The sequence below is a fragment of the Populus trichocarpa genome, chromosome 1 (genome assembly GCF_000002775.5).
Source record: "Populus trichocarpa isolate Nisqually-1 chromosome 1, P.trichocarpa_v4.1, whole genome shotgun sequence".
Taxonomy (NCBI): Eukaryota; Viridiplantae; Streptophyta; class Magnoliopsida; order Malpighiales; family Salicaceae; genus Populus; species Populus trichocarpa.
In genome coordinates this window covers 11,667,089-11,739,177 of record NC_037285.2, presented here as the reverse complement: position 1 = coordinate 11,739,177, position 72,089 = coordinate 11,667,089, and the positions used below count along the sequence as shown (strand labels likewise).

Below are 72,089 nucleotides of genomic sequence, written 5' to 3'. Positions count from 1 at the left end.
GCCTTCATATGTATAGACATGATGACTAGTAGTACTATAAGATGTATATTTGTTATGTCCCGCACGTGAAGGCTACGCACCTTCTTCCCCACACTTTTTTGTTTTGACAAATTCTTGGCAATACTTTATTTTGTTTAGAAACTCAATACTAAGATTTTTAATATTTTATATGAAAAAATTAAGAAAACATCCATGTAAATATAGGCTATACATATTGTAAATAATGAAGTTTAAAAGAATATTTTAAAAAAAAATTTATCTCACATTAAAAAGATATTATGTTAAGCTTTTAAGTTGAAGTATTTAAATCAAAAAAGTTTTTTATCCCACATTGAAAAAACATAACTTTTTTTTTTGGAAACATAAAGTATATATACTAATGGGTTTCAAACCCACATTGAAAAAAGTTAGTTTTTTTTTCTTGAGAACATAGAGTATATATACTAATGGGTTTCAAACCCAAATTGAAAAAAGATAGTTTTTTTTTCTTGAGAACATAGAGTATATATACTAATGGGTTTCAAATCCTACATTGAAAAAAGATAACTTTTTTCTTTGGAACATATAGTATATATACTAATGGGTTTCAAATCCCATATTAAAAAGATATTATGTTATCCTTTTAAGTTGAAGTATTTAAACAAAAAATGTTTTTATCCCACATTGAAAAAACACAGTTTTTTTCTTGGAAACATAGAGTATATATACTGATGGGTTTCAAATCTCACATTTTAAAAAAAAATTAGGTCTCGCCCGGGTCACGGGTTGACCGGGTTTGGCCGGGTCATTACACCGGCCGGTCTTTTGACAAACCCGGACTGGTCCAGCCCCCGTGTCAACCCACTAGGTTGGTCTGGATTTAATAACTATGATATAGACCCTTGAGTCTGCATTGAGGTTACGTTGATCCAAGTATTGGATTTGACATTTTTTATTCCTCTTTTAAAATCCTTTGGAAGTTAAACGGCAAAGAAAATCTTGTTTCTTCTCTTCCCTCTTTCTTTTGTAGGTCCTTTTGATGGACAACGAGACAACTGTGAGAAACACAAAATCACAAACACGCATCTCCACTCTTTGCTTATAAAGTACCCTACACGAGCCTCCAACTTTTTTAATCTACAATTATTATTTTTGGTATAAAATTACTCTTTGATTCAGGTGTGTTTTGATTTTAGATTGGAGGAAGGTATCATTTTTTATATTGTTATTTTGTAACATGCTTTCATTATTGTGCTGTATTTTTAAATATGTAAAGTAGTATGAGTTGTATTAAATATGATAAGTCTCTTACCATTACTAATTTGAAATTAATCATTAACAAGATAAGGTTCCATATTTGTTTTACTTGCAATGTTTGGAGTAATATATTGATTTGCACTTGTGTCAGGAAACCAAGTGACAGTTTGCTGTCGAAGCGTCATTGAAAAAGAAGTTGGCCGAGGCTTGATTTCCATTGGTTACTAGCTATGAACATTGCTACATTAAGTGACCAAAAATGTTACATAACTGACATCAGACCTGTAGTGTATGAGACCACTGATTGGGTGAAGATGTTCGGTTAGACTATTATTGCCAATTGCCCCCATAGCCACAGTTCTGCTGCCAAAAACCACCATTGTTGCCACGGTAATTCTGACCACTAGACTAGTTGAAAGAGGTCCGAGTATTCCTCAAGTCACCACGTCTTCTTCTGCCTCGATTATGAGAGGAATCATTGTTATTAAAAACATAAAAACCACGTTGAGCAACAAAAGTAAATGGAGGCTGCGTAGGGGTAGGCGACAATTATGCAATAGTAGGAATGGATTGAAGAGAGTTCATGTGTAAGAACTCATGGGTAAACAAGTGACTATGCAACTTAGAATAGGGAAAAGGCTTAGTCTTGGTCAATAGACTTGTAATCAAATCACAGAATTCACTGTGAAGGCCTAAAAAAACATATAAATTGAATTACAGAGTTGGATGGTGAAGCAAGGGGTGTTCTAATGTGCTCCAAACATTAACAGAAGTCAGACAATCAACCACAAGATGGAGAACATCCATGGAAAGAGATGAGAGGAGAGCACTGAGGATGAGTTGATCTTGTTGTTTCCATGTTAGAAAAGCTTAATTAATGCTAAAACCGAAGGTGGCAGAAGCATCACTCGATAGAACCTGGGAGAAGGACATGGAAACGAGCCATAAACAAACAAGAAAATACATTGACCAATCAGATATGGTTTCATCTGCATATGTCAATATAGATAGTTCGTGTTGGTAAGCTTGAGATTAATTAGTTGTTGTGTGTTAGAAAAGGGAATAATGGTTGCCAAGGAACTAACACATGTTGTTGTAGCAGATGCAGACATCTTTAATATTATAAAATCACATATTTAACAACAAAAATTGTAATACATTAAGGTCAATTTTTGTATAATAGTAGTTTTTGGTCATTTTTGGATCTCATCAATGAGATCCGAGTTTTATCAAATTCAATTAAGCATAACATAACAACATATTGATTTTGTTACGTATGACATGTTTTGTTTTACTGTGCAGCTTTTTCTATATATATATTAAAGAAATTAACCATAGCCAATCAAGCTATTTTGCTTTTTTTTAATTGAACCATTTAAGATAGAAAGAAGAAGGAGAAGAAGTTGATAGTTGGATAGATGAATTGTTGATTTTTTTTATTTAGCAATAAATTATGTACATTTGTTTTATAATAGAGGAAATCAAGTAAAATATTGTTACTAATAATTCTCTATTTTAATATGCATTAAAAACTCATGTGTATGAAAATATAAACTGGTTTAGATATGTTATATATGATGGTTTATATATGTTTGGTGAATAAAAGAATTATGTATAGATAGAGGTCCATATCAAAACCGTGCGATTTCAAAAAAATAAATCACCTGGATGGACTGATGGGCATTTCTTTATTTGATATTCTGTCGAGATTAAAATAATATAATATTACTCTAATATTTAATATTCCTCGAGAAATTCTTCAGAATCTATTAACTAGCAAGTATATAGGACCAGTAATAATTGGTCGCTGAAATTAAAACTATTAATTTTATGTAGTGTACTCTCTAAGCATTTCATGCAATTAACTATTGCAGGCTCGTGAACTATGCTAGTTTTAATTTGAGTAATCATAGTTTAATAGGATGGAAAGGCTCTTTCCTCTGAGACAGTAACAGATTTAAACGATGCTCTTCTCATGAAATGACCGCTAGCTACCGTGGGCTAGTTGATAGATTTAACTTTTTAATGGCTTTGTTTTTTCTGTGATTTTTTTCTTGAAACTCAAAAATATTATTAAATATATTTACTCTTTTAATATGATGCATAAATACTATTATAAATTTGTATTTAAATTTAATATATATATTTTTTTAAAATTATTATGTATTTGATAGAAAAATACTAATACAAATACGAATAATAAATTGTTAATGAAAATTCAATTCAATTCTTTATATATATTGATTTTTAACATAATTTCATCACATTTAAGATATTTTTAAATTTCAATCATATATAAAATATAAACATATTATTTTGATATATATTTTTAAAATTACTTTAATAATCATAAAATATTTATTTTTTAACAAAACAATAATTCCAGTTAAAAACTTTGTACGTACTAGTTAAGATCAATAAGAAATATATTAATAAAATAATTTATCTTAATTGAATTTAATGTATATATTCAGATTCAATAACGATATCAATAAGGAAAAATTTCCTAATACTTGGCTAAAGAATTTGCAATATGTTAAAGTTTAAGTGACTTGCTTACTTTTAACTTCATCGAAGTACGTTGGAAGAAACTTATTTTCAACATCGAAAATACTTTATCTATGTAACATTAATTAATTTTTTGGGAAAACAAATATTACTATAAATTAAGTACATTTGGTCTACATGTTCCAATAAAAAAGGGGAAGCATTTTAAGACTATAGAAGCTAGCAATGATTATTTAAGAGTATAAATAATTGTTTCTATATCATTATTAAATTGCGTCACCTCATATAATAAGCTCACATGGCATGTATAGAACTAATAAGTCAATTTTATTAAGTTTTTGTTTAATTTTGTCTGGTATTTTAAAATATATGGGTCTAACTTATATGTCAGATCTTAGGTGTTTAAAATTGATATTCAATCAAATTCAATGTACTTGGGTTTGACAATACACCAAACCTAAAATAACATGGGTCTGACACACATGTCAAACCCAGGAAAGAAATCATGTTTAAAGAGTGGAATTTTATATTCTTGATATATTATATATGTGGATAGTTTGGTCATTTTGCCATATTTGGAATTTTTTTGTTAATTTAAAATGTAATGGTAATTTTTTAAACTATAAAGTGTGATTACACCATGAACCAAATTATAGGATGATAAATGTGATTCTCTTTTAACTATTATTTGTTTAAAATATTTTTATTTAAGATTGCTAAGTAAAAAAAATAGAACAATTCACAATTCCTAATATACATGGTTGTGTAAGAAGAATTGATCATGATATGATATTTAGTTAATGGTCATTTTTAAGTCAAATTAAAATTGGGATCTACTTCTATTTGAATTTCAGACTTTGTTGGAAAATGCTCTTCTATATAACTTCTATAACATAGAATATTTACATGTCTAAAACCAATGATCGATGACTTAAAAATTAATATAAAAAAACCCTTAGTTAATAAAATTCTTAAACCTTGAAGTCAAATATCATATTGGAAGATTATAAGCATTTTTAGTAGCTCATGCAATGAAATCTTGGAAAGTAAAAATTAGACCCGTAAAGAACCAAAGCTCAGACCTGGGTTCAAGTTCAGGTTTTAGCTAATTATAAAAATAATTTTTTAATACATAAATTTATTTATTAACAGCCTATAATTATATATCTATCCAGATTCAATGAATCTTTCAGGATTAATATTGTCTAATAAGTTTTTTTATGGAAAATTTTTATTTTTCAAATTTAACATTGTCTTTAATTTTTTTCTTAAATATTATCTGGTCAATTTCATTGAATCTATCTATATTCAATGAATATGTCAAATATTATTTTTGGGTAGTTTTTATTTTTTAAAAATCTAAATAGGAAAATATTCAAATTTTAAGAATTAATTATAATTAATTTGAGTTAATTTTCCCCCTAGTTTATAAATAAGGGTGAAGTGCTTTTTTTATGATAAAAATCTTTATGTTCTATTTACCTTATGCCTTATTTGCTCTATTGATCTCTAGCGATTATATTATTGTAAAAAAAAAAGATTGAGAAAGTTTATAGTTCATAGAGCTAGATTGAAAGCACATTATTTCAAGGTATTGTTATGTGAATCCTACAAGGCTACTTACACTAAGATCATCTACCACCAATTGACAAGCAATTTAGTCTTAAGGAAATATTATACAATCCTTGATAATAATTTTCTTTCCTACCTTGTTTTGTTTAGAAATTCTAAAAGTAAATACATTATATATATTGTTCTATATTTTGTACTTTTTTTTTAATCTAATATATTTATATGTTACTCTCTTGATTATATGTTTATAATTCAACAAAAAATACTGGTTATGCTAATCAATCCTAAGAATCTTACAGCAAAATATTTTTCCTATTTATTTAGTTTAATTATATATTTACATGCGTAGACCTTTGTTAATTGAATAATTTAATATAACATTTGCTTTTATGTTTTATTTTATAAAATAATCATTTTTTTTTTGGTTATTGCGATAGAAAATTATGAACTCTACTCAAAAGAATGATGTTTTGGTAAGCTTTGCTTTAATAAGGAGGATCTCACCATCACCTTCTTATAAATACTTAACAAAGTACCATATAAGAAGTTGAAAAAAGATACCATATAAGTTATGAAAAGGCCAAACAAATTCACACCCAACATTGCGGTAACCCATTCTCTTTCCTGGAAGTGAAAGGATTTTTGTGTTTAGAGGGGAAAAAAGTTTGGAATTTATAAAAGGAGTCGCCACCTAATATTATAGTCACTACAAATCCTAACTAGTCTTTAAAGTTCTAAAGTATGGGATTAGTTATGCTATAAAGAAGATATTATCATCCTAAAACATCCTACCTAAAGTAAGTTGTATTGTTGTTTGTCTTATATTCCTTATGGTATGTTATGTCTAATCTATCACTGGTTTACCTCAATGGATGATAGTGGGTTTATTACAATAATTTAAACCCTAGGTAGATGTTTGAGCTCAAGCATATCCATTCTAAAGTGCAAGTCATCTTTGCCACTCCCAATTACTACCATTTATTTTGATAATAATTGGTGAATTGACATATCTACAATCCATTACTCTTAATCAAAATTTGTGACTATTAATAAATTATCAAGCAATGTCAATGAATAATTGAATGAGTCTATATTGGGTTTATTCAACCCATACCAAATCCTAAGAGGAGTTGTTGTTGAACACTTTGTTTATGTAATGGTGGTACATGGATAATAACTTATTAAATTTCATTTATCTTATAGTATCAAGGTTCACTTGTAATTTATTAAATGATATTTTAATGCTCGTTTTGTAAATATACAAGTAATGATCATTATGAGTAAATCTACTTAAGGTAGGATATAATTGCATGAATTTTGAGATTTACAAAGGAAATTAATACCCCTTATTGACACTTAGATGTCATCGATGAATATTAGACCTAAAGGTTTAAGATTTTGAAAGGACGATATATTTTGAAACTTGAAAACAAAAGGAACTTAAGTGTTACACCTCATTAACATTCAAAGTAATAGCTTGTTATAAGTTAATTTACCTCAAACACTATGAGTAAATAATAAAATATTTATTTTCAACGTGTTTTTAAAAAAGAAAAGGTTTTGAAATAGGTTATGGAATGTCAACCTATGAATGCCTTTTTAATATGGGATGAAACCCTTAATGGATTTTGTAACCAATATACAAAACTCATCGGATATGAATATGCATGCATGAATGTGAAAACATTTTCTTATGTTATTTGAGTCGAATAGAAATATGAATATGCTTCTCATACATAAAGGAAATGATATTATAACATTTTATATGATAATGACATGACCAAAAATACATAAAATAGAAGATACAACTTAAGGGATTCGACCGAAATATAAACACGAATACCTACCCATTGGTAAAAATCATTCCATCAAAAACCTCATTAATACACAAGAAAATCAACCATAAACCAAAATAATCATTCAAAAGATGTTTGAAGCTCAAAATAAACTTTCTTGGGTGGTTGAGGTGGATGGAAAAGGCTAAAATAGTGGTAGCATGTGCAAATCACGTGCTAGAGAGGGTTGTTATGGTTAGTGCATCATTTCATGCACCACCAGAATTTGATCGGCACTTGGATAACTCTGCTAAATATTCCATCTTGTGTTCTTTTAATTAGTGTTGGCGGTGATGTTCACTGCCACTAAAAGAGAGAGATTAAATGTGTTAAAGGCCTGGTGGTTTTTCTCTCTTTATTAGTTTATTTTCTAATTTTCAAATATGCTCACATAAGGGTCATTAAGCTACGAGGCTTATATGGTTGTTTAGTACTCATCAAAGGGATAAAATTGGCAATATTGATGTCTTTTTAAAGGTGAGAAATTTTGATGACCATTTTTCTCTCACCCTGATCTACCATAATGTAGGAGTTGTTGGCTTTAATTGATAGAAATGTTTTATAAAGAGCTCCAAAACAAAGAGAAAGGTAATAGTCAAATGATCTCTTTTATTTTCTTCTTTTCAACTTATTCTCTCTCCACCTTAGGGGGCTTGGGTTTCTCTTCTTTTTTGTCTTGCCTCCTTCGTCTCACATATTATTATTTTTATTTGTATGGCCCCTAAACAACTCAATTTCACTATGGTCTTTTTTTTTTCACTTTAGCCCTTGTCCATTTCTCTCCCTACTTTGATTTTTTCATTTCTTTTTGTATTTTGACTTTTTTTTTTAAATAATGATAATATTAATTCAATAAGAGAAATAATCAAGAATTACAAAATGGATGTGTTAATGGCAGAAATGCTTTGAAAGCCTATTTTGGGTTTTTTTTTCTTTTTTCAATTTTTTAAAAGACGTTGAAAATTATGAAATGGGGGCAAATGCATTAGAAATATTTTTTTAATTTTTAATTTTTTCAAAAAGACACCAATAAGATAAAAAAAATAGTTGGAAATTACAAATACAAGTGTGTGAATGGCTGAAATACATCAAAAATATATTTCTTTGATTTGTTTTGTTTTATTTTGGAAAATATTTTGAAAAGGGGGTCAATATTTAGATTAAGAAACTTTTACAAATACTTCAAAGTTTGGAGGCATCTTTCAAAAGTGGAAATACCTGAAATAGTAGATTGTGTATTTATTGGATATGCATACAATAGTAATGCATATTAGTTTCTTATACATAAAGTATTAATGATATCATTCAAAAAAAAAATAATGGAGTCAAGAAATACAATATTTTTTACAAGATATTTTTCTTTATAAAGAGTCATAAGAAATTCACTCACTTAAAATGATAATGTCTTGCCCTAATGTTTCATATTAAAATGAAGTAGTTAATAGCAAAATTGAATCCATCATTCAAACCTATAGAAAGTAGTGGATCTTCCACATGGAATCAAATTGTTAGGTTATGAATGGATCTTCAATAGAAAGATACTAGCTTATAAAACCATTGAGAAATACAAAGGAAGACATTTTGTTAAAACTTTCAAATAACAATAAGGTGTGGACTATTTTGATACATATTCAAATGTGTCAAGAATAACAGTGGACATTAATAGCAACCGCGACTATTAAGAAGCTAGAAATACATCTTATGGATGTAAAAATAACTTTTTAAAACAGTAACCTTGATGGAGAGATCTACTTGGAACAACCCGATGAGTTTGTAAGCTTGTTTAGTCATTATATGGTTTGAAACAAACTCTTAAATAATGACATAAAAAGTTCAACGGGATATGTTGCCAAATGGGTTTAAATTAAAGAGGTAGACAAATGTATTTATATACGAAGCAAAAATAAAGGTTATATCATTGTTTGTCTTTATGTATTTGAATAAACATTTATAAGACATTTGATGGTTTGGTATTGTCCAAGTCTCATTATATTTAGAAAATTCTCAATAAAGTTTTTAAAAATGCCAATAACATTGTCAAAATACTAAAAGATAGAAGTGTACATCTATCCAAAGACAAAGGTGAAGGAATACTCCAATTAGAATATTCTTAAATTATAGAAAGCTTAATTTATATTATAAAGTGCATAAGACCAAACATCGTATACTTAGTTAGCAAACTAAATAAATTTACCGATAATCTAAGTTTGGATAATTGAAAAGTGATAAATAAGCTACTCGAATACTTAAGATATACCTAGAACTATAGGCTACTATATTAGGTACCCAATAGTACTTTAGGGATATAATGATGTGAATTGAATATATAACACTAAAGACTTAAAATCCGATATATATTTTAACATTTGGTGAAGCAAAAATATCTTAGAAGTCCTAAAAAAAAAATATATTACAAGATTTATGATGGAATTAAAATTCATTGTTTTAAAAAAAGTTAAAGAGGAAGCCAAATTACTCTTAAACTTATTAGAAAATATTTCATATTGTCCAAAGCTAATGGCAGTATTTTGTGTCTATTATGACAATCAATTAATAATTGAAAGGGTATAAAATGGCAAATGTAGTAGTAAATATAAACACATACATCAAAGATACAATATCATCAAACACTTGCTCTCGAATTGAATTATTTTCATTTACTATTTTAGATCAAATAAAAATATTATTGATCCACTTATTAGATTTTTAATGAGAAAGATTATGTATAGTTCATCTAGAAGAATGGACTTAAAACCTTTAAAAATAAAAGAGGGACAAGATGATAACTTTACATAGTTGATTAGAGATCTTAAGATATAAATTAAAAGAAGAAAAAAAAAAGTTTTGTGGCACTCTCAATAACATTAGAAAATAATGACTTCCTGTTTATTTTTATAATGGAGAAGTGCTAGCTACAACATGACTAAGTAAGTTGTGCTTTTAATTATTTGTATATCTCGGTTTACCTAGTGAAGCATACAAAATACTTTTAATAAGACATCATTTAAATGAGTGAAAAATATGATCATTTATTTGAGAATTTTGAAAGGTTAAAGCACTCATGAAATGGAGTTATTTAGGGTAAAAAAAAACACAAATATAAGAACTAAAGAAAATTTCAAAAAAAGAACTATATGGATACTATTTTCTTGGTTTAAATAAAAAGCTGAATAGTTTAAAATATCATATTCTCTAATTAGCCAAGTAAATCTGATACTATTTCATTAGAAAAGATTCAAAGCTAAAAACTACATATCCTAATATAGTGATTTATCAATTCACTTTCTTTATACGGATCATTGCATCTTCATATATGGTCGAATAATTTTCATTCATATTTGAAATTATTGAAAAAATTGGTTATAACATGGTTAATGGATTTTTTTAAAACCAAATTAAAAATGAGGTTCACTCACATTTGAAGTTAGGACTTTATTAAAAATATTCTCTAACATAAGTTTTATACATCAAATATATATTAACATTTCAAAATTTAATTATGGACGAATAAAAAATTAATTTAAAAAAACTTTTGATTGGCAAAATTCTCAAGACTAAAAGCCATATCCCACATTGTAAGGTTATAAACATTTTTAGTAGCTTATACATTGTTGTCTTAAAAAGTAAAAACTAGACGGGTACCAAAATCTTTGTAGGGTTTCGGCTTAGGTAATGTGGGATTTGTATAAAAACACACACGCTTTAGGCTCGGCTTGGAATTGGGTTAATTGTATAATAATTCTTGGGTTAGAAAATTATTTTTTACTTGTCTATGATTACTTACCTATCCAAATTTATTAAACCTGTCAAGATTATTGTTGTTTTTAATTTATTTATTTTCAAATGTTGTTGGATTAGTTTTATTTAATATGCCACGAATTTTTGGATAGTTTTTTTATTTTCAAATTTAAATAGAAAAATATGAAAGTATAACAAATTGATTCTAATTAATTTAAATTATTTATGCATATATCATGACCTCTTTTATAAATAGCAGTGGGGACTTCATCATTTTGACATGGAAATCTTTTTATTCTCTTTGTCTGTTGCCTTCTTTTATTCTTTTGCTCTCGAGCTTTATGTCCTGAGAGAATAATTTGATAAAGATTCTTAATTAGTTCGTAAGGCTTGATTAAAAGTGTATTATTTTAAAGTAGTATTGTTGGAATCTATAGGAATAGATGATACGATCCTTGATAACCAATTTTCTTTCTTGTTTTGACCTGAAATTCTGTAAGTATTTGTTTTTTATACATTGTTCTATATTTTATTTATTTATTTCTTGTTTGGTATATTTATATGTTATATGTTTATAATTATGAAAAAATGTCGACTATACTAAACAATTCTAACAGGTTAATTTATCATATCCAATGTAAACTAGCTCTTAAGAATACGAGCTTAAGAAGGAAAAAAGCCTAAACCTTTTAAAAAATTGAAAGAAATATTAAAACCAGCTTAATTACTTCACCAAAACATTATACATATTCCTGATTAAAAAAAAATAGACATGCCCATTAAATAAAAATCTTAATTATTAATCAAATAGTTTATTCTTTGTGAATCTCTTGAGATTGGATAATTGAGCACCCATTGGCATCCTTAATTTATTAGATTAAGTTTAATTGAGGTGTGAAGTTATATAAATCAAGATATCAAGGTCTTCATGCTAATTGATTGGACTTTCTCTATTAAGTATTTTGGGTATGGCAAATATATACGAAATAAGCTACTAATATTAGTTATTATGCTGTGGTTTTTCTTTTGAAAACATATTACTATGCCGTTTCATTAAAAATAAATAAATTCTACTATAGTATCTCTCATAAATGAACCATAATCTATTTGGAAATCATACTTCTCGAAACTAGAATTAAATTTATCCCTTGCACGCGCGTGCATACACACTCAAAGCTTCCAGGGCTGATAAAACACTCAATAAACAAATATTAAAAAAAAAAAAAAGCAAAATACATCCTAAACTCACTTATTACACCTTCATAGGCTTAAGCAGCTGATAAATGAGTTTGTTATTTAAATTATTATTCCAGATTCAAATAATAGAGGTTACCGGAAAAAAAACGTGTATGCATTCTAATTAATGGCTAATGAAAAACAGCTTAATCTGTTGTGCAAAGGGTAATATAAAAAAAAATATAAAAATTCTCAATTTATACCGACTCAAACATGATATATGTTTTCTGAAAAAAAAAAAAAATTTTGATATATGTGGTCGCTCTTGGGGGCATTGAGCCAGTCAAAGAAGTTGGCCGCTGAAAGGAGAAGTAAGAGGGCCGTCCAGGTCAGGCAAGAGTGGGACCCACGCGCCGCAGCAAGGTCTCCCACTTGCCCACTCCCTCTTATTTTTGTGCATATTTTCCTTTTAAAAACAAAGTTATTTGTCTGCTTCTCAACTTACCCACGCCCGGTCAACTTTGTGCGTTAACCATAGTTAATTAGCTTAGCTAGCTTCACCATCAAAGTCCAAACCCCCATGACCAACATGGCAACATCTGTCAGCTAACCCCACCCACACACTCTCCTCCATCTAGGGTTCGTTTGCTCAAATGTTTATATATCATATACAACATAAATTATATTTCATTCAAACATTCTTCGTATGTCGCGTGAAACACACGATCCAATCATAGTGCTTTCTCTCGGAGCATACGCATACCATCTAACTTTTTGTGTATTTTTCTTTTCCCATCCACTTTTATATTATTCTTAACCACAAGAGTTCATTCTCTAGTAATTAAAACTTAGGATTTCAGAAATCATAAGATTGCAGATTCAACATTTCTCGATACTCTTTAGTGGCTACCACAAGGTTAACTGCGTATTTATTCAGCATGTAATTAAAATATGCCATAGACAACGAGGATAAGGATTAAGTCATACACATAAAAAAAAACAGTTGAAGTTCAAATTGATTCCTTAATTAAATATATATAAAAAACAACTCTATGTTGTACAAATAAGATCTCAAAATTTTAAAGGGATCCATAGACTAGCGATTTCTACTAGAGAGCTTGAAGTTTAAACTTTGTAAGGAATGAAGTATATTAAATTTGATAACTGAGATTAGATTTCATTTAAAAAAACTTAGGTTTTGTGATGAATGACCCATTATTATTTTTTATAATATTTTATTTTCTTGTATTTCTTTTATATGAGATAGTTTCTATAAAATAGATTTAAGAGAAAGTTAGAATAGAGAGAGTTTCGATAATTAGTGGCTTAATCAAGGGCATCAAAACAATATTCTATATATGCATGGGGAGTAGGATTTTACAAGCAATTGGAAGAGCAAGGATGAGATTAAAATTTGCCAATCTTAAATTAAAAACCTTAAACGACACCTCGTTCAGATTTAATAAAAAAAAAAGTGAGTGATACGTCGTTTGGTCGACTGACCTTTGATTTTATAGTTTTGGTTGATCGAATTGGCAACTTCAAACGAATGAATGTGGAGTTACAAACTTTTAAATTTAGCAAGGTTAAATCCTAATGAAAAGTATGCAGTCCCTCTACCAACTTCAGGCGGTCTCAAACAACGATGAAGTCAGAATTGCTCCGACGAGGTATTGAAAATGAGCAACTCAGTCAGCCTCGATAGTCATCATGCAAAACCTGATTTGTTTTCATGTCTTCACACATAAAGGCTCCTCGATGAATTTTTATTAAGGATTTACAACATTTTTCTCAAGATCAAGAGGTCTGAAATGGATTTAAGGCCTTCCAAAACTTTAGCAAAATCCTATAAATACCCCCCCTCAAGATCAAAAGAAGGGGCTGAAAGAAACAGGAGGAAAAGGGAAAAAATATTGACAAGAAAACTAAGAGTGAAGGTTTAAGAGGCTAACACAATCTTTTCTCAAGTTTGTAGGAGACAAAACTTTCCAAATGAAAGAAAAGAGAGAGTAAAATGGCCATATGTTCAGATTAAGCTATTAGAGTAGTTAATAAGTCCTTAAACTCTGATAATTGATACTTGAATAGTTATCAATTCATTCTTGTATGTTTTCTCAGGATACAAATAAGCAAAAATTGATTATCCAAGGAATTGTTGCAGTTCCAATAGGCCCGAGTAAAGATATATAATTTGGGTTAGTGACATCAAAGCCAAGGCTGATTCTAGGGTTATCCAAATAGAGTAAGAACTTTGATTATCAATCACATGAGATAATATAACAATAGATAAAGAGGTAATTTAAATGCTCATTATTAGTTGATCTTGTTGAATCTAATGTAGGTAATTCAAGTTTGGTATGGCAGTGGATTCGTTCTTTATGATAAGAAGAGTCAGCAGACATGATTTTAATCCATTAACAAATCTTTACAAGCCTTGCACAATGAGAAAAGACTTTTTTTGAGTCTAATAAAACAAGTAATTTTCATTCATTGGTTTTAGATAGATATAATGATAGGCATTCATGAAGTGGAAGCAATAGGAATGCTATTGTAGTTTTCTAGTCCCTTAAGATGGAAAGAGTAAGTTATTGTTCTTGATTGCTAAAAGTGCAAGAAAGATTGTCTAAGAAAATCATAGATGTTATTAAGCAATCTTTGATACAATATAAAATCAAGGAAAAGGAAAAGAAGAATGAGAATTTGATAGAAAATATTATGTTGTTGTTATGAGTTTTTATTATTGAATTCTACATTACAGCATACGCAGGCGTGCTAACTCTAGTACAAACTATAGATATTTGATACAATTTAGAATTGAAAAGTATATAACATGAAAATTATTTCTATATAATCTGTTGTATGGTTATGTAATCTTGACCTTTTCATTAGTTTTGGACTCTAATAATCTAGACCAAAAAAATAAAGGATAATGATCAAATAATGCTATATTTAAAGTAGACAACCCTTAAAGGAAAAAAATGAGCAGACAATTCTTGACTTGATAAAATAGCATGGACTCGCCTCATTCCTTTAACCTCCTCTCACTTATCTTGCATTTACTATATTTGTATTAAAATAGCATGCATTTTTTTTTTTAATATGATGCTAAAAAATTCAATTGAAGTTAAAAGAAAGAATCACCTTGATATTTGAAGGAAAAAAACGTATACACATTCTATTTTTAAAAGAGAAAAATGTGTGTAAATAGTCTTTTTCATAATAGCTTAGAGATTTTTTTTTCATATATTTATTGGTATATAAAATATATAGTTGAGAGACATGCATGTCAACCAGAAAAATTACTTTATGGATCTCATCCCACCCTTAGGAACGCTATTGCGTTTAATCCCCACCCTTTTAGAGGAGAGTGAAACTTGGATCCACCTTCCTGTATACGTTTCTGAAAAAAAAAAATAAACATAAAAAACTCGTCAACAAACCATTATTCTATGCATATATTTAAACTTTAGGTTGTGAGAGAAATGACTGCGTTTTTAGTCTTTGTCCCCTCTTTCCTCCACCCTTCTTCCCTTTCCTTTCTCTGCGTTCTCTGTCTCTCTCTCCTCCCCTCTTCCCTTGCTGTTTATTGTTTCCAAAAAATACATTTAACTTCTCTCTATATATTCATATCTTTATCTTCGAGTCCCGGTGCTCCCCTTTCCCTTTCCTTTTCTATTTTCTTTATAATTTCCGCTCTCCTATATCCTGTTTCAATATTAAACAAAACCCAAAACAGTTTTTAATCATCTAAAATATTTATTTTTCTAAAAAAATCATTTCCTGTTTTTTGTTTGCTTTTGATGTTGGCATGGCCGGTTTAGATTTAGGCACTACTTCTCGTTACGTACACCAGCTCCACCACAGACCTGACCTTCACCTCCAGCACCAGCCTGATCCTGAAGACCACGATTCCAATAGGGCTGGAGGCGGTCTTGGAGGCGGCAGTGGTGGTCACTTTTCTACTGATCACCACCACGACGATGGTTCGCACCAAGGTCTTGACCTTGTTGCTGCCGCGGCTAACTCCGGGCAAGGAGACTTAGTTGGCCGTAGGCCTCGAGGCCGTCCAGCTGGTTCTAAAAACAAACCGAAGCCTCCTGTTATCATTACTCGCGAGAGTGCCAACACACTGCGTGCCCACATTCTTGAAGTAGGAAATGGGTGCGATGTATTCGAGTGCGTGGCTAACTACGCGCGTAGACGGCAGCGCGGGATTTGCATACTGAGCGGAGCAGGGACAGTAACAAATGTTAGCATCAGGCAACCAGCTGCAGCAGGAGCTATTGTGACTCTCCATGGCAGATTTGAGATCTTATCTCTGTCTGGATCTTTCTTGCCACCTCCAGCTCCACCTGGCGCAACGAGCCTCACAATCTTCCTTGCTGGGGGACAAGGCCAGGTGGTGGGAGGAAGCGTGGTAGGAGAGCTTACCGCAGCAGGGCCGGTTATAGTGATTGCAGCATCCTTCACAAACGTGGCATATGAGAGGCTGCCTTTGGATGAGGATGACCAATTGCAGATGCAGAGTGGGGGTGGGGGTGGGGGTGGAGGTGGTGCCGGTGGTGGTGGTGTTGGGAATAGTCCTTTTAATGAATCGGGAACGCCTTCTGGGGGGCTGCCGTTCTTTAATTTGCCGCTTAATATGACCGCTAACGTGCAGTTGCCAGTGGATGGATGGGGAGGGAACTCAGGCGGTAGGGTTCCCTTTTGAGAGAAATAATCAAATAGGTTGCTGGTGATTTCGTGATCTGTGATATTATGGAAGCCGAGTGAGGCAGTGTTGGATTGGAGCGGCTTGCTTTGGTTGGCATTAATGGGCTCGTTGAATCATAAAAGGTCAGAAAAATTCATGGATTATCAGTACTCAAGATCACGATCTTGTTACTTCTTCTTCTTCTTCTCCTTCTTGATCTTATGGTGATGTGTTTCTAGGGTATAACTTCTTTCTTTCTCAGTCATTTCTTCTCCTTTTCTTTTTCTTTTTCTTTTTTAGTTTCTGATGGTTCCTGAAAATAGCCTCCTTTTACATTATGAAACTATCTTCTTCTTTATGAGAAATGGTTTGAGGATGTATTGACTATCTTAATTGAAAACTCCAACTTACTTAACTTTGGTGATGCTGATATACATCAACTAGGGTTTCTTTCGATTTTTCTCTTTTTATTTCAACTTCCTCTTGGATCTCATCTAGGTTCGTTTTGTTGGTTATATGGTAACATTTACAACATGGTGTGTTTTTTTTTTTTTTAACCACTTTGAGGTAAATCTTGGATATTTGGTAACATGGGATTGTGTCTTTTGCATTGTTTTTAGGAGGGAATAAATATGTTAGTATTAAAAATAGAACCAGGGTTTTTAATTAAAACATGGATTCCTTTCATTGGATGTACGTCCTTTGGTGGTTAACTACCATGAGCTACATTAATTTTCTAGCTGACTTTCTTGAGCTAGTTAGTTCTCTTGGGAATAAGCTCTATATATAACTAATTTCCTGTAATAAATATAACTTTCCTGTCTTCAAAATCTTTTTGACATAAAGAAAGACATAACAAAAATCCTAGAGCTTGTTTATTAGCAAGTTTGTAGTACTAAAACTACTCCCCTTTGAGATATACATAAGTAATTAGAGACAACAGCAGGGATTGGTGATTTATTAATTATTAATCATATTTTATATGTTCTGCTACCAACAAGGGTTTTGTTTTTCAAGATAAAGCAACTCAATATAGCCCTTCTCCTGCAACTAGATTTACCCTTATATGGCTCGGATTCCCTGCCTAAATACATCTTTTATCAAGCCCATACGGATCTATTGGATGTGTTGGATATACACATACCTGCTGATGCAGTTTATAAATATATGTCTAGTTCATCTCTCTAAATTCACAAAGATATTCAGATTGCAACAATGATCTTATGGTGAACTGCTCAGATTCTAATGCTCCTTTTATAGACAGCTTTAGACATCCGAGGCACCGCAAGATTTTTGCTTCTAAAATTGAAGGTTCTCGATCCATTGTTTTTTATTCCTCACACTTGGTAAACAACATACAAAGAGCTAGCAATCGGTCAAAAAAAAGCTTTGTCTCTGCCATTGTAATCAATTTCGATTTTTTGGTCATCTTATCCATGTCTGGTCTATAAGGAAGAACTTCAGTTTTCTTTCCCTTAAAACTAATACAGTTAGTCGAGATATAATTAATTACTTGTGTTACAAAATATGTTGAATTATCCTGCAGCTCCTTACCCTCATGCTCCTTTTATATCTACATTGAATACCAGGCTACTTCACTTCCAAACTAGTTGCATGTCCCCCATAAATTTTCGTGGTAATGTTTATAATTTCCGAATCTTTTGTTGGGAATTTATTTGTATTTTCTTTTATCTTGGGTTTTTTTTCTTTTTAGTGATGCAAAACATTTTTTAAGGTATTCGTTACTTTAATCAGCCATTAAATTGGAAGGCTAAAAATGATAATTTCTTTTATATTACTGGCATGAAAGTTAGATGCATACAAAAAGAAAAGTAGAAACACATTGATATAAAAAAATTCAGTCTACTTAGTTTGGATGTTATATAAAATTTTCCTAAATGACGGTATAATTTCCCCCAAAGTATAACGGATCTGGCTATGAAATTTATATAGAAGGAAAAGACATCCAAACATACTTAATTATAAAAACTTTTTACTGAATGGCTCATAATTAGATGCTAAGAATTATATTTATAAGCCCACATGCTTAACAAAAGAAATCTATATATATAGAATATTAAAATTATAAAAATCATATAACATTAACAATAAAAAAATATTTTTATTTTATCAAAATGAAAGTGAATCCTGTATAGATTATTTATTTCTGCATTGATCAAAATTTTGGATTTTTGAAACATATCTAATCTAATAAAAATGAGTTTTTCCTTTTAAATTTAAATGAACATTTGAAACCTTTTAATTCAAAAATTGATTGCTGAGTTGATTATTCAAAACTATCAACTCAATATATATATATATATATATATATATATATATATATATATATATATATATATATATATATATATATATATATATATATTAAGGTGATAGTGACACTATCCTAAAGAAAACAATACCTATTTATCTTCTTCTTTTTTCATTTCTTAGTTAATATCATAATCAATAGGGCTTTTGGTTTTTCTAACATTTGTACTTAGGTCATACGTTAATTGATGCAAGTAAAATGTTTTAATTTCTATAATAAATAATATTAATTTATAGATTAGGATTTTGCTCCATTATGAAAATGAATCCACTCAATTATAAAAGAGGAACATTCCATTTATATGAATCAATGTATATCTTTAAGGCACATGTTAATCGTAATAAAAAAAAATTTCCTTGCCAAGTTGCCACATGTCATCAACTAGTTAATTCAAAGCCAAAATCCTCTAGTTTACAGGTTCATGATACACTATAAATCTAATTAAAAAAAATTAAACATAACAAAAGATATTTAGAAAACTATTTGTTATTTTTATTAAAATCAATCCAATTGATCAATTTTGAAATCTCTCGATAAGATTTCTTACTTAACATGAGTTTAAAATTAATCATGTGGGAGTTGTTTCTACATGACCTGGTCAACTGGTTGTTCCAAAGACAACCCAGTTGATCAGTGAGAAAAATCTAAGGATGATATTAAGAAAAAATAATGAAATTGATAGAAAAAAAAGATTCTTCCAACTCAACCCCTTGCCTAGCTTGATTTCAAAATTAAACTAAGTAAAAATTGTTCTGATGTAATCCAGTTGACATGGTCTGTCAAAAGGTAACTCATCCAACTAGTAAAGAAAGTCTGGGGATGAAATTGAAAATAAAAAATAATAAAATTGATAAAAAAAAATGTCTTGATCCAACTCATATATTAGCTAATGTGGATTAAAACTAAATTGTGTGGGAGTTTTTTTAACATAATCTAATTAATTTAGCCGATTCAAAAATAATTAATCTGGATGAATATTGAAAATAATATGAAGATGAAAATAAGAAAAAGATGATGAAGTTGAAAGAAAAAATAGGGGGAGATGAAGAAAAAACCTAAATTGAAAAAAAAATAAAAAGAGAGATTCACATGTTTTAGTAGAGAAAGATATTGACTAGCTATGTTAGTGGATATTAAACAATATATTTAGACAAATTAACTAATTTTCTAACTAGAGCTTTTTATTTCTTTTCTTCCAATATAAATTTGTATTTGATTGATAATTGTTTTCATTTAAAATTTGTATTGCAAATATACACCATGTTGTATTAAAATTCTAATTATAGTTAGAAAAGCAAATAGTTTCAATTGAAAACCATTTTGGTAATTAATGAATAGGCTCTTATACCATATTAGAGAGCTATTTATTTAAAATTTAGGTTGTTAAAATTTAGGTTATTGAGTGAGTTAAAAAGATATAATTTTATTACATTCAATAGCATAGATGCATCAAATAATTAAAAAAATAACACTAAAAATAAAAAATTGAGGAAGAGTCATACACTCAATGACTGGAGTTTTTTATATAAAAATCATACTTAATTATCAGATTTAATATGATATCATAATCTCAAAAGATCCAATAGCCTAACAAAGATCTAGAGTGTAAGTTACTTGACAATACCAAAAGGATGAATTACAAGTGAAGGAGCGAATTAGAGAAACATATCCCAAATGGAATAGTTAAACAAAATAACACTAAAAATATAAAATATCACGACTCCAAATGCATTGCCATTGTAGCCTCTTGAAAAGACAGAAGTTCCCAAATTTCATGATTAGTAAATTAAATGAATAAGATTGACCTTCAACAGTTCTTCATCAGTTGGGTTAATTTGCTTTAGGAAATTGACTTGAATATTGTGTGTGTGTGTGTGTGTGTGTGTGTGTAGATGTGATGTGTGGAAGACTTTATTCTCCATTGCAAATCTTGATGCTCGAGCTCCATGACGGATGAACTAGTGCTTGCCATATCCAATGAAACTCGTATTGAACATTGATGAAACGAATTCTCATAGTGCTTATCTATGGAGAATTAATTCATTAGATTCCTTAATGCACTTTAGTTTAGAATATGCCTCTAATAATCCCTTTAGTGCCTTTCTGGTCACCTCATGTTAGATTTTACGAGGCAATGATGATTGTGAGCGACGGAAGAATATTTTTTAAATATACAGAGTTATATAATATTAATGACTTGTTTATATATATATATATATAATATCTGAGAAGCTGGTACAATGTTAGTGTTGCAAACCACCATATTCTGCTGTTCCGCACATTGTAGAAATTTGTTGGGTGTTTTGATGCTTTCACCTATCTTATTTTAAAACAATTGCCCCTTCCCCTTGTTTTCAGTTATAGATGATAAGATTAATTTATACATGATATTAACATCGTCTTTAATTAATTAATCTGTATTTGGTTGGGTCATCTAGCTAGCTGCTACTTAATCTGTCTGTATCCACGCCTTTGGAATCTTTGGACAATCTAAAACCAGTCTTATTTTAGATAATCACGTACCGACGGAGTCCAAAACAATTATATCGCCAGTTAACCTGAATTACTTCAGCGGTGCCATGAGAAGGCAATATTGTGGTTTTTTTTTTTTTTTATTTTTTTCACTCAAAGAACTTGCAAGAAGTAAAAGGCATCGTCTTTTGAAAAACTACTGGGCTGAAGTTTGGAGAACCTGCGAGGTGAATCTCATCAATTCGCATCAAAAATAAAAATAAAATATTTATAATATTGGTTTCAAAACCCACACATGAAGAAAAAGCCTGACTATTTCTTACTACAAGTTTTAAGGTTATAACATAATTGATAAGACTTCAAGCATTGACCAATCATTATGGGAAGATGAAGTTACTTTTCTTCGTAATCACACCGGTGAACTAACCAGCTGGGTTTCTTTCTTTTTTTTTTTCATTTTTAACTGTTAGCTTTTATTGATGTCGATGATCATGATAGTGAAAATTAGAAGCAATATTTACAAGGAGAAATTCTTTGATGATTTGAGAGGTAATTAGGACATGAAGTTCTATGCTTACGATCATACTAAGAGGGTGTTTGACATTGTGGTAGTGGTTGCTTTTCAAATAGCTTTTCGTGCCGAAATACATGCCAATGATGTTTTTTCATTTTTTAAAAATCCTTTTTGACATCAGCACATCAAAACGATCCAAAAAGTATAAACCGCACTCAATTTTAGCAAAAAAAAAAAATTTGAAATTCGGTGAAAAGCAGGTTCAACCGCAGAACCAAACAGCCTCTAAATAAATAAAAAGGGGGGGGGGGGGGGGGGAATTATTAACAAAACGCCTTGATTGAAACATGAGCTGACCGGATCTTAAGCTCACTTAATATAATATAATATAATATAATATAATATGAAATTATATTTGATTCTAAGTTGTCATCTATACATACATGTATATATGTAGGTAATCAAGAGTAGTTGAATTTCATAAGGCCTCAAGAAAACATATTTTATTTTTATTTTTAATTGATTCATGTATAAAAAATAGCCAAATATGATAACAACTTGTTTGTGGTTGGTGTGCTGTGATCATCATGGTAGAGGCCAGAACGATGATGATGACAATCTACCATTGAGATTGGTTTTCTTGAATGACTTGAGGGTTTTTTAAAATCATGTCTGACTGATCTTTAATCGTTCCTAATCAAGATATTCACATTTTTAAAATACGCACACAGTGATCACAATATCTATCCTTTTGGCCATTTTATGCAGCCCATATTTAAGAAGAAAAAAAAAAAAAAGTAATCAGTAGATAGATGTTAACTATAATATTTTTAGCTAGCCTATGTGTCATGATCACGACATGAAAATGATTTTGAGATACATGTGTTAAGAGATTAATAATGTTGTTCAGACATCTTATAAACGGTACTTAATGAAAAGATCTAAAATCTATCATGATTAAAACAAAAGTGACTACAAAGCATATGGCAATAATATAAAGCAAATAGACTAGATGAATCAATCAATATTCAAGGGAAATCTTGACAAATTAGCTGATGCAAGAAAGCAAAAACCATAGACCACGGATTCCTTTAGTTTATGTGCTTAATGAATGTACGTATCGATGGTCATCTCTTCCAAATTAAGGAGAATGTTTACTTCCAGTTAATGATCCGTAGTGATCAAAGAAATGTTTTCTTCGCATGGATCTGAATCCTAGTGCTTGTGATAATGGATGTCTTCATCGTATACTCAAGAACGTCGACCTGTAAGAAGAGATTCTCTGGCATGCATCTACTGTAAAAAAATGAATTTGAACATAATTTGATCATTATGGAGCAGTGAATAAAGGGATGAAATTGTTTCATTGGCAAAGATAAATATAATATTTACTCATTCTCATTTCAACTGATCCTTGATCAAACCCAACTCATTCCAGGGAGGAGAAGAATTAAAAGAAAGGGATGCTGCTGAAATTTATAGAAAGGGAGTGTCATTAGCTGTTTTCTGGTTTTCCAAACTCAGGGAAGGGCCTTTTGGCATCTTTTTGGTGTCCCCATAACGTTAACGAAAGACAGGGAAACAAACAATGGAACTGACCGAAATCCCAACACCATGGACTTCGTGTTTTAATGGGCTAATTATTGAACGTATCCCAATTTATCTGAACTAGGCCCAGGTCCTTTTTCTGTTAAATTAAACAACCCATATACAACTAATTTCTTATGATTTTAATTAATATTATACAATAATTAATTAAGAGAATATCAGTGGGAGAGATAAGATTTGATGTTGAAACGAATAATTAATTTAGGCAGGCAGTGCCATGAGGATTTTACAGTCTCTTTATAATCAAATCTATAAAATAACCATGGAAAATCAAAGTTCTTATTTTGTTTTTCATTTAGAGCTTAATAAACTAAGTTTGGGGTGGACGAGACCGTGGACTTGGGTCCTCTATTAGCTATCTACCCATAGTGGACACCGATCCAGTTAAAAGGCAGCCTTTCAAGATCCCAATCAAAAGTTTGGATTGTCACCGAATTTATTTTTTATTTTCATTTTCATTTTTGTTTTTTAATTACTATTTTATTTATCTAAGATACTTTTGTGTAATTAATTTTTTTTTAATTTAATCTTCGATGTATTTTCATGTATAATGATCTGAGTCACATGTTTACAAAGTTAAGGTTGGTCTACATTCTCTTTTTGGTTTATTTTCTTTTCTTATCTCATTATTTAACATTGTTTTTTTTAAAAAAAAAAATTCTTTGTGATTTTCTTTAAAAACATCTCTATTCTAATTTCATGACATGAATCATGAGTTTTACAAGTTAATATGGGTTAATTTGTCTTTTTATTATTCAAGTTACATATCTATTGCGCTATCTTAAGGTGATTTAACATGTTTTTTCTTATCCCTTTTTATCCAATTTTGTACTTAGAAAGGTTTTTTTACAAGTTATATGGATTTTTTAAAAAAAAGAAAAAATTATTCATTTACTATCATTGTTTATTTTCTTATTATCTAATTAAAACAAAACCAACTTATAAACTTAATCGAGGTTATGATCCAAGTCATTTATTTTTGTTATTTCTTTGAAACATGATTGCGGCGCCTAAACTATTTTTGCCTTTTTCTTATTTTTTATTCTAATTTTGGTTTTTATTTAATTGATATTTTTTTATGTTTTTTTAATATTTTTTATTTTATGTTTCAATTAATAGCCCTCCTCTATGATTTCTTCATTTTGCTTATTTTGCCTTTCTTGAATAAAAAATTTTAAAATTATTTTATATGTATTTAATTTTTGAAGATATTATTCTTACTCATCTATAATTTTTTTATATTTTATATAGATGAAATTTATTTTTAAAAAATAAAAAAATATTTATTTTTAGATAATATTTTTAATATACGTAGCCTTGTATAATATTTGTTTTTTCTTTTATTTTGTTCAATCAATTTCATATATATATCTATTTTTGTTATCATTTGTTTAAATAAAAAAATAACCATTGCCATGCTTTTTTTAAGGTATTAACTTAAAGGTAGTTTTTAGCCAACCTTTGCACAATTAGAATAATTTACTTTAAGGTTGGTTTGATAATTAAGGAGATTTCTTCTCTGTTTAGATTTAGATTTTGGAGTCAATGCCCAAGATAATTATTATATTTCTATGAAAGCACCAGCCGACATGACGTGCGCCATTAAATTTATTTAGAAATGAACTTACTCTTAGGTAACAAATAAGCTAATCTAAAAATACCTTTACAGTAAAAATAAAAAAATCTCTTATTGGTTTTTGATGGGCTCTTAAAAGAACATCTAGCAGACTATCACCATGCTCTTTTTTTATATTGCTCGTGAAATAACTTTTAAATAATCTAAAAAGAAAATAATGCTTTTTTTTTCTTTTTTGGAAAGAAGAAATAATGATAAACATATGGGTTCATTGAGCAATAAACTCACAACAACACTGTAAATTCATTGATAATTAAGAGGGAAAAAAAACAGTAACATCTTAAATAGGAGGTAAGCTCAGTGGATTGTTTCTCCATTTATATAAAGGTATAACCCTACGTATTTCTTGATCTCACTTTCATTCATGTAAGTGGTAAATATTGCATGAGCTCTCTGAGGTTTTCTATATAAGGTTATCGCCGTCCAAGATGACGGGCTTCTCCATTGCCACCATCTTGTTGATTCAGAAAGGCCCTTTTGCAAGGTGGGAACTCGGTAAGCCCAAACAACAGAATGACTGAAATTTAAGTCCACCTGCAATTCCTCTTTTTGCATCTTACGTTTGCCAGCAAGAAACAATCGCTCATAGCAATATATATTTCCTGTCAATCTTTTTCCACTGTCACCGACTTGAGAAGGGCGAGATAATTTTGTGTAACCTAACCGGGTTCTTCTGAAAGCAACATTGCAGCAAAAATAAAGCTAGAATATCAACTGATACTTAATATCTTTCGCCCCAGACGTCTCATTTGTGACCACAGCGAAAAATTCGTGTTCTCAGCATAATTTTGTTTTGTGATTTTGATTTTGCAACTTCATGTCATTGCATGAGATTAATGGTTCGCAATTAGTGTAATTGATTAGTGATTAGGGATAGATAGAAAGTTTCATAGAATATGAAAAATGAAACAGATATCAAAGTCAATAACGTGAACTTGCTTGGATTAGAAAAGTCTTTCGACGATAAGGTGGATTAGAACTAAGCTAATTGTACTGATAGATGAAAAAACTTCATAAATTTGCTGCAAAGATAAGACTTGGATTTATAGGCAAGTGCATATTAATATATTTTTAATTATTTTCCGCGGCATCTTGTATCATATTTGACTCTTTCAAAGTGAGCATGGTAAAAGAAATGACCTCTGGTACGTTCAAGACACACCAAAGAAGTCTCTCAACAACGTAGAATATATTATTCATCAATAAAACTCTGCTGAATGGAAAGATTATTCGGTACATTTTCAAGCGTATCTTCGCCTGCTTCGAACATTGACATTTTCAAAAACAACACTTGGAAAACAAAAAAGGGAAGACTAAAAAAACTGTCTGCCCTCTTACCACCATTGCAAAGCGGCCATTTACAGGCGCGTGATATTATCTATAATCAAGAAAAATTCCTTCTCCAATAAGATCATGCTTTTCATAGCGTAAATATTATCCACTATCATTGATATTGATCAACACAAAATTACATTGATACGAAGAAAAAGGAACAAAAAGAAAATGTACGCAGGAGGACAAGAAATGAAAATAATTAGAATTATTATTGACTTATGAAAAAAAAAGCCATGCAATAAAATCTTTGAGCTATAAATGGTATACCTTTCCCTTGTTTTATTCATTTCTCTCTAACAATCTTGAGCGTAGAAGTCAATAATCTCCTTGAGATTAAGCTGAAATAGAGAAGAAGAATCATTGTACATCAACCACAGCATATGCTCGAACAAAATGGCATCCACATCCACAAAAATCACTTTCTTCTCCTCCCTTGATCTACTCGTAATATCATAAAAAATATTATCCTTTCTGACTGTTTCTATCAAAACCCGAAAGGGGCTCTCTTCTAGTACAAACGGATCGACCAAGAACTCTTTCATCTCTTTTCCCACCACCACAGTCACCGGACTATCCAAATCGCTGAACCCATCTTCAGTTAATGGACGATAACCTGGTCGTGACCTCGTGCAGCACTTTCTCAACATTGATACAGGCAAGACCAAGCAATCCATTGCTTTTAATCTGAGAGTTTTTAGTAACAGAACTGGTGTGAGACTACAAAGGATATAATGTTATGATGATTGTGTCTGTCTAGATATACAGGAAAGACCAGGCATAACTTGTATTATATAAATGGAAGTGAAAGCAAAGAATCGAAGACAGATGAGAAAAAAGGGTAGAAAGGTGCAGGTTGATTTGGCCTTCAACCACTTAGAGAGAGAATAATTAGTTATTAGTAAGAGAACTGTAGTTGTAAGCAAAGAAAACGGTGTATTTGTATTTGTATGTATTAATTTTCTGTGGTTGTTAAACAGCACAATAAGATTTTTTGGCAATAAAAATAGCCGTTGAGTGGGATAGAGATTGATCTCTTGGAAGTTGGAATCATAATTAATACGTCATCCAGTGCCGCCTGGACTCACGTTATGCTGCCGCGTTGGGCGCGCGCAGCGCGTTGAAATTCAAAGGGCTAAAAATTCAAATCTTATTGGGACTTGGCTGCAAATTTGATGATGGAAGAGATGGAATCATCCCATTTGGATGAGTTACTGGGGCAGATTTTTCAAATCTCTAATTTCTTAATTGTGCCGTTTATGGGCTAAAATAATAATTTGATGTATTTGAAAGTGTAATGTTTTTTATTTGAAAATATATTAAAATAATATTTTTTTTATTTTTTAAAAATTATTTTTGATATTAGCATATCAAAATAATTTAAAAATATAAACAAATTAATTTAAAATAAAAAATTTAAATTTAAACATTTAAAAAATATAATTTTAATCGTATTTTCAAACACTGGAAAGAAGAGGAAAACCTTGATTAATTTGGTTAATTTATTCCTTTGGTTAATTTGTTATAGTCACCTAGATTTTTTTTAACAAATCGCAAACTTTGATTACATAAAGGCAGGATTAGCATAAAAATGGACAAAATAAATGTAAATAAGCTTAAATTATGGTTAATTATACTAAATCTCCTATAGTTTGCTCTTATCTTCTGTTTTTTTTTTCTTTTGCTTTGTTTCTATTTTTTTTTCAAAAAATACACTTTGGCACCTCAAGATTTATATATTCATAACATTTTACATCCTCATGCTAGCAAAAAAAAAATCACCAAAAAAATCAAATTATTTTCAACTTTATCATTATAATTCATATAATAACTAAAAAGTTTATATTATGTTAAAATAACAAAATGCCATTAAAGTTGTTGTTTTTCAATGCCTTTACAATCATAAAATTACCATCATTTTCATGTTTTTAACATAATATATCCCTTAACCTTCACCATTTTAAGCCATATAAACATCAAATTCTTCATTTTGGAGCACAATTTTCTTATCAATTCTTTACCTTTCCGGCAAACAAGAATCCACGATTATATTATCAACATAAACATATTGATCTCAAAATTCACCTAATTTTCTAAAAATATAAACATGGTCACAAATCCAACAAACATACTGTCTAAAAATTAAGCAAACATAACCAACATTTTCTAGAAAAAACATATCATAATTTCCATCAAGCACCACTTTCAAAAATCTAGCAAACACAACCAACATTTCTAGCAAAAACAAATACCAATTTCCGACTTAGATAAAACTAACAACAATCCAAAATTTGCAACAAAAAGTTATATACATTAACAACACATTATCATATTTATCAAATGCTAATAGCCTACAAACTTGCAATAACTTGGAGCTAGTGGGAACATAAATATTGTGAATCATTGTTGTTGTTATGACATGTTTAAACTATGAATTTTACTTTATTTATTGTGCATGCTTTTGCTATATTTGATATTGATATTCATTCATTTTGTTTACTATAGAATACATATATTTCATTTCATTTGTTCATGTTGAACAATATCATAGTTAGAAGCATTAACATTACAAACACTAAATAAGTTATCAACAACAACTTTACACTTGTAAAGCTAGCCTCCACATTGTGATTCTTGATCCAAACTCTATGAATTTTGTTTTTCATTTCTTCACTTCATATAATATTTGATCGATATCATTAGCACATTCTCTATTTTCTATAGTTAATTAAAGTTTATTAATAGGTTTGCGACAATCAATGAATGTATTGTCGCATCACCTATCATCATATTTATAGAATAATTTATTTTTACTCACTTTTATTTTTTGATATCCTAACAATTTCTTTTTTCACATTTCATGCATTTTCTATTCTTAAACTTTAATCCATCCAAGTTATTGTAAATTTATAAGTTATTAGCATTTAATGAATATGATGACATTGATAATGTGTGTGCTTTTTATTGACAGTAAATATGCTTCAAGTTTTAGGTTGTTGACAGTGAGGTTGTTGTTGGTTTTATCTAAGCTAGAAAATGGTATGTGTTTTTTATACAAAAACTGGTTATGTTTGTTGGATTTTTGGAAGTGGTGTTTGCTAGATATTAGGGTTTCTTATGTTGGAAAATATTGGTTGCATTTGCTTGAATTTCAGACAATGTGTTTGTTGGATTTATGACAGTGTTTTTTCTAAGAACTTAGGTGAGTTTTGTGATTAAATAATGTATTTATGTTGATAATAACAGCTCAAAAAAAATCTATTTAATGGCTCTTATACATCCTTCAATCAATATAGTTAGATTGGGTAAAATGTTGAGAGGAGGACGTACCAGCATCAATCTATAATTTTAAAGAACATTGATGAGTAATAGAATAATCATTTAAGTAAATGAAACATCATGTATATTTAGGAGACTCACATGTGTTTGTGTTAAGGATTGAAATGAGGATGGACTAGCAGCTCTCTCATTACCTCTGTTAGCTTTCCAACCTATATTATCTTTTCAAACTAGTGACTCAAATCATTAGACCCAAAACACCCTATCTAAAAAAAACCTTGAAGCTTAATTCACAATAAATCAAATATTAAAGATGAAATTGAAAAAAAAAATTTAATTATACAAAAGGATTCAAAGCAGAAATAGCAATTAAAAGAATACAGATTAAAATTGAAATACAAAATAAATTTTATATTTGATTGACTGGTGAAATTGAAAAGAAAAATTAATTTAGCAAAATGACCAAAAAAATCAAAAGAATAAGAATCAAAATTGACATAAAAAATAAAAAGAAAATTTTGATTGAAGCGTGAAATTGAACAGAAAAATAACTTTAACAAAATGAAAAAAAAAAAAAGAGGACCAAATTGGTAAAAATAATATACCATAAAATTTGGTTGAATAATGAAATTGAAAACAAATAAAAGTTTTATGAAATAGCTAAGAAAAAAAATTAGAATTCAAAACAATAAGGATCAAATTGAAAAAAATAATACCATAAATTTGGATTGAAGGATGAAATTGAAAACCAATTAAGGTTTTTCCAAAAGGGCCAAGAAAAAAAATTGAATTAAAAAAATGAGGATTAAAATTTAAATACCAAAATCAAATAAAATCAAGTTGTAATTTTCAAGGAATGAAAGAGAAAAGAAGAAGAAGAAAAAAAAAGGTCTACCATCGACAAATCGCCCCTCCACCATTGACATGTGTCACACCAACAAGAAGAGAACATGGTAACATTTTTAACGACACAATGGAAGGGAATCTTTGGCCATCATGAGGCGTCGCATATGCTATCCAAAATGCGCAGACATCTCCCATGCACCAACGGGTGCCCTACACCCGCCAACTACATTTTATTTATTTTTATTTCTTTTTTTATTAAAAGACTTAATTGATCCTCAGCTGACATGGTAATAACAAAAAAAAACATTATGAAAAAACATAAAAAAACTACTAAGGCCATTTTTAATTTTTTTTAACTTCTGCTGGAATTTTGGTCATTTTACCGTGCACTTTGTTTTTATAATATTTTTTTATGCCTCATCATATGCCAAATTGCCCCTCATATTGCATGATAATTACATCAAAACAATTATGAAAATATAAAATTGTTCATTGACTCTAGTTTTAATTTTTTTAATTACAAAGGTATATTAGTCGTTTCATTGTGGAATTGAAGTGAAAAGAAAAGACTTATTTATTCACAATCAATTTGGTAATTACTAATGTACTTTGTGAAAAGACCAATAACCAATATTAATTTTTCTTATGTGGGGAGTAAATTATCATTACACTATTCCAACTAACAATGCAAATAAATCTGGGTGAATAATATTTTTCAAAGGTGGTTTAGCTTTTGTCAATTTGTGGTTTGACCTCCATTTTTTAACATCATTGAAAAAAATTTCTATGCAAAAAAAAAAGTAATAAAAAACAAGTTTCTTCATGGAATATTAATTAATTTGGTTTTTGAGTGAAGAGTGTATGAGAAATTATTATTATTGTTGTTATTATTGATGTTGGGTATGATAGGAGTTGTATTCCATCTTTTGTAAGAACTTGAAACCAATTATAAATAATTTATTAAAGGAAAGAGTACTTTTTGTTGTAATTCTTCATAGTAGGGGAGAAAAAAAAATTAAAAAATTGTTTAAATTGAGAAAATAAAAAACATTAACTGAAAACAATGAATTGAGAAAATAAACTGAAAAACATATTAGGTCCAGTTCGGTTTCAATTTAAGGCTTCTAAAATTAATTGAACCGAACCAAGCCGATTCAACCAAGAAATCAAAATTTGTGTTAACTTAATAGGGGTATAAATAGAAAATTATCTTCTAAAGACTCAAACCCTAAACATTCTTTGTCACAACCAATCGTCCTCTTCCACCTCTCTACCTTTCTCTCTAGATCTCCTCAATGGCTCTACCCGTAGCTTGCCTTTACGATTTTCATCTTTTTATTAAAACATGAAGTTCATTGCTTCTAATGTATAAAAGAGAACAGGTTCAATGTTTTACTAGCAACAAACTTTTATGATCGCCTGCGCGCGCGCGCACATACACACATATTGTTTGGATAAGTTCATATTTTTTTTTTACTTTTTTTGTGATTACATTTATATATGTTGTTAAGTATATGTAATTATCTGATTTGTTTTATCAATTTATTTTGGTTTTGCTTTTTATTTTATATAAATCAATCAGATTTGGCCATAAAAACCCTAAAAAAAACCCTCTAAAAAACCAACAAGTTATATTGGTTTTTGTTTTTAAAAAACCAAACCAAACCTAGTTAGTGTGAAATAGTTTCTAGTGAGGTTTGGTTATATATATAAACCTTGATTTGGTTTTTTTTTTAATCAAAAATCAAATCAAACTAAGAATGCTTATCCTACCTCTTAATTTAGAAGAGGATCCAAATAATTAGAGAAAAAAGTTAAGAAAATCATGAAATATGAATTTATTATACTTTTAAAATAATTTAATTATGATTGGCGCAAAATAAGATCATCCATGTAAGAAAATACCAATTTTAAAAAAACAAAATCACTAAAAAAATAATAATTCTAAAAGCCATGTAAATTATTTTCTTAAACAACTGTCATCTAAAAGTATTGGACAAAATTTGTTAGAAAGTTTAATTTATCATAACAAGAGCATTCTAAACAAGAAAAGTCTAATGTTAATACATATTGAAACTATAAGCATGTAATTCTATATGTCATAACAATCTTGCAAATAATATAAAACGTATAAAGATTCTAATATGCATACTATACGTATATCCATTATAGCATAAAAAATTAAAATACAATCCTAGCATGCATATTAATGTATTAGATTAAATAAAACAAAATGGAGGTAGTTACTTATTGAAGCACGTTAAATCTAATTAAGCTTTGTTGTTATCAAAGATGAATTATTTGTCTTTAAAACTTTATCACTCCTCACTTGGTGCAAATGATGTTTACAATAAGTTTCTCAAGATTCTAAAAACATCACCTTTATTTAGATGCACTTACAAATAAAGTCAACGAACCACCGATAATTTAACTTTAAGTATATCTCAACAAAATCGAATCTAAACTCTAGATTTGAAAGGAAAATAAAGTTCTAAACATAAGAGAAAACACTCGAAATTGAGGTGAGAAAAATTATGTAAAATCTAAAAAAATTAGTACAGAAAACTCTTCCCATAATCTCATTTTTATTGTGATTTTTGAAACAAAAACTGATAAAATTTAATTCTGATTAATACCAGAATAAATTCCCTCCATAATTAGCCTTGATTACTTGCCATAAAACCATAATTAAACCTAACAGTTATTGTTTTTAAAGATCTACAAAAACTATTGAAAAATTGACCAAGTTATGAAGAATTAGTTGTGGAAAAAAGAAATTGAATAAACTCATTAAACTTAATTCATAGGCTAGACAAAATAATGGGCTAGAGAGAATAATCCTCCACAAACCAAATCTAAGCCCAAAATTAAGTTTCCAATTTTTTTTTTGTCCATAAAGTTATTTTATAGCAAGCTCAGGCCCAAGTCTAGGCTCGATGTTTGGTATAAGTCAGGTTGCTTACGCATGTATGAGTTTAAGCTTAAAGCTCACTTTGCTTATGTCATCTTCTCTCTAAAAGCTTGGATGCTCTTTAGATTCAATTTTAACTTTTTATCTTCCTATTATATAAACAACAAGCAAAGCTTGTTTCTTTCCTATATGGAATAGAAGTTCTTATAGGCTTTTGAGTTTCTCTAAAAGATGTCAACCAAGAGGTATATTTTCACTATATCAACCCTTAATTTCATTATATATCATTGGAATAAACAAATTAACCTTATTTTTTTCTTTCATTACAATTAGACTTGTCTAATATCAAGTTTCAGAATGATCCTGAATCTAATACACGATAAACGAAGGTAAATCTTAAATTAAGAGTTATAAATTAATATAATATAACAATAATTATGAAAAGTGGTGACACAAAAATCAATTTTGTTTCTCTAGTATAGTTAAAAAGATTAAATAAACAACATTAAACTCATATTTTATTGAATATAATATAAAATTTTATATATAGTCTATTGACATTAGAGCTCCTTCTCATTTTAATTAACATAATAATAATCTTTGTAATCTCATATGATTATATTCTAGACTAAATACCTATAATTTAGAAATTTATTTATTTTTATAAAATTGATTAAAACACACATTTATTTTATCTATCCTTTTTTTGTGTGTGTACGTGATACTATTATCTAGGTTTTTCTTTTTTGAGATTTTTTTATCTAGTTGACTATAAATAAATTCCATTCTCACTTAATATTAAATAAAAAACATTTATAAGCAGTTGAATATGTTCCATAGAAAAAAATGATCATATAAACTTCAAATATTTTCTTATTAATTAAAAAAATAAACTTACTATAATGAGTTTCATATAAAACTTGACTAAATAAAATATATAATATTTTTTAAAAAAATATGCACTAAAAACTGTTGAAGAATTTTTTTTATATATAAACATGGTTAAATGGTTCATTTAAGATCAAATTAAAAATAGAGTTCATTCAATTTTAGGTTAAAACTTTGTTAAAATTTATTTTTTAACAAAATATCTTTAATATAGAATATGAATAAAATTAAAATAAATTATGGATGAATGGAAAATTGATCTCAAATAACTTATGGTTTGCATATTTTTGTGAAACTTAAAAACTCTATTCTACATAGAAAATAAATAAAATTTTCTTGTTGATTATATAGCAGGAAGGTAAAGAGTTAAAATTGATTTCAAATGGCCCCCAAGCTTTTAGATAAGAGAGGACCTAAATAAAATGAGTTTTAAGCTTAAGCTACATGTGTGAGCTCAATACATGCTTAGACTTCGAGTGAGGTCCGAGTTTGAGTTTGAATTTATTATAAAATGATATTTTGGATACAAAAGAATTAAGAATTATATATTGACTTATTTTGGGCTTAGATTTGAGCTTATAATTTTATAACCTATAAATAATTAATTTTTGTCAGCCTATTATTTTGTCCAACTCATGAATAAAGAGTTTAAACAATTAGTTGAATATTTTTTTTTTCAGCGTAAGAAAATATCAGATTTAAAGCCAAAAGTTTCAGATTTAATATTATTTTATGATAGATAATTAAGCCTTATAATTGAGTGAATTTATTATGATAATTATTAAAATTAATTCAATATTAGTTTTGGTTCCAAAAACTACTATAAAAGGGGGTCGAAGGAAAAAGTGTTATAGACAAGTTTTGGATGGATCTTTTACTCTTATCTGCCTTATTTTTTTTCTATTTTATTCTCTTTTATTTTAAGCCTGATTTTTCTTCTTAATTTTCTTAATATTCTAAAGCTTAAATGTAGTCTTTCTAAATAGATATTTGAGTGATATTGTCTTGTATTCATATACCTTGTTTAGAAGTGAATCTAAACAAGGTGGTGATATAGGATTCTTATGAGGCTAATTACATACATCATGTTTACATCAAGTTAGGAGAAATAAAACATTTCAGACAAAGAATTGATAATTGACAATAACAAATTTTTAGCTTAATTAAATTCTAAGTGCTTTAACAAGTATCCTACACTAATTTTGTTTAAGTATACATGCTAGTATGCATGCTAGGAGTTTATTTCAATTTTTTATACATGTTTAGTATATATGCTAGTATTTTATTTTAATTGCAAGTTTACTTTATTTGTATAATATCGCATGCTTATAAACTAAAAAACCATAATTATTAGTCTAATATTTGAATAACACAACCATCACAAAAAGAAAAATGTTGAATTTATGATCTTTGGTGTTAATCCAACGAAATTTTAAATTGTGACCGTATGCAGAAAAATGTTATAAAGATTATTTTTTTTTCTATAAAAACATGAGATGTGATTAATATGCAGAGTGGAAATAACTATATATCACCTTTTATTTGGTAAGATGGTAACCTTAAGAAGTTGTTTGAAATCCTTGCAATTGAATTCAATTCCAATAGTACTTATATCAATTCTTACGTTTAGAACCTTTTTGATGATATTAAATTAAATTTTAATTGGAATTCTATAAAAACAATTTTTCTCTATTAGGAAATGAAGAATGGTGGGTGCTTTGATAATTAACATGGATAATTGCAAGTTAAGTCCTTTTCTTTTTCTATATTTTATCTATTTACTCCATAGAATCTCTTTTTCTCCTCTAAAGGAAGAAGATCTCATTGCTAAAAACATTCTTTGTAATACAAAATATAAACAAATAATCTTACAGTCCTGTTGAATATAAGAGCTCCATGCTGAAGGACAACATGAGGGAGCTTAACGTAATATTTTGTTTATAAACAAATAATTTACTGAGAAAATGTATCATGCAATCTTGAATTAAGGATAAAATAGTTAAGATTTCTAATTCTAATTCATAAGTATTTCAAATAGTATAATTAAATTTAATTATGTGATTTAGTATTTTATTCCAAATATAAGAATTATAATAAATTATCAATTGAATTAAAACCATATGTGAAATTGAATTTAATTCTGCATATAATTGAATTTAGAGTATTTGACTTGATTGTAATGTATATGAAATCTGATTAATTTGGTGGAGAAAATCATATGAATTTGAAAATACCTCTAATTAGTAGCCAAGCCAGACTATAGATTAAATCCTAATTGAGTTGTCAAAGTTGTTTTTCTTCCTGTTAGCTCTCTAAATTGTTTTTTTTTTTTTAATCTTAATTGAATGTTTTGGCCAACCCTTCACAAGTGTTAACAAAAAAGCGTAATGTCAACCATCTAGGTGGTGGCCCAGTGGTAAAAGCTTGGGACTAAGATGTTTGCTCCCTCTGTGGTCTCAGGTTCGAGCCCTGTGGTTGCTCATATGATGGCCACTGGAGGCTTACATGGTCGTTAACTTCAGGGCCCGTGGGATTAGTCGAGGTGCGCGCAAGCTGGCCCGGACACCCACGTTAAACTCAAAAAAAAAAGCGTAATGTCTATATGAATGATATTCTTTTTTTAAAAAAAACAAAACAAATTTTAGAATTTAGACGGAATTCATTAATGAATATAGACGGAGGACTCAATTAAAAACTTCCTGAATCATTTTTACTTTTTGGAAACCAAATTGTAGCAAAAATCATTTGAGTTCTCAATTAAGAATTTTTTATAAACTTGAGGGACTTATTTTGTGGCTTGCCCAAATAAATTTCCATCACTCCTGCTCTTCTCCACTACCCAAAAACTCATCCGCAATCACTTGGTGGAGAAGCGGAACGCAACAGGGGCTTTAAAAAACAAGATTGGATTTTGTTCTCCAAGAGAACCATCACAACCACACGGTCCACATCCCTCTGCTACACCGTTTTGTGTGCGGTTGAAATGTACTTTTCTATTAAATCTTTAAATTATTTTTTTGAAAAGGTTTTAGATTAATTTTTATTATTATTTTAATGTATTAATGTTAAAAATAAAAGAAATAAAAAATATTATTTTAATATATTTTTAAATAAAAATAATATTTTAAAAAGCAAACTACTATATTTCTAGGTTTGGAATCCACGCTCTACAAGCAGTGGTTGGTAACTTTTTGTCCCAGCCCAAGTCCCGACCTAGCACTCTCATGTGGCTCTTAACTTGATGACTCTCAAGATGATTTTTGTTTATAATGGACAGCGATTCCATCGTTTTTTTTATTCCTCTGGTTAATTTAATTTCAAGATTCCTACTACCTAAAATTACAGGACTTCTCTAATCACCCAGAATTCTTAAATCTCACCAGCTCCCTACCCCCTCTTACCACCACCTTTTTGCAACCGCCAGCAAGTGGGCAATAACACCTTTGTTTCTTCCCATGGTAATTCAATAATCTCCCTCCTTGATGTAAATATGACTGATATTACACAACACATTTTTTGTTTATAGTGTTTTCCAAATTTTTTTTTCAGATTTAAGTCATCTGGGGTGAGGTTAAAGTTCTGGGCTTTTGATTCGGTTTCGCTCTCTCTTTGCGGTCTGCGCATCAAATCAAGTTTGGTTTGATTCTTAAATTTATTCGGTTTGCAGAGCGTATCTGAAGCATTTGTAGGCTCTGCAAATTTATGTGTTTCACTTGCTGTTATTTTTTACACCTTGATACTTATGCTTACCCATCACCTCCTATATCCATGGACTGTGTATAAACTGCATTTGGGTTTTTGTTGTCTTTTTCACTCTATTTCTTATTGCTGATTCAATCCTCAAGATCAAGTTGATGTTGATTTGGGGTTGGAAATGGGAAAGGAGTGAAAATTTGAGAAGAGAATATATATATATAATGACATCCATCATATTTTGGTGTGTTACAGTGCTACTGTGGTGATATCTTTTACCATTGAATTGCATTGTTCAAATTGTATTGAACTTGGTAAGAGCATCCGCTAGTTGGCTTAGATTGCAAATTGTACCAGCTAAGGAGAAGAGAAATGACTCATTTTCACGGGTTCATGAAACAAATTGAAAGAAGAAAGAGTTATGGGAGCTCATTTGTGTCCTCTTGATTCTGTGGTGTCGTCCTGGACTTGGGGTTGCTTGGGAGTATGGTAGGGTTTGTGGTTTAAAATATTTTGCGTTTGGAAATGTATCAAGATAATATTTTTATTTATTTTTTAAAAATTATTTTTGCTATTAGCACATCAAAACGATTGGAAAACATTAAAAAAAATTAATAAAAAAAATTAAAATTTTTAAAAAACACGATTTCAACCGCGTTCCCAAACCCTCCACACGTGCAACTGAAGGTAGTTTGAAACATTAGTTGGCGAGTACATCTTTACTAGTATATGTCTTGCTGTGTTTATTCAAATCTGGGATATGTCCACACTCACACATTGTGTGTGACTACTGTTAATTCTCTTACTCCTATATTTTGTGAGGCTTCTTTACCTCTATTAACCTGCGTAACCATGTGTTTGGATGATGCGATTTTTTTTTGGCATCTTTATCTGGCTCTTCAACTATATTTCATCTGAAATATTTTTGGGTGGAAAATAATAAGCAAACAATACTTCTATTGCTATTGTTTCCATTGGCTTCAAATCAAACATTTTGAAGCTAATTCAAGTCTTTAACTTTTATCCCCTCAATGACTTGAATTCATATTTCCAAGCTCTCTTGCAGATGGGGGAAGTAGCAAAGGACTTGACTGCCGGGACAGTCGGGGGTGCTGCACAATTGTTAGTTGGGCACCCCTTTGACACCATCAAGGTCAAGCTCCAGAGCCAGCCTGCTCCACTCCCTGGCCAAGCTCCAAAGTTTGCTGGTGCAGTAGATGCTGTCAAGCAGACTTTAGCTGCTGAAGGCCCAAGGGGTTTATACAAAGGTATGGGAGCTCCATTTGCTACTGTGGCAGCCTTCAATGCTGTTCTTTTCTCAGTGAGGGGACAAATGGAGGCATTGTTGAGGTCTCAACCTGGTGCCCCACTTACTGTTAACCAGCAAGTTGTTGCTGGTGCGGGTGCTGGAGTTGCTGTTTCTTTTCTTGCTTGTCCCACTGAATTGATAAAGTGCAGGTCAGTGCAATCTTCCTCCACCCTCACAACCATTCCCGACCTTGCAACCTGATTTTCTTATTTCTTGAACTGCTGCATTATTTTGCAAAGCCTTCACATTTTTGTTTATACCTTTGTGCTGAGCTTTTCGCCTAATTGTATTATATTACTTATAACTCATTGGATTTGACTGTGCTATATATCTTGAGAACTCGATGGTTTTAGGAAGTTTCTGCCTTACCTGTCATGTCCTGAATTCTTCTAAATTGCACAGTAAAAATGTACATGTTTTCCTTTACCCTTGAGGAAGTAGTGCTTTTGTGGTTCACCCCTGACATTTTAAGTCTATATATATAGTCTCCAAAATTATCAGGCAAGGGGAAAATCATATTGTGAATACTCTTAAACAACCGGAACACAATCCTCTCTCTCATTTCTCCAATAACTAGGTGGTGGTTATGCCAGTATTTTTTAAGTATCTCTCAATCCTGGCAACTAATAGTTTTAACTTCTTCATTTTCCATCTGTTTCCATCCTATTTTTGTTTAAATACCTGGCAGATCTTTGAAATCTACCCCCTAATTGATTGGGTCTTCCTGGTGGGAACAGGTTGCAAGCACAAAGTGCATTGGCAAGTTCAGACTCAGCAGTGGTGGCAGTGAAGTATGGAGGGCCAATGGATGTGGCCAGGCATGTTCTCAAATCAGGTGGTGTGAGGGGTCTCTTCAAGGGCTTGGTTCCTACTATGGCACGTGAAATTCCTGGAAATGCTGCTATGTTTGGTGTTTATGAATTGTTGAAGCAGTCCTTTGCAGGAGGCCAGGATACTTCTCATTTGGGAAGGGGCTCTTTGATTGTGGCCGGTGGCTTAGCTGGCGCTTCCTTTTGGGCATCTGTCTACCCCACTGATGTCGTCAAAAGTGTCATTCAGGTTGATGATTACAAAAATCCCAAGTTCTCGGGCTCCATCGATGCTTTTAGGAAGATCCTGGCGTCTGAAGGTATCAAAGGCTTGTACAAGGGTTTTGGCCCTGCCATGGCTCGAAGTGTCCCTGCAAATGCAGCCTGCTTCTTGGCATATGAGGTGACAAGGTCTAGCCTGGGGTGATTGGCTCCATCGGTTGCCTGGCAGATATCTGGATTAATCTTCACCGTTGTTATCATATTGCTTATCTCTCTAAGTCGTCATCAATCATTGAATCAAAGAGCTTTTCCAAGTAATTGTTTAGCAATATGATAACAGGTTATTTGTCAAAAGAACATGCTATTCATCCTTCAAAATTCATGTACTTGGGTGATGGAAGAAACACTTGCAAGTTACCATCAATTTAACATGCAATAGTTGCCTCTCTTTTTCTTGCTGAAAATCACAGGTTCTGATTCTCAGGAGAAAAGTACAAGGCAGGACAAAGCCTCAATCATCATGGTCAGTCAGATCAGTAGCCTCAATCAACAATTCTGCCAACGATGGGGATAAAAATTTCACTCCGATGAAAACAAATGAAACTAGCTGCTTTGGCTTACTGTAATCATCCATAATAAGTTAGCTCTTTTTAAGGTGCAGTCACCCTTGGATCTAAGGACAGGAAATGTGCCCAATGGCTCTGTTTAAGAAAATCAATTAACCTACCTGTTCTTATGTGAGGTCTGAATTTCTAGGTTGCAAGGATCTTCTTACATGTTGTGAAATTGGATCCTACATGCGTCGGATCGTGTGTGACGTCCTTATCACTGAAATATCCCAAATTATACTTGGGGATGACAATTGTACTTATTTCATGGAAATCCGTCTCCATTTGCTTAAATGGAGGCGGCGGCTATAGACGAATTTTTGTTTTTGTGTAAAGCAAAATAATTAAATTTTTTCCTATAAATTATGGTGTTATGAATAGATCTATTGTTATGTTATTTGAATTAAAATAACTATAGAACACATAAACCTATTTAATCCAATTGTTATTTTAAATTTGAAATATTTTTTATACATATATTAAATTCAATTTAAAATCCCTAAAAAATAACTTATTTGTATGCTTCTATCGTGAATAGCATAAAAAAGGATAAAATATTCATTATAATTCACAAAAAATATTCATAATTGTTATAATTCATTCGAACTCATAAAAATTTTCAAAAAAATTATTATTGATGCAATCCAGTTAATTTTCGATCATTTATTGATTTGTTTTTGGCACATTTGGCTTATTTTATTTTGTGTGAAAAGTTTTTATAAAATAAAAAAATAAAAATAAAACTAAAAAAGATTTGGGAGTGAATAATAAGAAAGGGAAAAGGAGGGACCAATATAGTGGAGGGTCAAATAATATCATGGAAGATAAAAAAAAAATAAAGAGGATTCATAAAGTAGATATTCAAACAAAAAATGAAAAAGATTTAATTGACTTGGGTTGCATGAAAAATGTTTTACCACGATATTTAAAAATTCACTAATTATGTTCAAGAAGGAAAGAAAAATATCTTTCACGATTTAAGAAAAAATATCTTTGACCATAAAATTCTTAAAAATTAAGATTATTGTTCAAGATGAAAACAAATGAAAACAAATAAATCTTCCAATTAATGGCTGAGTGTTAATTTCCAGTTGCTTTACAATATATTATGGTATTGTTTATAATAAAATGTATTAAAATAATATTTTTTTAAAAAAATTATAATAAATCAAAAACATCAAAATACATTAATTTAAAACAAAAATAAATTTTAATTTTTTTAAAAAACACAATACCACCACAAAAACTAACACAACATTCAAAACCCTGTTTTGCAAAAATCACTCTAGCATATAATAGAGAGAGAGAGAGAGAGAGAGAGAGAGAAGGACTCCTTAAAGAAAAACCCCAGCCTCCTCCCTCTCTCACTCACCCTACCAGATTCTGACTTCTCCACACCGCTAGCCAACATAGCGCTGTAGCCAATAACAAACCACCTAGCCACACCGTCAGTAGCACAACAATAGTTCTCCTCCAACCAACACTAGCGCAGCCCCTCTCTTGCCACAAGCACTCCCCTAACACACTATTGTAGTCGTGACCACCACCATCCCAATCAAACCTCTAAATCTCCATTTTCAGCCGAGAACTCACCTGGAATTGATCTAGGAATTTTAAGTTCTAATTATATTTTTTTGTCGGAAGATGCATTAATGGTAAGAGAGTTGAGTATGTATGTAAACATTGGTATCAAAATTTTATTTTTGTATTCTTTAACCTTTAATGATTTGTATTTTACTCATCAGTCAAAATAGTCTTAGGAATTGTGAATTCTAATTAGGTTTTTTTTCAAATATTGCATTAAAGGATATACATTAGTGTTAGTAAAGTTTAATCTTGTCACTTTTTGATGATTTGTATTTTTCTCGAAACTTAAAATTAGTACAAGTATTGTAAATTTTAATTAGGTTTTTCCTTAAATATTGCATTAAAAGTAAATAAGTTAATTCTATGATTGATGTGTATGAATTTAATTTTATGTTCTTTGCCTTTCTAATATGACAAATGAATTTGAAATGGACAGATGTGATCCTACATAGGTTTATGAGGAGGAGTGGTGGTCTTCAAAACCATTTTAAATATAATCAAAAAAGATAGGTCAAAACCCAATCAATTATTACCATCATTTTAGGTCAAACATCCATAATCCAAAACTGAGGATAACACCATTTTATAAGGTTTATGTCTAATATCATTGTCTCAATTTTTAGTAGTCTATTACTTTTAATAATAAACACACATATATTAATTTACGCAAATTCTTAGCATGTATACACAAATTCTATCAGCTCTTCAAGATGTTCTATACGATAATAATAATGTCTACTTTTATGATAACATTTAAAAAAAAAAAAAAATTGATGTTACTTTTGTTTTTTTTATTTTAAATAAATAGCCTTTCATCTAAATGCATCTCCTCGTGCTTTTTGAAATAAAACCTAAAATGCTTTATAAATTAAATCATCTTTCACTTATTAAAGTTAAAAAACAAAGCTTAAAGTTTCTTACCAATATTTATTTAAAACCTTTAGCTAGTTTATTTAAAGAAAAAAAACTAAAAACTAGAAACTAGAAAAATAAGGAAGTAAACTAATGCAGCTCAGTAAAAATGCAGCTCAGTAAAAAGAACAATTTTCAATGCATCAATGACATGTATTGGGGGGGGGGGGGGGGGGGGGGGGTGTTGAAGAAAGAAATTTGTGTGTTTTGGTTCTGGTTTTTTTTTTCTTTGTTTCTGTTATTGAATTTTTATTATTTTTAATTTAATTCTTACGCTATGTATTTATTTAGATTTAGAGTTAATAATTTATTCTTGTTTATCTTTTATATGATTATCGCGTTATCAGGAAAAAAAATTCTGCATTGGGTTAGTACTCAAGTTTGCGAGATATTGTTCATGGGTTTGACATGGTATCTTTTTTTAAAAAAAATTAATTGAACTCGATTTTATGATCATTTATTTTTTTATCATATATTTTTTAAAAATCTTTTTAAAAAAAACCATGTTATTAAACTTTAAAGTCTATAGACTTGTTTGCGAGTTTGGCAAGTTGAACCGGTTTGCAGGTTTGGAGGGTTTAACTTTTCTTTTTTATTTTTTTTATTTCATCATTCAATATTGGGTTAGTTGGGAATTGAATTTTATAATTTTTTTTGTTTCGCTTTCTAAGAGGTTATTGTGATTTCAAAAAAATTATGTTATAAGGTTAGTGCTTAATTTTATGATTGTCTATTTATGTTATCATATATGTAAATAAAAAAATATAGTTTTAAAAAGCAAGTTATTAATCCTTGTGGAGTTCATGACCCGACTCACGAGTTTAATATGTTTTCACGACCCGAATCTCGGGTCCATGACTGGCAACGCAAAAGCAATGTTGTAAGGACACCCTCATCTATGCTAAGTCTCAAAATGTAGATATTATAAAATAAATTATATAAAGATTTCATAACATTTCAATATCTTTTAAAATATTATATTCTTCAAAACCAATAAAATCAAATAACACTTCAAAAATTCTCATCATCAAATAAAGCAAAACAAATAATTCATGATACTTATTATATTGTCAAAATCTAAACTTAATTAAAATAGTGTAACAGTGGAACGTCTAAGACATCGAACAAAAACTAAAAGGAAAGCCTCGCAGAACAAGCAAGGCATACATATTAAAACTGAAAAAGCAGGAACACTAAACAAAGTCCACCTGGTAACAGAAACTAAAAACCTGAAATAATATTAAAATGAAGAGGTGAGTTCAACCAATTCAGTGAGGGAATAACATTTAATATACATCTTAGATATTAATAATTTTCAAGTCATACATATCTTGATGTAAATATACATACTAAGCATATTAACATAAGGTAGTGGAATACATGTCAGAGATCATATAACACCGGAAGATCACCAGATGACACCCAAAGATGATCAGATAACACTCGAAGGTGATCACTGTGGGAGAATCAGTCATCACAGACTGGTGCCTCTCTCACCATCTAGGTATACATAATACTATGTTCATAATAAACTAACTACATTTTGTTAGTATGGAGTTTCTAACAAGTCTTATATCAAAGACATAATAGATGTTTGCATAATTATCAAAGCAAACAAATATTATATCGAATATAATATAATTCAACAGAATGCAAATGTAAATTCAAGAATAGATTAGTACTTAGATAATAAAGCAATATATATATATATATATTCAAGAATTAATCAATTGTACTCGTCATATAATCAACATACATATATTAATTATATTACATGCATATTAAAGATTGTCTCACTCACTTGGAAAACAAAACCAAAAAACAAACGGATGCAGAACCGGAAACTAGTGAAGATCGTTAGGAGAAACGTCAGCAAAACCTATAACGGATACGAAAAACACTAAAAAATGACTCGAAGCAAAGTAATATAAAATATTAAAACTCTAAGTTTAGAAACCAAAATGTAATTATAAAGCCGAACTGATTTACCCGATTGATCCTGAACATAACCCAAACTAATCAAATGTAACAGATCTGATTAACCCTAGCTTGAAACAAAACCTTAACTTCAAAACTGATTTCGTAGGTGTTTTTAGAGGGGGGGAAAAAAAAACAATGCTCTAGCAACTTTTTCTTTAAATACCTAGGTTAGTTGGATTGGGGTTGACCTAAACCTTGGGCTAGGTTGGGCCAAGAATATAGGTCTTACACGTGTTGATTTGGGTTACCTGATTCATAGGTTGGTTAGTTTACCTATCGAACCTGATATGGTTTTTTTAGTTTTTGGTCCTTTAATTTTTGTAATTGGTTTTTTTATTTCATCATTCAATACTAAATTGGTTGGAAAATAGACTTCATAATTTATTTTTATTGGCTTTCTATAAAGTTACCATGCTCTCAAATAAATGTTTATTTTAGGATTAGTGCTCGATTTTGTGATCATATATTTTTTACTATATAATTAAATAAAAATAGTTTTTTTTTTAAATAAAGTTATTAAACTAAGTAAAGTCTATGACCCGAGTTGCAGGGTGGATAGAGTCGATCCAATCTGATGTAATCTCAGTATTTTTAAAAAAAGTTATAATCTTGAAGTTTTTTTAAAAGTTAACTCATGTTTTTACTAGTTATCAAGGTTGTTTTTGAACATATTTAATTAAAAATTTGAGTTAGGAAAAGAATCGGGTTAAGAGATTTTAAAATTGATCTATTTAGTTGGATTTAATGATAATATTAAAAATTTTCTTGTGCTCTTGATTAGTTTTTTTTCAAGTTTTAAAAGAAAAGTAGTCTAGGGCGTGAAGGAGAATGTGACGAAGGACTAGTTGACACTAAGCCATGTATTGTAGATAAATAGATTGCAATCAATGTATGCTAAAATAAATAGAGACTATATAGGGGGGGGGGGGGGGGGACCCTAAAATTAGGCCTTGTGATAAATATTTTGTCAATTGTTACCCTACATTTTAAAACCCAGTCCATTCAATTTAAAATGACCAAATTGCATTAAGTTATATAAATATTATCAATTAAAAGTATAAAAAATAATAAATTAAAAAACAAGAATTATTGAAAATTATTGAATTATAAAAACTATTAATTTCTTAAAACAAATAAATTTTGAAAAAAAAATTAAGCAGTAAAAAACATTTCTAAAAATATATTCATTATAAGAAAAAAAATATTTTTGTTTAAAAGATTTAAACTATTGTATTCTTGAAGAATTAAAAGAAAATCAAGTTTGTAAGAAATTATCAATCATTAAATTATTTTAACATTTTCTATAAATAAAAATAAAACTTTTCAGAAAATGTTGTAAGAAATTCTTATTAAAAAAACAAAATTATTTTTTTAAAAAAATATCATGAAATTATAATTGCTCAAAAATCAAATTATTATGAAATTAATGGTGGTCATGCATTATTGGATTTCGAAAGGTTCTAGGATACTCACCGAATCGCTTTCTTTATGTCCTAAAGTCTCTTTTGTCATTTATTAAACGGCAACCTAATTATACGAATAATCTGAGACAATAGTTGAACCCACCCAGAGAAAAATAAAATAAAAAAAATGAAGCCATCATGGGCATTAAGAAATTGAAAACCTCAATTAAGAAGTAGACTTATTGATGGGAAATATATATATATATATATATATATATATATATATATATATATATATATAAACAATTTGCACAAACTCCTTGCAGTCACAAGCACGTTAAGGGGAGAGGGAGAGAGAGAGAGAGAGGGAGGGAGGGAGGGAGAGAGAGAGAGGTGGGCACAGAGACGACTTGCTGGATGCCTGATGTCCACGGAAAAAAGTTAACTTGAATTTAAGTATTATATATTTCTAAGGGACAGAGACATTAATCAATGAGGACAGAGACATTAATAAATAAAAAAATGTTTGTTCCTCAGTTGCCTAATCAATGAATGTGCATATAAAAAGGGAACGGTTTGCTTAGCTGGATCAGATTTGTTTATTTAAAAAAAAAAGAGAAGAAGAAGGGAACCACGCTACGCAAGCTCTCCAAATCCTTCCTTTAGTTTATGCATTTTTAAATTGAATAGCCTAACCATCTTTCTTTCTTTTTTCCCCTTCAAATTAACCTTAAAGTGGAATGTTTTAAATTGAATATATTTTTTTGTAATAAAAGTTTTTTTTTACATTTTTTTTTCAATTTCATCTATTAATATGTATTTTTTTTTTCATAATTTATTATGAGGTTTTTCTTTAATTTTATCATTTTATTATTTCTCTTTTTATTTTCTTCAATATATTTTATGTGTTTGTTAATTTCTATTACAATTTGACTTTAATAAACAAATTCATTAAACATAACCAAGTAAATGACTTGTGTTGTGCTATTAAATATCTCGATTTATATTTTCAGTTTAATTTTTGCAATTTTATTTTTATTTATCGTCAATTTTTTTTTCTATTGAATTATCCTGATCTCATGATCTAGGATGCACGATAAACATGTAATCTTCACATATCTCATGTCTAGGTCAAGAATTTCGTGGATTAAGTTAATCCAGCTTTGCCCAAAGCAATATTTTTTCCATCTATTTTTTTTTTATTGTTGTTGCCTCATTTTTTTTATCATATTGTCAAATTAGTCAAAATGTTCCTTAATCTTTTTTCTTGATACGCAAAAAATTATTCGTTTTGGTCACTAAAGTTTTTTTTGTTTCATTCCCATCCTTTTATGTCATCTCTGGAAAATCTTAAGACTAATAATTTATTTTGATTCGCGTACAATGGTGTATTCACAATATAAGAAAAATATAATTTGATTGCTATATTTTTTTTACTCCTTGTTTTGTATGGGTTTCACATTTCATTTATTTGTTTTATATTTTAGCTTCTATACTTTGAGAGGGGGGGGGGGAAGAGAATCTCATTTAAAAATAATAGAGGAAAGAGAAAGTAGTTAGTTGGTCATATTTCAACCACTAAAAAAATAAAATTTTGTGTCAATAAATTCTTTTTAACAAGAGAAAATCCATTAAGGTGTTTTTACCATTCATGTCATTGGAAAAGTAGATCGAGCCTCAACAAATTTTTTTGATTCGGTTTAATTTTGGGGGTTTGGACAAATTTAAGAGTGTTCCAGGGTTCTGAATGGATTTATTAGGGTCATTTGGAATTTTTTTATATATGTTTTAAGTTAAAAATTGAGTTGTTTTTAGTCTCATAACTCAAACTCTAACTTTTTGAGCATTGTAGTAGCCTATGGTGGCCGAAAAAACAATATCAACTATATTTTTATAAAAAACAAATATGAATGGATGATGTGTCATGCACTCATAAAAAAATATCAACTGACACGTGGATTTAGCCTTCTAGGCCTATGCAAAGTTGGCATGTTTTTCTAAAGCCAATCTTTTTTGGAATGGAAAGCTAGGCCGATGCGTGGTTGGCTTTTTTCTAGGTTTTTTTTTAAATTAAAAAAATATATCTTTAAATCAATGTATTAGAATGATATTTAAGCAATTATCCAATTATTTCTTTTTAAAGAAGATTAAGGCCTTTTTATGATGATATTATCAATTGTTTTATGAATAATTATGTATTTTTCTAATATGTATAATTTTTAAAATAATTTTCTAATTAGTATTTAATGAGAATAAAATATTTATTTTTTATTATATTTTTTTAAAATTTATTATTCTTGAGCTACTTCATATAAAAGCCTATAAATGTATTAATGATTTTTTTAAAAAATTTTAATTGACTCTTGCTTTTACGATCATAATAAGTTTTTTCTTAAAAAACAATATTTTTCATAAAATTTTTTGTCAAAATTAAAAAAAAAGATGTGTAATAAGAAAATTGATTGTTGTGAAAATAAAAATAAAATACATTAATCAGAAAAACAAGTTTGACGATGAAAATAACATTTGTCCTTCGTAATTTTATTTCTTGTCTTTTGTACGAATATCTTTTTTTATTATTTATAATTACGTAGAAAATAGATTTTGAAAAGCAAAGTTATTAAATCATGTCGGGCCCATTATCCAGATCAAGGATTTGATGGGTCAATCCTCAATGGTTAAGCCCTGGTCGATAACTTCTATATTAAGTATCTCTTCATAATTATCACCTAGATTCACAACAAAAATCACCGACACTACTACTTGATGAAACAATAACACTTTTGTTGGATTTAGACTTGTTTCTCTTGAATACATAATACCTAAAAAAAATTAACACAATTCAAAAATAAAATACAAAGTTAATTATTTATTACAAATAAATCACAATGAAACTACTTAATAACATTGATTAACAGCCTCCAAGTCTTATAAATAGAAAATCGCTACTTATATTATAGCAAAAAAGAATGAGAATAGAACTCAAAGAAACCATTAACCACCACTAATTTTGACTAATTTTGAAGTAGAAAACAGATCAAACTCAATCTCAATTAGAAAAAAGGAACAAATTTTCTCAATGGGCACCTATGAAATCTTTCCATTCAACCCCGTCCATTATATATCTTCTTCAAGGGAGTTCAAGAAACTCAAAACTAAGAATTAGGTTTTCTCTTCAAAACTCATTCCCTAACGTTAGTTTTTCCAAGAGAAAAGAAAAAACATAGCAATGTCATTATCTTATCCACTACCTTCATCACCTCCTTTTTGTCTACTCTATCTCTCTTATCTCTTAACTCTCTTGTCTCTTGATAACATTTATTCCTTTATTTTTTGTGTGCTCTACCTTCACAGGCCCTTTTAGTATACTCTACCTCATCTATGGGCATGCCTTCCTCGAATGAAGTTACGGGGGTATGCTTGAGCAATTTATTCACTCAAAACAAGAAATATAGACAATTTAACCGATCAAACGCAAGAAACTCCACAACTGTAAGTTTATATATTCATGCATCTTTGCCATATCATGAACTTGTTGAAGAATAGAGACACCAACATATATCGTATTGTATCCATGCTTATATGAGCTATATACTTAGAATGACTACCATTCCAAGGATGAAGCTAAATAGCTCAACAAACACCAGCATATGCATCACCTTTTTCGCTATAAATCAAATACAAATCTGATTCTTTTTTTAATTCATACATCAAGGAAAAAAGATTTTCCACTCACCCAATTTTGCCCAAAGTTGAAGAAAAGTCCTAAAAACAGAAAACAATAGAGAAACGTACCCTTAAATCTTGACACACCAATTTGTGCCTATACATCACAAAAGCCCAATATTAAAACTCAACGCCTCCCATAATAACATAGAATCAATTAATGTGTAAGAATAGCAACACCAAGAAACCCAATACAAACTCCATGAAAAATCTCTCTCCAAAGCACAGTCATGGAGCTCAATTACTTTAAAACTAAAAAAAATAGACCTCAAAAGAATAGAACTCAATTTTTTAATGTACCCAATAAGGCTAATTACTTTAGAACTAATAGAATGTTGAATAGAAAATAACCTAGACCTGGACAAGTTTTCCAGATTCCCAGCAAATCAAGCATTGTCTCCTCAGATTCTAATGTTTGCTATATAAAACCCTAACAAAAAGCTAAGGTTATTAAACAAGAAATCAAACATGAGATAGGGAGATGACATGTACTGTTGGCATTAGATTTGTGATGGGGCTGTCGGATTTTGGTAGCAAGAAATTAAACCCTAGCTGTTGTTTTTGTAAATTAAAAATTACAAAGAAGAAGAAACAAGTAAAAAAGGATTCTTGGGTTTTAATTTATTTTAAAATCATTAATGAAATTTCTATTAATAATTTGATATGTTAGTAATGCTGACAAAATTACCAATAAAATTTCCTTTTGTTTTTTTTTTATTGCCTTTTCCATTAGAAATTACTTATAAAAACTTTTTATTATAATTTTCATTGATAAATAGCAATAAAATATTTTTTATTGAAGTTTCTTTTTTTATTTTGTAATAGTGTGCAGTAGATAAAAACCTATATAAACCTAAGAGGCCAATCTAAAATTAACAAAAAAGAGAACCTATAGATTCATCACAGAGAAAAATAATGATAAGATTGAGAGAGAAAAAAAGCAAAAATAAAATTGAAAAAAGAGAGCAAAAATCAGAATAAAAAAAATATTAAATAGGTGGTCATAGGAGCTTAGTTTAGACAGGTTGACATGTCAAGCAACTAACATGAAACCCATTTAGTTCCACCCCCACCTGTCGTCTTCACCCACTTATTCCCACCTTTCCTTCACCATCGTAAATTAATACCCGCTTCGTTTGCTTCTCTACTTACTCCCTGAATCAAAGAATCCCCCCTCTCCAAAACAAAAACCCCACTCTTATCATTTCTCTCCTTTCAAAGTTCGAAAGCCCGGAATCTTTTGTTTTTTTTTTCTCCTTTTGTGTTCTAGAAAGTCGAAAGACATGACTGACCCAGCACAACAAGAACCAACAACCTACACCACCCACCACGTCACAATCCCACCTAGTTTAACTCAGTCTGAATTCGACGAGTTAAACCCTCTCATAACTGAGTTTCACAACTATAGAATCAGGCCGGGCCAATGCTCCTCTCTCCTAGCACAGCGCATAAACGCACCAAACGACCTCGTTTGGTCACTTGCCCGCCGTTTCGACAAGCCACAGACCTACAAGCACTTCATCAAGAGCTGCAGCGTGGCCCCAGGTTTCACAATGACCGTGGGATCCACACGTGACGTGAACGTGATCTCTGGCTTGCCTGCTGCAACAAGCACAGAGAGGCTTGATATATTGGACGATGAACGGCAGGTCACGGGGTTTAGTATTATTGGAGGAGAACATAGGTTGAAGAACTACAGGTCGGTAACGACAGTGCATGGGTTCGAACGTGAAGGGAAGATCTGGACGGTTGTTTTGGAATCGTATGTCGTTGATGTACCGGAAGGAAATACCGAGGAAGACACACGGCTGTTTGCTGATACTGTTGTCAAGCTGAATCTCCAAAAACTTGCGTCTGTTGCTGAAGGCTTGGCTCGTGACGGTGACGGTAAATAATAACCAAAAAAAAAAAACAAATAAAACCCAAAGAACCAAAGACTCACTCGGCAAGAGTACTTTTTTTTTCCCCTTAAATTTTTATTTTAAAAGTTTAGTGAGTATGTTTTTCCTTCTCTTTTTTTATTTCGGGCAGTTAATTGGTGTATTTGGGGAAATGAAAATATCCTTTTGTTGGAATATAGATTGGTTATTGATGCCCCTTGAATTTTCCAGCGAGGGGTTGTGTTCCTTTGGGTTTTACTTTTTACCACTGTGATGATAATGCTCTGTTGGAATTGGGAGTGGAAGAGGAAGGTAAGGGCATTAGAGTCAATGCACGTGTACAGTCAGAGATTTTGAGTCTTGGGAATATCAATGTCTTTTAAGTTTTTGTGAAGATTAAGAAATTGGTGTGCTGTTTCGCTTTATCTGTTTTGTCTTTCTTTCTGTTCTTTACTTATTTCAGATGATGTTCATCCTGGCTGGTTGGTTCAGACAACACAAATAACAAAGATGCATGAAATGAAAGATAAGGGCTTGATTAAACTCGCAATTAGCTAGATATTGTTTAAAGATAGATAGGTGTGGTAGAAGATAAAAAATAATAATGCAAAAATAAAAAGAATATAGAGAGAAAGATATATTTTTATATATTTAGTTTTTTTTTCTAAGTTTTATTAGCTATTTTTATTTGTGCTTATTTATTTATAATGCTAAATTATAAGTTTTTTTATAAGTATAAAGTCTAAAATAATTAAGAATTGAGTTTATTTTCATCATTTATTGGATTATGAATTTGCAGAACATAAGTTTAGTAACCTAGTAATAATCCTTCTTTGGTACTGTGTATATGAACAGAGGAAACGGAAAAGCAAAGCACACTCCACACTTGGCGTCGCGTCACCTTGGCACATCTTGAATTTATTTTTCTTCTTCTTTTTCGAGAAGGAATAGTGGAATACTTAATTAATCACTCTCTGAACTATGCAGTACCTATTCCCATCCAAATTGTACATGATATTGTTAATTTGCAGAGGCTGATATTTCTCATTTTCATTCTGTTCTCTCCTCTTTCTTGTTTTCTTGAGATAGAATATTTAATGTTTTCCTCGTTGCTTAGTACCAACAGAATCTGAATTCTAGAAGAAAAACATATATTAACATTAATATTAACTGCTAGTAGAAGAAGGTGGTCTGGATCCATAGCTAGAGCAACAGCAATCTGGACCTCAGTTCAAGGCAAGAATCTTTAAGGGGCGACTGTTTTGTCATGGGGATGGATCATTCTAACACATACGGGGGAGAGAGATCGATCACCTGTTGTGACAGGTAAAAGGAGTGGATTTTCCAGATGGGAAGAATCTCTGTGTGTGTCTAATACTGCGCTTACATACCTTTAGAATCTCCTGTAAGTTATTGATCAGGTAAAGCAGAGTGGAATGGAAACACCAAAATCTTAAAGAGCAGCAAGTTCCGTATTCAGCTGAAGGCATTATGGAATGCTTTTTTTTGTTTTTTGTTTTTAACCAAAGATTGATTGCCCGCTAGATTATTGAGGTTATAAAGTACTCGTAACCAGAGGCCGCATGCAAGATCACTACCTGATCATCTAGGAGTGTCTGTATAATTTATGGATAAATAATACATGCGGAAAGTCTAATTTTCCAAAATTTCCTTCTTTCTTTCTTTCCTTTTTTATTGTAGGGAAATGGAATGGTATGTCTTTGCAATTAGACTGAGTGGGTTGTTATATTTCTTTATGTATTCATTCAGATTACCAATTTGGTTATTCATATTCATATTGCTATATCAGTCATAATTCTATATATAGAGTATGACAAAAATATTATCAGTATTTTGACTTTTTATTGTTTGTCCATGCCTAAATCATTATAACTATGCTCACAAAACACTATCAATAAGAATATGTATTTTTTTTTAGTTTTATTTTAATCTCAACCCCTTCGTCGACTCGATCTTCTTCTTATTTATTTAGTTTTTTAAAAAAAATATATTATCATTCAATATTAAGGTACTTTAAAAATTATGCCTCATAATTATTATTTTTATATGATGGGTTATCTATTAGTTTTATGAATTTATTTATTATTTCTCGATTTCAACCTTCAACATTAAATCTGTTGGAATTGAGATTTTATTATTTTTTTTCAATTTGTTTTTTTTAATTTGTCTTGATCTCATGACCAGATCACAAGTTTAACAAGTTAACCCAAGTTTACTAGATTATTTTTTGAGCTACTTTTTTAACTAATTTTTTTTAATTCATCCTTTAGCATTGAGTTGGTTGAAAATTATAGTTTATTTGCTTTCTACGAGGTTATTTTGATTTCATGCATGACTCAGGTCACAAGTTTGGAAAGTTGACCCGAGTTAACTCTTCATTTTTTTTTGTTCTTTTTTAATTGGGCTATGTAATTAATTTTGATTTGCTTTTCTAGAGGTTATCCCGATCTCTTGATTGGGGTCACGGGTTTGACTGGTTTTTTCTGGGTAGACTAGGTTCTTTTTTGTTGGGTTTTTTTTTAATTGAGTATTTTTTTTTATTTCATCATGTAATATTAGGTTGTTTATGAATTGTACTTCAAAAAAATTTTAAAATTTTTTTCTGTGGAGTTATCCCGGTCTCATGAATTTAGTTTTTTTTTTCTTGATTTCAACCTTCAACATTGGATATCTTGGAAATAGAGCTTTGCAGTTTTTTTTATTTGTTTATTATTAAGTTATCCCAATGTCATGACCAAAATCACAGGTTTAATAGGTTAGCTCAGGTTGACTTATGTTTTTAACAGGTTGGCTCAGGTTGATTTATGTTTTTTTGGTTTCTTTTTTTAATTTTTATTTTTATTTCATCATTCAACATCGGATTGGTTGGAAATTGGGTTTCGTAATTTTTTTTTATTTGCTTTCTATAGTGTTATCTTGATATGTTATGACTTGGGTTATCATTTTGACAAGTTAACTCGAGTTGACTCTGATAATTTTTTTGTTTTTTTTTTAATTTAATATTTCTTTTTAATTTTTTCCTTCGTTATTGGGTTGATTATGAATTGATCTTCATAATTTATTTTGATATATTTTTTATAAAGTTATCACGGTCTCATGACTCGGATTGTAGATTTGACACGTTAATCTTGGTTAATCTAATATGTTGTGATTTTAATATTTGAAAAAACAAAGTTATTTAATATACCACAATATCAATATTTAAAAAAAAATATTATCCAATAAGTATCATATTTTAAATTTATAATTAATTTTTTTATTAAAAAACATGTTACCGATGAGAAAATATTTTTTTATATTAAAAAATAATAATTTGATTCGCCGAACAACACAACATGGTTAACGACGATATAGTTTAAACAAATAACTTCTTCCATGTTAGGAGTTAAACTTTGAGCTTGTGACTTTGGATTATAAGTATCAATTGTACAAAATACGCAATGCTATATATTAAGGTAGCTAATCCTGTAGATCCCAACAGATATACAGACGATGAAGCCATATTTTGACTCTAATTCGTGGGAGTTAAACCTGTGTCAATGACTCTGTGTAGCTACTATAGCTAGTTCCATTTCTTTTTGGGACAATTCTCACCAACATTTTTTTATATGTAGTTTTTGAGCAAGTGCCCTATCCTTTTCTTGATAAGCAATAATTAGGCTTGCTTTTTTAGCTCATTTCTTAGCTCAATAAACTTAAAATGGTTGATATTGAACCGGTTTAATATGACCTTTTCTATTGCTTAACTGAAGCTATTTGTACGCTTATCTGTACTTTCTAGTGGTGAGTATGCAGAATTTATGAGAAATAAAGGAGCTTAATCAAAGGCGCGCCTGTTGAGATTAGAAGAATGATCTAATTTCAAATACTTAGCTATAATTAAGTCTGGGTTCACGCTTAATTTGGAGTCGTCTGCATTGAAGTGAAAACGCCGCAAAAAGAACAAAATTACACTCCCTGTGCACTGGTGACAGTGATAAGTGGATTCGAGCCAAGTCTCGACCTGTAGGTTGAGGTGCTAAGTACTTAACGAGCTGCAATTTAGGAGCATAGTTAGATTACTTGTGTGTAGCTGGCTGGGTGGCTTAAATTCTTTCCAACATTTATATTCTAGGAAAATGCTGCGGCTTGTAAAGTCAGGGCAAAGTCAAAAGGTCGGCGAAGAAGAATTTAAGCCCTCTACTCTGCAGTTCCCTTGAAACTAGGCGGTTTGAACAGATGTATCTATAAAAATAAAATAAAAAAAAATAAAAATCAATCAAATTCGATCTGCCTTTGCCGCTATGTTTTGAGAAAAAAACCATTATTATCAAACTATCGTCGAAAAAAACCTTTAATATGAAATCTGACTATTTTAATCATCAAAACCATGAAAACTAACAGTTTTTTTAGGTGTTTTTCAACATCTCTCTTTCTTTGGATCCCAAATTAATGTAGATCGGAACAAATTATAAAACGAGTTGATGAGTAAAGAACAACCAGATTACATTAGATCAGAAACTTCTCATCATTGATAAATATATTTTTCAAAGAACAACATCAATGTTTTATTGCGATAGTAATGCAATTGTGAAATGATTGACTGGAAACTAGAAAGCTGGTTGCGACGTCATAATCTTCAAGGGGATTGGATAAAACAGTGGGGGCAACGATGCTGCTTCATTGAATGGTTAGTTTCCAAATAAAAGGTGTACGGACGTAAGAAACAGTATGCAAATACACCATCCAAGCTCTCTTGTTTCTTTCCTAATATATTTTAACCACCGCTAATTGGACGGAAAGGATAGCTCGATGGTCACTGATTGATGGTATATGTTTATCTTTGATTGCCTAGACCATGTTGAGAGCACTGTCCTGATGTCGGGAAAGTCTTCAGATTGCGACTTGCCTCTTTTTGGCAGGGGAGTGAGGTTGCAAGTTGCCAACTTGGCTAAAAAGAAACAAAGATAGAGGGGGGCGATTTGTAGCCGTAGGAGTTACAAAGCCCAGTTTTAGAGAGGGAAATGCTCGGTGGGGTTCATCGGAGAATATCTCTGCCTCAATTTAGGTATTTTCTTTAGTTATTTACTGGTTCTTTTTTTGTTCTTGAGAAAAGCAGTGGCTACGCTACATTATGGAGAAAAAGGCCTTAAAAGCCGATCAACGAGAAGCTATTACCTTTGTGTGTCATGCGCCAAAAGGCTTAGATATGAGGACATCGTGATTTGTAGATGCGCGCCTCTGCTTGGGATTGTTGTTTAAGAATGTGTTGATGTAAAAAAACAATCATTTTATTGTATTTTTTAATAAAAAAAAGCTTTAAAAAACACCATTATTGTACTTTCAAACACTCCATCAATCTCTCTTTCCATGGATTACATCGATTTAATCCCACCATGACAATACCCCCAGTTTAGCTGATAGAATGAAAGATTAATAGCTTCAATTTCCTTGTTAATTGGTACTTCTTCTATGCGAAGTGGAAACTGAGGCAAACTGGTATATCTTTTCAATTTTTCCATCTGCTTTAATTAGTTCGTTGTTCAACTTGACGTGCGCTGGCACACATAAATATAGATATGGCGGCAGCTAGTTGGGCATAGTTCATTATTCAACTTGACGTGCGCGGGCACACATAAATATAGAAATAGCGGCAGCTAGTTGGGCAGCCAACTGCTGTCCTAAGTGACTTGGAGAGTTGCATTGCAATTTGCGTGGAGTTGCAAGAAATGTGATTCAGTGTCCCACCGCTTGATTCCTTGGACTTGGAGAGTTGGGCAGGACTGAGGACATGAACAAATTGCCTAGAACAACTGCAATTTATTTCTTTGGAAATAATGCCAAATTAAATAGCTATGAAAGTTTGGTTTTCATTGTCAAGAGGCATCATTCCTTACTGTCATGTCGTGGGTCTCGTCACAAATATGGCCATCAAGAAATCTCACCTCTGCCACCTTTAATATTGAGTTGTCTACCTCGCAGAGAAAAAGTGATTGCTACATTGTATAGAATGTGGTAATGATTATATTTAAAGTATTTTTTATATTAAAATAATATTTTTTTTATTTTTAAAAACTTATTTATAAAATCACAAATATTCAATAACATTAAAAAATTAAAAACAATAAGAATTAAATTTTAATGAAATACCGTTTTGAACATAGTTCCAACAACTCCTACAATGATATGTATTTACAAGTAGATATAATTTATTTACAAGTATATTTGATAAAAAATAAAATATTTTTAATTAAATAAAAAAATGTTTTATTTAAAAGTTCAAGTTTGTAACTTAAAAAACTTACTTTGTCAATTTTTTTTTTATCAAATATACTTTTATTCAATTTTTTTTCATAAATTATTTTTAAAAAATAGTTTCTGAATTAATATTCGTTAGAGTCGCTTTATCCAAATCATGCCACAACCCGTGTTATTTATACTCCAAAGGTTCATATTTTTTAGTACGTAGAAAAAATAAAATAAACAAATCAGCTTCAAACAAACTAAACACGGATATAGTGTGTTTTGGTAGGAGATGTGTGGTGGCTTTTTTTTAATGAAAAGCATGTATTATTGCTTTTAGAAGATGTGATTTGTGCTTTAAAAAGATTGTATTTTTTAAAAAAAAATCACCACACCTTTTACCCAAACACACTCTACCATGCTTGTAAGAACACACTCATACCGCACCGAGGCTTGTGGCCCAGCGGCAGAGGCAAGGTTTCCTTGCCTCTGTCACCTGGGTTCGAGCCTCAGCGTGCACGTCTGTCACCCCCGCGGTGTCTTACCTGCCTACTGGGCTTGCAGGGTGTTCAGTGGATCCGGGGATTAGTTGTGGTGCGCGTAAGCTGGCCCGGACACCCCGGGTTACCAAAAAGAAAAAGAACACGCCCATACCAGTAAGAAGAGTACTCAACATCTCCATAGCTTTCTCTTGAGTAGCTCCCACCTTAGCTAACATTTTAGCCAAAAATTACCCTTGCCCTCCCTCAGAGGTATGCATAAGGTATGATTAATATTATGATAGTTTTTATCGTTATAGTTTAAAAAAAAAAAGTTGAGAGAAGTTATAAATTATAGTTTTTTTTTAATTAATATTAAAAAAACATTTTTAATAGAATCATACAAAATTATTATATTTTATTAACCAAATGAGATTGAATAAGTTGTTGGCAGCCTCAATCACATAATCAGACAAGCTTTTAAAGCAATTCTTCATATTATTTTTGAGAATCTGGATCAAAACAATTAAGGACGTGAAGCATTGCATTCTTCTTGATACATTGAATTGCTTTAGTAGAATCAAATTCAATTTCCAACCTTTCACACTGCAAATCCAATGGCAATTTGAATACCAAGCCTATAATTCTACTGCCATATTTTTGTTTTAAGGGTTCAGTTACTCGGCACTATTTAAGTATTTTAAAAGTAAAACGAAAAAAGAGCTAAAATATTTCACATAAATTGAAACTAAATGCTCATAAGCACAAACCCTTCATAAACTTTTAATTAACTATTATAGCCCTAATACAATATTAACGTTATAATACACCTCAATACCAATATATATATAAATCGCAACCCACTAGAAAAAGAAGAAGATGTTTTAGAAAATTATTGAATTCCTAAAAAATACGTCAATCACGTTTTTCGTTATCTTTTATTTATATACCACCCAAAAACATAAAAAAAAAAAATATATGAAAACAAATGCTTAAATCACTCGTAATCTACACAGTAAACAACAAACGACTGATGAGAAAGGTTAAAAGAGGACATTGTTAAAAGAAAACGTAAAACTTCACTAAACTATGGGCTTGCCACAATGTCGTAGACTTGCTACCAAATTCAGGCTTAAGCTAAGGCAGCCCATTTCAAGAATGAAGCAATTTATTTTTATTATCGAGTTTGGGCTTTTTCTTCTTATTATTAATATGGGTGTTCGGGCTAATTTTCACGCAACTCGATTAATCCCACGAGCTTTAAAATTAATAATCATGTAAGCTTTTAAAAACCCTGAGATTTATAAAACTCGAACTAATGACCTATATAAAATAAACTTAGAACCTGACTAGTTGAGTTATACACCCTCGAACTTCTTTGCTATTAGTTCTTGCAATATGAAAAAAATAAGAATCTGAAAGGCAACTGTGGGAAAAAAAGAGAGGCTAGATTGGGATATGTTCGCTTAAAATATATGGTTGGTGAGCTATTTTAAAAATGGAGAAAAACACCAAATTTGAAGTGGGCTCTGTCTTATAATCAAATAGCTTTCAAAATTGTCATCAGACTAAAAACAAATCTGATTGCGATATGAAATCAATACATAATTAATTCATGGATTAATCTTATTATATCAAATTAATCTACCGGACAATCAAAGTAAGACAATATCTTAAAGAATCTTAATGGTGGTGTTAGGTTTAAATTGTAGTTTTCCTGACGGTGGTGACCAACTGACCACCATGATGTGCTGACGATTGAGAAATGAAGTAGAAGACGAAAGTGTGCGAAGCATTATTCCGATAGATGAGGGATGGATATATTTAGACTGCAGCATTCTTTCTTTTTTTTCTTTTTTTTTTTAGGGTCAGACATCATTCTTAAACATGATTAACAACTTCCAATTACGAGACCCCTTGACTCGAGATTAGCCCAAGTTAAGTGACAAGCAAAAGTGCATTAACTAATTTTCTAACATCTCAGACCAACTTGAAAGCTAATTATAAATACAATTAAAAAACATGTGTTGGTTTAACTGATTATATTTAAACAGGTTACTATATTTGTTTAGTTGTTTGGTTGATAACTTTAGCTCAATGGTTTTTCGCATGTAAATATTGCTGACGTGTAGTGGAAACAAATTTATTTTTGTTTCATGGACAACAAAAAATAAAACCTAGTTCAGGCACGTGGATTTCTCTCGTACCCACGTACCAGGTCTTTTTAAAACAAGTCCATGACTTTTTTTATTAGTCATTTTATTTTTTTATTTACTCTTTTTTTTTCAATTCTATCTTTTAATATTGGATTTTTATTGAATTTTATCATTTGATATTAAATTAATTGTGAATCAATTTTTATATTTTTTATCATATAATAAAATAAAAAAAATTATTCAACCTAATAAAATTCATAACTCGAATTATAGGTTTAACGGGTTAAGTAGGGTGAACTTAGCCTTTTTCTTCTTTTTTTCTTTGATTTTTTTCTTAAAACATACTTAGTTAATAAGTTTATGTCGGAATAACTCTCGTGATTTAATTAGGCTAAATTATTTTAATATATTTTCAAATAAAAATTATTTTTTAAACTCATCCGCTTGAATCTCATATCTTTTATTTGTTTTTTTCTTCCTAAGAGACGGATATGGATCCATGACAGAATTAAAATGTCAGCTCCAAGCAAAGCTTAAGCCCTTCTATTTAGGACGGGAATAACATGATAACATCAATCGACAAATTATATTACAGGGGGGGGCAAAATAGGAAGGTAAAAGATGTAAGAGATCGTCATCCAGTTATGACCCCATCGAAATGTGCCAAAAATGAGAGGAGAAAACAGGCACCCTCCTCTCCTCTGAAGTCAACCAAATTTGACATTTCAGTTCTTTGACTCACAAACTTTGACCACACCTAAATAAATCCTACACGGCTATGTCCGTAGACCATTTCCACTTTCCAACAAAGAAAATTCAAGGTGAAGGTGGCACCATTCTCAATTATCATAGAACTATAACTAAAGCAAGCATCTTAAGAAGTGAGTGCATCAAGATCTACTGGAAACCGCTGGATGCATGTATCTTAACAAAGTAGACCAACATCAATGTATGTTTGTTCAAATTGACCAAGCATTAACTAAAACTTTTCACAAATACAAAGTAAGTGATTAACAAGATCATACGAAAGAAAGCATGCAACTTGCTAAATTCAAAGGGTTATAGTTAGATTTGGTAAATATGAAAGACAACGCTAACAATCCAAGAATCAAATACATCAATGAAAAAGAGAAAAAGAAAGGTATCGAATAGAGCATAATAATATTAATGTTGCAAATCCAACTGAAAAATTTAACGTACAAGGCAAATAATCAGATCCTGCAGTGAAAAACCAACGCTGTTACATTCTAGGAATTTGACCTCTCATGCAATGAGTTTCGGCATCACAAATTAATCAACAAAGTAAGCAAAAATGTTGCTGCAAGACAACTGCAAGAGATTGAGAGAGATTTATATGAGCAAGGAGAGGCAGTGATCAAAGCTGCTGAGATGTGAACAATGTTTGAGACTTTCTTTTAGATATTCATAAGCTGCAGATAACTATTTAGCCCCGCCAATGGACTTGTAATTACCAACCCTGCCACAACCACACATGCAAAAGTAAATGTTCAAATTGTGTCCCCAGAGAGTTGTAATGATACAAGCGTGTTACCGTCTGATGTATCGCACCGAGACTTGTGACCCAGCGGCAGAGGCAAGGTTTCCTTGCCTCTGTCACTTGGGTTCGAGCCTCAGCGTGTATGCCTGTCACCCCCGCGGTGTCTTACCTGCCTACTGGGCTTGCAGGGTGTTCAGTGGAATTAGTTGTGGTGCGCGTAAGCTGGCCCGGACACCCCGGGTTACCAAAAAAAAAACAGACCGAAGAACAAAAACAGGACAAGAATTAAAAAGGTAGAAGTAAAAATGAACACCAGTATCAATTCAATGCGCACACACCTGACTTTTAATCCTAATAGTAACCGGGCTTTTTATTCCAGAAACTAGTTCAATTCAATGGTGATCCTCTCTCTGATCAACCGTTCTGTATTCTGAAAAGATGTCTATTGCACTAACATACTTTTGATTTTACATTAAGTTTCCATCTTCCACCATTTCCAGATATTCAAAAAATCAAATCAAAACCTCGGTTCCGAAGTTTAAAATATCACATTTTGGCCACCTTAGACCGAGCTTGAACTTGGGGCTGTTCCAAGTCTTCCTAGATTGGTAAAGAGTATTATAGCCAAGCAACACCAAGACTTCAAGCAACTAGACACGATTCATGACAATGAGATGCTATTCTTTTGTTTAAACTCACCCCTCGAATTTTAAACAAACACTGTTTCAAAAGCAATCACAAGATGGACACTGTTTCAAAAGCAATCACAAGACGGATGGTTCCAAGCTGACATGCAATCACAATCATAAGGTATAATGAAATGGCAATACAGGGCATGGAGTCCACATCAAACAATGGTAGACTCAGAAATGCTGGCCAAACAATTTAAAAAGGTCAAGTCTATGAGGAAAAGTGGCTTAAACCTTGTCCGCAAATTGCAGGATGAAAACATGCACCAAAACCTATACCTTTCCATGCTTAGGCATGAAATGTTTTTGAGCGCGAAGTATATGAAAATAATAACACAAGGAAATAATGAAGTCAAGCTGATGAGACTAAACAGCATGAAACAAATCGGTGATGTACTTGTATTGCAAACAAAACTTGGAAGGTGCTCTTCAAAGTTCCAACCCCTTTCACAAACATTAAGGATAGCACATGTTTCCTTAACACAGGAACAATCAGAAGAACAAATCATATTTATCTTCTTGGAAAGCAGGTATGAAAATGATGTAGACGGAACATTCAAAACTAATTGCTGCAACAAGATAGCCGATAATGAAATACAACCAGCATTTGGTAACAACCAAAACATCATTATCAACAATTGAAACAGTTGAACAACATGAATTGTTCATTGTATAGGATATGGAACAAAGAACCAAAAAATAAAACTAAAACCTGATGCATTAGAATTCCTTATCTGAGAAGAATTGAACTTCAAAGCAACTAAGGTTTAATCCACAAAAAGTACAAGTACATAAGACTTCTCTGCTACAAAACCTACATGCTAAATTTTGGTGCCTGTAAGCCTACCTCCTTTCATGATACAGCAATCTTAAATGTTACAGCTCCTGTTCAGGTGTCCAGTCAACTTGGGTCTGAACTTCGCTACATCACCCAAGTAACACTTATCCAAGAAACTAAAAATAATTGAAGTTACAGATTCTAATCTCAGCACAAGCTGCAAAACTAGTATCAACTATCAACAAAACAAAATGACAACAAAAACAAAGAGAAACTTTTCAGAGGACCACTTACACAAGCCGTATACTTGAGCATTTTCACAACTGAAGTTCCTGCGAATGATATATAAGCCTCCACTAAGAATGTACCAGCTCCTTATCAAACACAGAACTCCGCAAACAACAATGTTATCTCATGGACTATTGATCTCTCCATCTTGGACTTGAGAAGGGGAAAAAACCTGAAGGTGATAACGGAAAAAAACCTGGAGAAGGTGGAGGTTGAGGCCCTGGACCTAAAACCCCTGACTGAGCCATTGGTGAAAATGCAAAATTTGGTGTCAGTGGACGAAACTGAATCCCAGGAGGAAGTAGAGGGTAAGGTGACCTGGGAGACAATAAACTCATGTAACCAGTGGGAGAGGGCAAAAGAAATTGAGATGTTGGCGAGGGTAAAAGAGGAGGACCATTCATTCGCGGGGAAGGGAGATTGGGCATATATGGGACAGGACCATTTGCTCCAGGTGTGGGTACTGGAGGCAGATGTGGATTCGGAAGCAAACCACCAGAAGGTGGTTGATGTTGAGGCTGAATTTGCCCTGGACCTTGTGGCAGTGGTGGATAGGGTTGTCGTGGAGGTTGAGTTTGGTTTCCCCAAGAACCCGGGTCTATAATTGAATTCTGAAGGTAACGCATGTATGCCGAGATAGGAGACTCTGCTGTGTTTGCCCAACCTGAGTCTCCAGGTGTCAATGGTGGCATCATTGTTGGAGAAGGTAGCCCAAATTGGCTGGGCGGGGGCAGCATCCCTGGCCTTACAAAGGCATTATGATAAGGAACCGGAGGTGGAGCCACTGCTGGAGCTGGGAATGGAGGAGGAACATGAGGTCGATTAATAGGTGTTAAAGGTGGCGGTCTAATCTTTTGCAACCGCATACTTTGAGGCTTAGGTGGATTATTGGGAGGTCTAGGCAAGGGTTCTTGTGATGGGGAACCGGTTAGTTGCTGAACAATGTTCCTAAAGTCATTCTTGCTTATGTTGTAGACCTGAGGTTGAGGCTGTTGCCGATTGGGATTGTTAGCAAAATTGGGTTGGTGCAAAGGACTCTTCTTTATGTTCTTGCCTATCTTGTTCACACCCAAATGATCACTCTGCCTGTTTTTCGAGTTATCCATTGTTTTTTTAAAAAAAAAAAAAAATCAATCCAAGCTTACTTCAAGAAACCCAATACCAATTTTATGATATAACCACAGAATCAAACCATGAAAGGCCTCAAAACAATACCCACAACTCCAAAATTTATGCTTGAATATGCTAGATTCTAATTATTTTGATTATACCCACAGTTTAAGGGTATCACCATGACTCCAAAACGAAGTTCAAAAAAACCCTACTAGCTCAAATCATGTCAAAAGAGCAAGAAAAATAAGGATTTAAAGCTGATATTAAAGAGAGCATACCCTTTTAGTCTTGTCTATCCAATTCTAAAATCTTCAAAATGGACAGAATCAGATGGAAAGCTAGACACCTCAAAATTCAAATCCCTGGATAAACAAGGAAGCTACAAAATTCAAATCCCTGGATAAACAAGGAAGCTACAAAATCCAAATCTCCGAAAAAAACTTAAACCCGAAAAAGAAGAAACTCAACAGAAGAGATCAAAAGACAAATAGAAATTCAGAAATTCAGGGTAAGCCCCGCCTAGTTTCCTTGGTCAATACAAGAAAGAAAGAAAGGGGAAAGAACAAGTAAACGCAGAAGAAGGCAGGAAGGGAGGGAGCAGGCTTGACTTAAAACAGGAGAGAAGAATCCGTACGGGTGGAACACTTATGAATATCCAGAAAGCAAGCAAGCAAAGAGAGAAACTTAAGAAAGAAACCCTAAGAATCACGACGTGGTAGGGGGAGCAGTGGGTCAAATTCAATGGTGGACAAAATTGAAAACAAAGAAAGATTGCAAATTGGAATTGAATTATGTAGGTTGGTGAGAGAGAGAGAGAGAGAGGGTGTGGGGTCTTAAACACACAAACTAATAAGTTACGGTACAGTACAATACAATTGGACTTGGTTGTTGTCATTTTATTTTATTTTATTTTATCTCATCTGTGCTCTGGCCCTGTCTCAGGTGTGAAACCTCCTTCTGGATTAGGACTTTTAGAAATTGGGGTATTTTTTAATTCTAACGCATTTTAACAAAAGTTTCGAGAAAATAACCTTTATGAAAAAAATATTTGTAAAATAATACAATTTAAATATAATTTTTATTGAAAAGTGATAAAACAAAACAATTATATTAGAATTTTTGAGTTGATTTTTTTAATAAAGTTATTTTTTTAAAGAAAAGAAAATATCACTACATAGTGGTTATTCTCAATAATAATGGTGTACAGAATTAATATTAAAAAACATGGAACCACTATGATTTTATATAAAATTGATAACGAAAAAAAATTGGTGTATTCAAATTGTCCTATTTTTTAAATACTTTTTGAATATATGTAATTCTTCCAAAACTTTTACTGAATTATGTTATTTAAAAAAAGAAAAAAACAATTCAAGAAATAGATTAGTAATGTATTTGAGATTGTGGTGAAAATTATTTTTTTATTTTTTTATTTAAAAATATATTTTAAAATGATATATATTAAAAACATTAGAAAAATTAATTTAAATAAAAAAAATTATTCTTTTAAAAAACTAAACTAAAACACAAACAAACATAGCCTCGATGATTAGTTTGCAAGTCATCTCGACTTAATTTTTTTTTAAAAAAAAAAAGTTATAAACATTATTAATGTATTCTTTAATATAAACATTCCTTAAAGTCACATACAAATATCTTGTACACCAAATCAAATACCACTAAGTCTCACGAGGAATATTTTACGAAATGTAATATTAAATTAAAAGAACTTTAAAAGATTCGTTGTTTTTTACTATTAATAATCTCACGGCATTAGAAATGGAAGGCGAAGGTTAAAAGACTGTCACTGTATTTCTAGAAGTAAGCACTGCAACTCAAATGATTGTATGGGCTTACCCTGGGCCTGCAACAACCGGTATTCCAACAGGAACTGCCATTACCTTAGGACAGCAACTGTAGCTGTAGCAGGCGGGAGAGGGCCCGGAACTTAGCTTAGAATGTTCAATCAAAGGGTGAGCCGGGGATTACTATTATCTTCCTAATCCTTCTTTCGCACGTGAGATCCTTTTTGCTCCTATGGACAGAGCTAATGGGAATGCCATTACTTCCACGAAAGCTTGACTGCCCGGCCTAGCTATTGGCTGCCTAGTATTGGTTATCTATTTTTTTTTAGTTATTAAAGTTTTTTTTATTTCATTATCAATTTATTTTTTTAATTTTTTATTTCAAATTTTGACCTAAGAATTTTGTTTTCAATTACGTTGTTATGAGATTCAACGAGATTCTCGTAGCGTAAAAATATTTCCTTCTATTTAATTAATGTTTAATTTTACAAAAAAAAAAAAACAATTCTATTGATTGATTGAGAATATAAAGATCCAAATTGAAATTATTAGTAAAACAAAGGTTTTTTTAACTATTTAAAATGTGCCTTTTTTGCCTTAAGATTTTGTCAAACTTTTTTTTTATCCCTTTAATTTGAAAATTATTCGTTTTGATCTAAAACTCTCTAGATTTGAGACTGGAAAAAGTTATCAAAAAACAACAGATAAGAGATAAAATATTTGGTTGGCCACATTCTAGCAATCAAAATAACTGATCTTAGTATCTACAGGATACATTCGATGAGAGTATCTTGAAGCTAATGGTATTTTCTATAAACATGTCTGAAAAGGTAGATCATGCTCCATTTAGATTTTTTTTTTATTTGGTTGATTTTCTTTTTAGTTTTTGAGGTGTTATGGGTTGATAAATCTTTTACAGAGATCTTTATTGTATTTTTTAAGTGTTTTCTAGTAAAAATGACTTGAAAACTCGGTTTTAGATTTAAAAACTTGTATCTCAATTTTTCAATTATAAAAAATGATTGAAAAACAAAATAGTAGGCAAGAAGTCATCTGGCACCATAGGTCATTATTGCCTATTAAAAAAAAGGAGATCTTGAGAAAAAAAAAATTTAAAAAAAACTCGCACACCTAGCTTGCTTTTTTTAATTTAATTTTTTTAATTAATTAAAAATATTAGTTTATTGAATATTTAAATTAATTAAGAATATATATTAGATATTATTTTATTAAATACCATTCAATTTTTACTTTGTTTTTAAATAAAATTATAACAATCTTTTTATAATATCAATAAGCTTTTTATATAGCTTATCATCATTATTTTTTTCAGTTGTATATAATTGTTTTTCTAATAACATATATTTTTATTTTTATATAATTAAATAACAATTGTTTCACAAAAATAATGTTTTTAAGTTATTTAATTCTATAATCCAAGTTGCATTTTTGATGAGTTACCTAAGGTTGGTCTAGCATGCGATCATGGTCTTTTACAAAACTGAACGAGAAATAAGTTACTAATTTCTTTGTAATGTAATGATTCTATTCCGGGAGTGATACGTAAGGACCCACATTATCATAACCGGAAATTAAGAGACCGCAATTGAAGTTAGGCAAATTATTTGAAAATTTATGGTCCCAGGCTTCAGCGGCTCCCTTTTTCAACCTAAACCTGATTCTAAGGTATATTTGTATTTATGTTTTAAAAATATTTTATTTTTTATTTTATTTTTTATTTTAAATTAAAATTTTAATATTTTCAGATCATTTTGATATACTGTTATAAAAAATAATTTTTTAAAAATAAAAATATATTATTTTGATATATTTTCAAAAAAAAACACATGAAAAACAACCGCTACGAGACTTATAAACACCCCACCATAACATATATGGTGTATAGTTCATATATAAAAAGTTGTTTAAAAGTAATGTGGTTGATGAATTTTTCCCGTCCTTATTTCTTGATTGAGAATTTCAGATGATCATCAACGTGAGAGATACTTGCATAGTGCTATTGTGCCTAATAAAATGTTTGCAGAAAACCTCTATTTAGACAAAGGATATATTCTTTATGTCCCCAACGACGGCCACGAAACATTAGAGGAGGCTATATATAAAGTTTTATATAGTCGGCTGCTAAAGGATCGGTAGAGTATACGTTACGTCTTAGTAACTGATATTGTTTGGAAGATAAATTCTACAATGTCTCTGTATCAGGGATGGGAAAAATAATAATTAAAAAACTGATTAAATTAAGATAATAAAAAAAATAACTGAAAAACCAAACTGTAAAAAGAAAACCAATTAGAAAAAAAGATTAATTAAGTTCGGTCCGATTTCCGTTTTAAAAGGTTGAAACCGAATAAACCAAACCGAACTGGTTCAAATAAAAATAAAAAAAACCTATCATGCCTAGCTTTTTCAATTGTTACTAAAGCTTTCATGGGAAAGAAGAAAAGCTTGTAACCCCAATAATTGATGGGGCAGTTACTATTAAATGGAATACTCCACCACAACAAGAAGAGATGTTGCGACAACAAAAAAATGAGGCAGTCCTCTACTTGCAGAAGCTTGTGCCATGGTTGTTGTGTTAAGAAACTCAATTTATGGCATTGTGTCTACTTTTCATGATAAGATGCTTATGAGCATAAAAGCTGGTTTTCTTGAGAAGGATTGGGTTCCTAAAAGCAACCTCTTTTTTGGAACTTATGAGATGTTTGTACATAAAATGTGTCATTTCCTAGATTTCCAAGCTAGCTAGTGAATCGAACAGAACTGGTTTGGAAGGGGAAAAATCAAACCAAACCAAAACTGGTCGGTTAAAACCGGTTTTCGATTCGGTTCAAAAACTAGATTTTTTTTATTTGGTTATTTATTTTGATCCAAAACCGGACCGAACAAAAAATGTTCATTCCTACTTTGTATTTCCTTTACTCATGTTGTTTTTCGATATAATTACATTTTTCTAAACGCTTCATGAATTCTTGAAATGAATATATTTCTTGAGATAACTAATGTTAGAAAAATTGATATTGTATGATTAATGAGTTATACTCTTATTAATATTATCATAATATTCTCTTAATTTTAGTTACAATAAATTTATTATAAATTAAAAAAAAAAACTAAACAAAATATTCATTTAAAAAGAGGCAAGGAGCTTGGGCTTGCATAATTGTCACAAGAATAAAAAATAAAAAACCCTATCATGCCTAGTTTTCTTCCTTTGTTTTTTTTTTAATGGGCATATGATGTATCCTCCACTAGCGCATTTTTATACCACCTCTAATGGCTAGAAAGTTAGGGTCCAAGTTTTTGGGACTTTAAAACCCAAATTTCAACTTATTGTTTTTTTAAAAAAATACCTCAAAAACATCTTAAAAACCTTAATAAACCCATTTTTTTACCCGATAGTCACTTTAACAACGAAAATTCAAATCGAGTCCAAAAACATCTTCATAGGGCCTGATCTACTTTTTATGACATGTTTTGAAGAGGAAAAACTCTGCCATTGAACTCCTCTCTCTAACACAAACCTATTGACATAAAGATTGGTTTTTTCATGATCTAAATATGGTTGACAAATACTTTCTCTCTCCTCCCTACTTTCAGATGAATTTCCATCTCATCTCTCAACATCTAGGGATGAAACATAAAAAAATAAAGTTTAGAATCAAAACATAAAATTCTAAAACAACAAGAACCAAATAAATATGAAAATTAAAACTTCAAGGACCAAACTAATTTTTTGGCGTATTTTTAACAATGAAAATGAAAAAAAATCTAATTTTTGTTAATTATTTTCCTTGTTATTTTAATTTTTCTAAACTATAAACTAACATTCTATTTCATAACATTGATTTTCAATTTAACACCAGAATATTCGTAGACACTTTGAATATGAGATAACATGTAATGAAAAGCAAACCCTAACAAATAAAAGAATGTCAATATAATTTGTTTAAGTATAATGATTCCTTCTTTGCTCTAGAATAATCATTACGTTGCAATTATAATATTGCTCTTCAACAGGAAGAACTTATTTTGGTTCTAAAAATCAAAAGAGTAGTAGGTTAGACATAGTGATAGGAATACTAAATTTTTTCATGCCTAGACGACTATGTAAAGAAGAAGGAACCAAAACAATATGTTGTTTCTTTTAGATGGGATTTGGTGCACTGATGATACTACATTGTTGGAGGAAACCCTTCAATTTTCTAAGAATTTGTTTTGTCCAAAGGAAACTGTTACTACTCATTGTATGGAGTTAGTGTCGTTGCCTAAATTATCTCAACAACGTATTTTGAATTTAAATAAGCCTTTTTTTAA

At 30.6% G+C, this 72,089-nt stretch overlaps 4 protein-coding genes across 9 annotated transcripts; 3 read left to right on the top strand and 1 right to left on the bottom strand.

Annotated features, from left to right (window-relative positions):
- Nucleotides 1-15,535: 15,535 nt before the first annotated feature.
- On the top strand, nt 15,536-17,173 carry LOC18094172 (AT-hook motif nuclear-localized protein 23). The gene has a single exon (XM_006368345.3). The coding sequence runs from the start codon at nt 15,874-15,876 to the stop codon at nt 16,774-16,776; it is 903 nt and encodes a 300-aa protein (XP_006368407.2). The 5' UTR covers nt 15,536-15,873; the 3' UTR covers nt 16,777-17,173.
- Nucleotides 17,174-37,751: 20,578 nt separating this feature from the next.
- Nucleotides 37,752-41,057, top strand: LOC18094170 (mitochondrial carnitine/acylcarnitine carrier-like protein). Of its 6 annotated transcripts, none has more exons than XM_024593606.2 (4): nt 37,752-38,034; nt 38,126-38,208; nt 39,325-39,727; nt 40,316-41,057. In XM_024593606.2, exons 3-4 carry the CDS (start codon nt 39,336-39,338, stop codon nt 40,812-40,814), a joined length of 891 nt encoding a protein of 296 aa, XP_024449374.1. In that variant the 5' UTR covers nt 37,752-38,034; nt 38,126-38,208; nt 39,325-39,335; the 3' UTR covers nt 40,815-41,057. The 6 variants fall into 6 exon arrangements, with proteins under 6 accessions (XP_024449374.1, XP_024449375.1, XP_024449373.1 ...); XM_024593607.2 differs by having other exon boundaries at nt 38,126-38,213; XM_024593605.2 differs by having other exon boundaries at nt 38,126-38,261.
- Nucleotides 41,058-51,881: 10,824 nt separating this feature from the next.
- Nucleotides 51,882-53,130, top strand: LOC18094169 (abscisic acid receptor PYR1). The gene has a single exon (XM_006368342.3). The coding sequence runs from the start codon at nt 52,109-52,111 to the stop codon at nt 52,718-52,720; it is 612 nt and encodes a 203-aa protein (XP_006368404.1). The 5' UTR covers nt 51,882-52,108; the 3' UTR covers nt 52,721-53,130.
- Nucleotides 53,131-64,470: 11,340 nt separating this feature from the next.
- On the bottom strand, nt 64,471-66,781 carry LOC18094168 (protein HAIKU1). Its single transcript, XM_024591890.2, has one exon. The coding sequence runs from the start codon at nt 65,940-65,942 to the stop codon at nt 64,968-64,970; it is 975 nt and encodes a 324-aa protein (XP_024447658.2). The 5' UTR covers nt 65,943-66,781; the 3' UTR covers nt 64,471-64,967.
- Nucleotides 66,782-72,089: the final 5,308 nt, after the last annotated feature.

Coding starts and splice junctions, on each gene's coding strand:
- LOC18094172 (XM_006368345.3), top strand. CDS start 15,874: ATGGCCGGTTTAGATTTAGGCACTACTTCTCGTTACGTACACCAGCTC.
- LOC18094170 (XM_024593606.2), top strand. CDS start 39,336: ATGGGGGAAGTAGCAAAGGACTTGACTGCCGGGACAGTCGGGGGTGCT. Junction 39,728..40,315: donor ACTGAATTGATAAAGTGCAG/GTCAGTGCAATC, acceptor TGGTGGGAACAG/GTTGCAAGCACAAAGTGCAT.
- LOC18094169 (XM_006368342.3), top strand. CDS start 52,109: ATGACTGACCCAGCACAACAAGAACCAACAACCTACACCACCCACCAC.
- LOC18094168 (XM_024591890.2), bottom strand. CDS start 65,942: ATGGATAACTCGAAAAACAGGCAGAGTGATCATTTGGGTGTGAACAAG.